The 72089-nt window shown below is 51.0% G+C and overlaps 1 protein-coding gene across 4 annotated transcripts; it reads right to left on the reverse strand.

The window, feature by feature from the left end:
- Positions 1-11783: 11783 nt before the first annotated feature.
- On the reverse strand, positions 11784-34952 carry LOC133345491 (uncharacterized). Of its 4 annotated transcripts, XM_061556259.1 has the most exons (6): positions 34510-34952; positions 27421-27504; positions 19023-19305; positions 18171-18324; positions 13467-15840; positions 11784-13068 (listed from the first exon to the last, which is right to left on the reverse strand). In XM_061556259.1, exons 3-6 carry the CDS (start codon positions 19255-19257, stop codon positions 11929-11931), a joined length of 3903 nt encoding a protein of 1300 aa, XP_061412243.1. In that variant the 5' UTR covers positions 19258-19305; positions 27421-27504; positions 34510-34952; the 3' UTR covers positions 11784-11928. The 4 variants fall into 4 exon arrangements, with proteins under 4 accessions (XP_061412243.1, XP_061412245.1, XP_061412244.1 ...); XM_061556261.1 differs by lacking the exon at positions 27421-27504; XM_061556260.1 differs by lacking the exon at positions 27421-27504 and having other exon boundaries at positions 34506-34952.
- Positions 34953-72089: the final 37137 nt, after the last annotated feature.

Here is a 72089-nt window from a genome sequence, read left to right on the forward strand (position 1 = left end):
TTGTGAGACCGCGCTAAACATCAAACGTGATGAACAGGTGAATTAACCTACAGCTAGCAGCCTGAACAGTTCACGTAACGCCGAATGTGCTACGGAGACTCTCACCACCGATACCACGATTCTTGATCTCACAATGTACGTGTTGCCGATAACGGGTGATTCGCACAACTGTGACATAGTCGGTAATGTCTGCTCGCTTTTGTGGAGTTTATGATTGGGAGTAATGGACCACGCAGGCGTGGCTGGAATTCGATGTAACGAGGCAGTGCGAGCGTGTGGGGGAATTGCGTTTTGTGGTTGAACACAACCGAGGATAGCGTTCACGGATGGCTTCGTGTAATCTGACGAGCCCCGATGGTTTTACCCTTCACGGACACCAACCCTGGGCCACAAAAGCGTCAGCGGACGATGGGATACTTGTGTTGAGACGCGCCCAACATGTTGGCGACGTTCCCGTCGTGGTCAGCGCGTGGGCTTTGACAGGACACGCGGTTAGACGGGACGATGTAGCCGATGGTCAAGGATAGTAACGGAGTGGAATGGAATGTTTCCAGGAGACTGTACATCCTGGGGAGGGGAGATGGAGCGATGCAATCAGCACGAGCTGGGCGGATCACGAGCGGTTGGTCGCGGCTTGGGTAGGCCCTCATCCAGCAGTGGATTGACCGTGGCTGATCATCACATTAACAAAATAAATCCGTTTCAAATACGAGTTCTCGTGGGGCCGTCTTTGACTTCACGAGCACTTTTCTCACCGTAGACCAGGGGTCCTCAAACTACGGCCCGCGGGCCACATGCGGCCCGCCGAGGACATTTATCCGGCCCGCCGGGTGTTTTTGCCGCCGCTGCCTGTCTGTTACTTTTTTTCTGCATGAGAAGGACGGTCATTGGTGGAAGAGTGAGAGGGGGCGGAGTTCCCCCCAATCAGACTGCATTGATGGGCAGTGCAGTCTGTATGTCTCTGTGTGGGCAAAGTTATTGCTGGTATATTGTTTTTGTAGCGCTGTATATATATTGGTATTTTACTAATAGCAATTTTGACTCCCTAGGAAACAATGATGTCAAGAAAGAGAAAAATTTACTCGGAGTGTAGGATATTCAAAGAACAGTGGACTTATGATTACTTTTTCATGCAGTACAAGGAAAGAGCTGTGTGTCTGATATGCCAGAATATAGTGTCTGTGTTCAAAGAATACAATTTACGTCGACACTATGAAACTCAACATAAAGATAAATATGATTGTTTGGTCGGAGAAGTGAGAAAAGATAAAATATTAAAACTGAAAAATACATTAACAACTCAGCAAAATACTTTTGTGAAGCAGAAGCAGCTAAATATGTCATCACTGCGAGCAAGTTTTCAAGTTGCCAAGCTAATAGCGTGCACTGGCAGACCATTCGTGGAGGGAGAATTTGTTAAAGAATGCCTTCTTTCTGTTGCCAAAGAGATGTGTCCAGAGAAGGCCGATTTATTTAGTACAGTGAGTCTTTCAGGACCTACAATTACACGGAGGATTGAAGAAATGGGAGACAATTTGCATCAGCATTTGCAAAACTCCACAAAAAAACTTTCCTATTTTTCGTTGGCACTCGACGAAAGCAATGATGTTCGTGATTCTGCACAACTTCTAATTTTTATTCGTGGGACGAATGACTATTTCGAAGTCACAGAAGAGCTTGCTGCACTGCAAAGCATCACAAGAACAACTACAGGAGAGGATATCTATGAAAAGGTTTGCCAAACTGTGAATGGTTTGGAGCTGAACTGGGCTAAACTAGCCAGTGTGACAACTGATGGTGCTCCTAGCATGGTGGGGTCTAAGAAAGGAGTAATTGCTCGCATTAACCAAGAGATGGACAAACATAACCATTCTCATCCAATAGCCATACACTGCCTCATCCACCAACAAGCGCTGTGTAGTAAATCACTGAAGTGGGACTCTGTTATGAAAATTGTGGTATCTTGTGTTAACTTCATTAGAACTCATGCACTAAACCACAGACAATTTCAGGAATTTCTGTCTGAGCTAAATGTTGACTATGAAGATGATCAGAGTTATGTTCTTTTGTTTGTATTATGACTGCAGGTATTGCGGTCTATGCAAACATGACTCCTTGCAAAAAGGTGTCAGTTTTGTTGCCAGATAGAAGGGTAAAGAATCAATTATCATATGAAGATGTTCTGTACCACACAGAAGTCCGTTGGCTGAGTCGAGGGAGAGTTATGAAACGTTTCTATGACTTACTTCCACAGATTACAGCTTTTCGGCTTTCAAAAAACAAAGAAGTACCAGAGCTCAATGATGCATAATGGAAATGGCACCTTGCCTTTCTGACAGATGTAACAGAGCTACTCAACAGTTTGAATGTGCAACTTCAAGGAAAGGGGAAGCTCATCTGTGATATGCAATCACACGTCAAAGCATTTGAAGTAAAATTAGGCCTCCTCATCAAACAAGTGAAGGAGGAAAACTTCTGCCATCTCCCCACAACTCATAATCTGTTAGCAGAAAAACCATTGGTTGCATTCCCAAACAAAACATGTGTGGATTTATTGGAAAAATTGCAAAAGGAGTTCCAATTTAGATTTAAAGAGCTTCATCTCCATGAACAGGACATACAGCTTTTCCGTAACCCATTTTCTATTGACATTGAAAATGTGGATACAATTTACCAAATGGAACTGGCTGAACTGCAGAATTGTGACTCTCTGAAAGACGCATTCAAGTCAAGCAGCCTTCATAATTTCTATGCATCTCTCCCCTCTGAGACATATCCTCATCTCAGGAACCATGCACTCAAAATGGCAACCATCTTTGGCAGCACTTATGTCTGTGAACAGACTTGTACCAGAATGAAACATTTGAAATCTCCAACCAGATCTAGACTAACGGATACACACTTGCATCACTTGTTACGACTAGCAGTGACAAATATGGAACCGGACATTGACCATCTCATTAGCCAAAAGCAGGCCCATAGTTCCCATTGAAATACTGGAAAGTTTGTTGATTTAACTTTACTTGTTCTTCATTTTAAATATTGTATTTGTTCCCGTTTTGTTTCTTCACTTCAAAATAAGATCTATGCAGTGTGCATAGGAATTTGTTCATAGTTGTTTTTAACTATAGTCCGGCCCTCCAACGGTCTGAGGGACAGTGAACTGGCCCCCTGTTTAAAAAGTTTGAGGACCCCTGCCGTAGACTCTCACGAGTGACCGCAGCAATCCGAGTTGACTCATTTTATTCAACGATGGACACATTTCTTGAACGATATAAAAAAAACCCTCCACTTCTATAAAACTTGATACACCATTTCCCACTTGTCTATAAAGTGCAAATAACTTCCATCCACAAAAGTTTCAACCAAACGATCTGAACGTGGAGTATTCAACAACAAATCACGCGGCGGTCAAAAGCAGCTCCCTGCAACAACAAAAACAACATCAGTGCAGAGTGGTTGCTCTGTCTTCACTGGGGTGGCACCGAGCTCGTGGTGGGCATTCCACGTTATTATGGCCAGCGCCAGGCCACGTGTGAAGGTCGAGGACGCACGTTGTTTTAAGTGCAGTTTGCATTGTCTCTCATGTGCACGCAGGATAACAATTCACTTTGTTCGTGTCCCACTGTCAACAACATCCTGAACAGGTTATTTTTGTGTGTGTCCTGCACACCGACATTTGCGGGTTCTCAAGTTGTTGTTTCAGTGGTTTCCCAAAAAAGAATGCTCCTCATTTTTCGATTTAAAGCTTTCGTGACTGCAGGGATTCATCTTCTTGGTTCTTTCGGTAAAGTCACGTAGAAGAGAAATAATAAAATAATAAAAATAAAACATAATAAAATAATTCTCACGACGTTTCGGCCACAACGCAAGCAGCCGTCCTCAGGTGAAGACCATGTCTGTCGGGGAGACAGCGTCTAAACAACGCAAGCAGCCGTCCTTAGGTGAAGACGCTGTCTCACCGACAGACCTGGTCTTCACCTGAGGACGGCTGCTTGCGTTGTGGCCGAAACGTCGTGAGAATTATTTTATTATGTTTTATTTTTATTATTTTATTATTTCCCTTCTACGTGACTTTACCGAAAGAACCAAGAAGAAGAATGCTCCTCGTTTATAGATGCCAGGGGATGTTAGAGCCCTCCGCGAGAACGCAGCCCCACTCGCTTACGATTCCCACTCGCCTTGTGCCTCTACTGAGCCACCTGCAGGAGCCATCGCAGTCACCAACTGCAAAGAGGGGGGAGGGGGGGGTCAGATGGACCCCCCCCCCCAGTGTCAGATGAAGCTAGTGCGGGCCCTGTAGCATATGATGTTATAAAGGTGCCATAAATAAATAAATAAACACATGAATATTCAAACACAAATTTGTAACTTGCATAGTAAAGTAATTGTATTTTTTTAAGTTACAGCCAGATAATAACGACAAATTGCAGACCTTAAACACCCAGTCGTTCATAAAAGTTAAAGGCAGTCTAGTACTATAGTAATAGAGCAAGTGCAGAATCACTGAACCGGAATTTATAGCTTGAAAGCATTTAGCGTGGGGGCCTTGAAAGTGCGGGGCCCGTAGCTACTACATATGTAGTCGTGTCGCGAAAGTTGGGGGGCGGGTCCCACTGGTATTTTGCACACAGCGTTGAAATGCCGTATTCTTTCTGAAGGCATTGCTGTTTTTTCCTGGATTTTTCTGTTGCGTGTCGTTACTTTAAGATGTTTCTTGTTCGTGTGTTTTGTTTGTTGCGGTTGCACCCGAGTCAAGAGCCGCATGGCTCACAGGGTTATACCTAATAAATGAAACTGAAATAAATAAATGAAACTGAAAACGTGGATCAACAGCAGCAGAAAAAAAAAAGATTACAAACCAAACCCGTCCCGATCGAATATCTTACAGACGGCAGAATATTGAATTTGACCTTTTAATTGTTTTTCTTGGTGGTGTTGTAATGAACGTTGAATATCGTTGCCTACGCGGCCAGAGCTTCTTCACTCGAATCCCTGTATCTTTTTGTAAGGATGACCACCTGCCTGTGTGAAGCGGCGCTCCCAGGAAACTCGGTGAACGTCGTGACAGCGGATCAACTCGACGCGCTCACCGCGAACACTCACGGCCTCGACCCGAACCCACGCATTTAAACAAATTGAAATCTATTCCTGCAAATGGCAGCGATACGTTGAGATGTTCTTGCCGACGAGAGGGCGTCAGCAAGGAGAGAGTTCGTGTCGTGTCGCTGTTACCCTCCTCCTCCTCTGTTGCAGGAACGCAGCCTCTACTGCTTTACAACGTGGCCCGCAGTTTAGATGGCATGGCCACAATCTCACAGCTGAGGCTTGTCTTTAATGCATCTTTACGTGTCTCTGTGTATCTCTATGGGTCTCTGTGTATCTTTGTCTCGATGTATCTCTGTGAGTCTCTACGTATCTCTGAGTAGCTGTGTATCTCTGTCTCTATGTATCTCTATGGGTCTTTGTCAGGGTTGCGATTTCCGCATGGAAAATGCGGAAGGAGGGTTCACATTTTCCCGCATTTTTGCTAAAGTCAACCGCAAACGGTGGAAAGACTACTCCTATGACCGCGCGCTTTTAACAACACGTTAATGCGTTCTATTGGAAAGGATACATGCAAGGCCCAGCATCACGTAGGGCTTTGAGTTACTGATTGGAATGAATATATGATTTCCGCATTTCCGCACAAGAACCACATACTTTATTCAAATGCGGAGCCGTGATTACGAGCACATGTACATGATGTATCCTTTCCAATAGAACGCATTAACGTGTTGTTAAAAGCGCGCGGTCATAGGAGTAGTCTTTCCACCGTTTGCGGTTGACTTTAGCAAAAATGCGGGAAAATTTGAACCCTCCTTCCGCATTTTCCATGCGGAAATCGCAACCCTGGTCTTTGTCTCTATGCATCTCTATGGGTCTGTGTGTATTTCTATGCGTCCTTGTGTATCTCTATGAGGAGTCTCGATGAGTCTCTACGAGTTTCCTGTGTGGGTCCACACTGTGAGCCGCATGGCCACAGTCGCACCGCTTTCTAGATTTCGTCTTCAATTCTCCATTCTAGATTTGAAGTTTTCGTGACTGCAAGGATCCATACTCTTTGGTTCTTTCGGTAAAGTCACGTAGATGAAAAATAAAAATTATAATAAATAAATGAAAATAACTAAATTAAATCACGACGTTTCGGAGGCAACACAAGCTTCTGTCATAAGGTGGAACAGCCACAGCAAAATTACTGTAATTACTGTGATTACTGTGAGTAATTTTGCTGTGGCTGTTCCACCTGATGACGGAAGCTTGTGTTGCCTCCGAAACGTCGTGTTTTAATTTAATTATTTTCATTTTTTATTATTATTATAAAAAAAATTCATCTACACGAATGGAGTCATTCTTCATTCGTGAAGGAGATGTGTGCGGTTCGGCCCTGCTGTTGATGTTCGGACGCGGTTGAAGGTTTCACCACCAGCACCACCACCACCACCGGTGTCGTCGAAGAGGAGGAATGCCGAAGCCATATCCCTACTTGTTTGGGTAACGCGTAATTCTCACAGTGTCTAAGGCACTCACACCCAATACATCTAAAAGGCTTCTTGCTCAAAAAACACGAATTCCACGACACATTTGACCACACGCGGAACACATCACTCACTCGGGTAAAATCACGTACAATAGCGCCTGTTATGCAGCAGTAAGTGTAAACTGTTGTCGCCTTGACGAAGGGAGATTAAAACGTTCCCGTTCCGCGGCATTCGTTCCAATGTCTGCATGGACGGTGGCCGTCACAGCACGCCACTTGCTGATGCAATAAACTCGCAGCGAGCGATGTGAAGCCGTGTGTGTGCACACATCTGCGCGTGCTCCAGCCACCAACAGATACTCAAGTCTGTATCTGTCTGATAACGATGATGTCAACTTGCAACGCGCCGCGGGAAGGCAGGGGCAGCAGTCACCTGTAGTTATCCAAGCTCTGCGGTCCTCTACATACATGAAGGTGCTATGACGTTGCAAGCCTTGCAATCCACGTGCGATCGCGCTGCATTTTGTCTGGAAAACGGCAATGGCCGACATCTGAAAAGAAGAAGTCGCTACGTTTGTACTGCGGCGAGTTCCGTGGCCTCTGCCGCGGTTCAGTCGACGTTTGGACGAAGTTGTTTAACGCAAGTGTCAGGAAAATGTCGTGTCACGGGGCCGGGTGTCCGCGCCACACGCTGTCAGAGGGGCGCTGCGGAAACGTCGTTCACGTCGCCAGGTTTACAGTGAGTCGGCCCGACCCATAGCAGCGACCCATAGCAGTGACCCCTTCTTAGCGGCTGTGTTCAGAACCCCAAACTCGACCCCTTCTTAGCTGGAACATCGTGTGCACGAAGACGCCGGAACGCCATGCCGACAGCGCCAATCGCAATAAAAAAATTGATTGGGTGAGCAAAAAAAAATAACTTTTAGTTTTCTAAGAAAAAAATAATGAAGGCCACCATCTCGTCCGCTGTGCCAACGTGGAAACGGTGCGATGGGCGCGTTGATGGCCCATCGTGACTCTTGAATGGACAGCGCATCAAACTGAGCGCGGGCATTTGTTTGCGAGGTCAGCGTCGAGTAGCAATCTGCGGGAAATACTCGGTCTCAAAGCTGAGCACGCTCTCACTTCTCCTAAAAGGACAATGGGCACAGTGTTCGCAATTGCACTCCCAGCCGCCTCGAAACCCTTGCGCATCTCACACAGACACGGGTTTATCAATTCGCGCTCGCCACCCTTGCTTCAATTTTCGTGCCACCATTCCGTGCCGTAAATCGGTGAGCCGATCTGACCCGGTGGTTGTGATGCCATTTCAGCATCGGTTCCTTTTCGTCTCTCCCGTGGAGAACGTGGCAACCACTACGGAGGATAACTTTGAACCTATTACATACAACTAAGGTGTTGGACGCGAAAGACTTTGACCCTTGCACGCGCGATTTGATGCTAGCATCGTCAGATGAAGGAGTGATTGCACACCCCCTGCTAATGACGCAGTACCAGTTAGTGACCATTTATTTGGAAAAAGTATTTGAAATGCAAAAATAAATAAACGATAAAAGTCAAGCATTTTGGCAACACGAAAAACCATTTAAAATAATTTAAACGCATCATCACAACTTTTGGAGAGGGGTGGTGCAGTGCTTAGCGTTCTGCACTATGAACCCAAATGCCCTTAGTTTGATTTTCTAGTCAAGGAAGGAAGGCCATCATCGTCGTTGTCATCACGCCGTATCGCCAAGCCAACGACTTCGCCGACAGCGCCGCCACCATCCGAAGCAGGCACCCGAAGCCCCTGGGGGCACCGTCAGAGGAGAGAAGGCGGCACGCGGTACAGCGAGGGGAAGGGGATCGAACGGGCGCCCATCGTGCTGCTCACCGCCCCGTCTGGTCTTGCCGGGGAGCCGCCTTCCGGCATGTACACGTAGTCTCGGGGAAACTCAATGCAGCTTTCGCCGGCGGCCACCAGAGCGACGACGGGCAGCGCCGCTCCGCCCGCGGGATTGTCGCCCCCGTCTCCGGAGGCCGAGCGATCGCCGCTCGCCAACGGCCGACGCCCGCCAGCGCCCGCGAGCTCGTTCGATTCCGGCCCATCGAGGGTTGGCACCACGCCATCCGCGAGCGCCTCGGAGGGGAAAGCCGAGTCCCCGCCAGCGTCCGGGCGGCCGCCGCGTGCGGTCGGCGTCGCGTGCGGACCGCCGATGACATCGACAGCGTTCCGGAAGAGCGGACTTCCGATGTCGGCGCACGGGCCGCCGGCGGTTCTCATCGCGCCGGAGATCAGGGCGGAAACGTTGAGGTGCGGAAGAAGAGTGTCGAAGTCCGTGCCGGCGTTTGCGGCCCCGGCGGCGCCGTTGCCGACCCACGTGAATTCCACCGCCGGACGGATCGGCGGCTTGGAGTGGGCGACGTCGGCGCGGCGTCGCGTCTTCGCCGTGGCCGCCTCCGAACTCGCGCCCACGCGGACGCAGCCGCCATTGAGCTCGGTGGTGACGTCACAGACGGGAGGCTCCAGGGAGCACCGCTCGGCTACTGTGCCACAGAACGCCTGCACCCCCGGCGGGATCGCCTCTTCCGCCTCCCGGCCGGGACCCGCGCCTGGCGAGACGTCTCCCTCCAAGATGAAAGCGTTCTCGCCGTCGTCCGGCGCTCGCGCGTCGTCCGTGATGGGCGGGCGTGGCGTGGCGCCGTCTGGCACGCCACAGACGCCGCTGCTCGGGAAGGCGGTTGCGTCGCCCGAGTCGGAGCCGCGGTCGCAATCTGAAACCGCGTCGACGGCGTCGCGCGGCGGTTCAACAACCGCGCTGTCAGCTGCGCTCGCTTCCGGCGCGTCCGCTTCGCCGTCGAAAGCGAAATCCGGCATTTCGACCGGATATCCGTCGACGGCGTCGATTCCATAGGTGTTTTCTATGATGTAGATGGGCGAGGAGTTGGTGCGCTCATCGGGCGAGTCCACGCACAGAGCCTCCACTCGGCCTTCCAGCGTACTCCGTGACGCGTCCGAACACGGCGGACCTCTCGCACGATCGGTTTTCAACGTGGGCGGTGCGGGGCGAGCGACGGCCCTCCTCCTCTTCCTGCGATGAGCTCCCCTCTCTGCGCCCTTCTTCTTCTTCTTTGGTTTACCACGTGGCCGTATCCCCACCCTGCAGATCACGCGCACGCTGGCGCTTCCCGAGAAACCCTCTACGCCCGCTGGGCCGCCCTGCCGCTCGTCGCCCGTCGGGACTTGGGCGACGACGCCACCGGAGGTCGCGACGGCGGTTTCGTCAGACTCCTCCATAAAGAGGCGCCTCACCTCCTCGGGCCGCACGCTCCTGCCGAACAGCTCCCTCACCAGCGAGGTGTCGCGGACCTCTGGCTCTTCCCTCCTCGCCACCTGCGTGGCCACCCTTGGGCAGTCGGCGCGGGGAATCGTGGCGAAACCCGGCGCCGGAGCGACCCAGCCCGCGTTGAGGCGCGCGTACCGCCGCTCGACCCGCTCCAGTTGGCCCGGCCGCAGGCCGCGCAGCTGCCTGCAGCGGAGGAGGTCGGCGTCCCGCTGGCCCCAGGCGGGGCCTCCCGCGGGCGGGCTCTGCCCTCCGCCTGGCCCGAACACCGAAGCGGCGAACGGGCGCTCGACGACGAGGCGGGATGCGGGCGCCGTGGCGGCGGCGGCTTCACGGCCGGCCGCCCGCGTCCCGTGCGGCCTCGCGGAGCGGTCGCGGGCATCTGCCCGGCACGCTGTACGCCGGTGGCCGCGAGAGCGGTCGGCACGCTCCTTTTGAACGCGCCGTCGAACTTCGGCCCTCTTCGATGCGGGCGTGCCGACGATGCCCGACGCCGCCCTCCGCCCGGTGATCGCCGCCGCCCTCCGGTTGCCGCGCTCCTCCCTGGTCGACGTGGACGAGTCGCGGGCAGCGGGGGCGGACGCTCGCACGGCGTCGGGACCGGTGCGGGAGTGCCGGAGGGAGGGTGCGGCGGTGCCGGAATTTCGGTGCCGCGGGGCGGGGGCCTCCGCCGACACCGACGGTTCGAGCAGCCCCATGCCCCGCCGACACCCATTGGCCCAGTCGTCATCCCGATCCCTCGACGGGCCGCCTCCGCCATCGCGAAGGCCGGAGCGCGGAGTTTCGGCGACGAAACCGTTGTCGCCGTAGCGCTTCCTCCGAGACCGCCCACCCGCACCAGTTAAGGTGGCGGCGAGCTCCAAGTCGCGGCTGCCGGCAGGCGGCGCCCGACGTCGCGCGGGTCCGGAGGATTCACCCTCGCGGGCGCCAGGCCCCGGCCCAGCCGGGGACGCGTGCTGGAAGACGCGTGCCGGAACCGTGGGCATCTCGTCGCCATCGTCAGGCTCGTGCTTTATTCTCTGTTTGAGTGGCGGCTCGTCGGAGTAAAGGATGTTGTCGTCTTCGTCGATTTCCAGCTCGTTGAGGCAGTCCGCAACGCAGATCTCGCTCTTCATCACGGCGTGTCCCCCCATGTTTGGGTGCTTTTCATCGACGTTTCCTTCCAGCCCGTGACTCGCACCTTTCATCGCATTCATTTCCTCTTGCTCAATCAAGGGTAACGGAGGCTTCACATCACCACAACCGTCATCATCATCGGCAGGCTGAACGGCGTGCGGTGTGCGCGTCGCCTCCCCAGATCCAGACCTCCACCCATCGTCACGTTCGCTCTTCACTCCGTTCAACCGCGATCCCATCCGCTCCTTCAGCGACGCATTCCGCGGTGCCACGCTCTCGACGTCCGGGCCCTTGCTTGGGTCCCACAGAGCCACCACCAGCCTGTGCCGGCTCGGCAGCCGAGACGGAGACCCCCGCCTCTTGAGCTTGTCGACCGCGGAAGGAATCTTCCCGGGGCCTCCTTTGGATCTCAGCTTCCACGCAGAGTTGGCCGTTGTGCAGCCCTCGACGACAGTGGAGCTGCGCCCGCGCGAAACCAACGAGTCGATGTTTCTCGTCAGCGTCACGAGGCATTTCTTGGAGAAGTGGGGGGCTGCCATCTTTGCGTGCGTGTGGACAAATTTGGCGACCACGTCCCCCTGAATTCGAAGCTGCTCGCCGACCGCGGCATCGGCTGCCGTGGCCACGGAACCGTGCGGGCGCGTCCGCCTCGCCACCGGCTTCCAATCGGTCGCCGTGAGTCTCCTGGTCTGCAGCTCCCAGAATTCCGCGTTGCTCACGTGACCCCTGGTGCTCTTCCTGGCCGTGCGGCGGGCGGCCGGCCCCGGCATCGCCCCGGGCCTCCGTGCCTCCTCCTCCTCCTCCTTAGCGAGCATCTTGTTCACGAAGACTACGTCGCATTCCGTCTGGACGTCGCGCTCGGTGACGGGATACGAGAACGAGCGCCTGAAGGCCGCGTGCGTGCCGGGACAGTCTACGGCCTGCCCGGATGGCTGCGGCTGCCCGTCGTCGTCATCGCCGTCGTCGCCATCATCGCCGATTTGCCGCCGATGAGAGCGACCGCCTGCGGGTGAATTTTCGTCGTCGCTCCACTGGGCCTCCGTCGTTTGGTCGGCATCTGCGGCTCCCTCCGTAAGTGGCGGCCGTCATGATGTTGACGATGGCCAGCCGCGACACGCAGCTCTCTGCCGTGACGTTCTCTTCCGCGGCTGGTGCGACAAACGAGCCAGCGGCGTGGAAATCCCCGGCGTGCTGGTCGTTGGGAAGTTTGGATGCTTGGCTCCCATCGTGCGTACCGTCTGAATCTGGATCGATTCTCTTTGAGTCGGCCGCTCCGCTCACCGTAACTTCCCTGCACGCTGCCCCACCATCGGTGCTCACCTGCTGAAATGCAATCTCATCCGCGGGATGGCACCGATCTTGCCGACCGTCCTGATAAGCATCCCACGTGATAACCTGCTGGCGATCCAGACACGCTTGAAACTCATCCTGATGGAAATCCTGATCCTGAACGCAATCGTCACGCGGTTGACTCCCGTCCCGGCCGTCCAGCCGCCGCTCCCGCCGACGGCAATTTGCGAAGTGTTCCGGATCATCGCGCAGCGTCTCGCGTGCCCGTTCCGGACTGCTGCTCCGGCTCCGGTCGTCGGCTCCCCGGAGCGTGTCCTGCCGCCGGTCCACCGCCGCCTGTGGCCGCGTGTCTCCGCCGCGGCGATCCGGTGCGCTTCCTCCCCGACGAACGTGCCGGAGCCGCTCCCGCTGCCCCCCCCCCCACGGCGGCGGCGCCAGCAGCGTCGCCCGATCGGCGTGGTCATCCAGTGTCGCACGCGGCACCTCCCGCTCGTAGCGCCGGAGACGCGACGCGGAGCTCCCGTCCCGCCGAGCTGCGGCCGCCCGCACGAACCCCCGCACCTCGTCCTGAAGCCGCTCGTGTTCTGTCCGCGTCTCCAGCAGGCCACCCTCCTTAGGGCTCGCCGGGTCGGGCACACTTGGCGGCAGGCGCGGGGTCGGCAGCGGCGGCTGTTGCAGACCCTGGCGGCACGGCGTGGGCGTGGCGGCCGTGGAGGAGGAGGATGAGGAGGAGGTGGTTGGGAAGGTCGCCAGCTGGTCGTGGTACGAGCTGCCATTTTCCTTGGTCAGGTCGACGATGCGGATTGGCTGGTATCCAACCTACGCGGGGAATCATTTTGAAGAGAAGGGAACCAAAGGTGGCATACAAATGTATGGTGGTATAGCTGCGAATGGTGCCCAGCTTGAACACATTGTCTAACAGTTGATCGATTTTAGGATGAATTTTGATTCTTACGTTTTCAACACTTGCATTCATCACAACATTGCACTCTTGGGATAGAATTGTGAAGCTAAATTGCGATAGTTTATTAAATCGCAACGCAATGAATCATTACACAACCCAGTGATGCCAAGACTACCTCTACTCATGATGGTGGTCCATGACGGTGGTGTCAACGGTGACGTCGATGACGACAATCCTGACAATCGTCACGACGACGAAGGATGCACTCAACAGACCCTCCCACAAGATGCCAACTCAGACGCGCGTCGTTTACCTGTGAGCAGCGGTGAGGCGCAGGCAGCGAGGGGCCCACTGGAGCCCGTCCCTCGGGCTGCACGGCCCCCCAAGAGGCCCATGGGGAGCCTTTGCACGGCGTCCGCACGACCGCCGTAGCGGCCGTAGAAGTCCGCGGCACCGCCGCCCACGGCGCTCGTGCGGCCGGATCGACACCCGCGGCGAGGGCGATAGCAGCCGCCGGAGGGACGGCCGACGGCATCTCGCAGGCGGCGTTGGACAAGACGCGCGTCCTGGCGATGGCGTCCGGCCGTCCTCGCTGCCCGTCGATGCTCGTGCCTGCCGCTCGGCGCCAGCAGGAGGGGGCCCCGTACGACGGCTTGGACGGCCCTCCGTGGCTGCTGGTGGAGGCGGCGGCGGCGGCGTCCGGGCTGCGAGCGAGGTACGGCCAACGTGCGCCGGAGGGAATAGCCGGGGCGGTGGCGGGGAGTTGAGGATGAGGTAGCAGCCGGGCGTGCGGATGGTGCAGCTTCTGCAGCTGCTGCAGCTGTTGCTGCTGTTGCAGTTGCGTGTGGAAGTGCATTTGGGGCGACGGTTGCGTCGGGGAAGGCCCCACATGCTGAGACTGCACCTGAGCGTGCAGCGGAAGTTGTGGCTGCGAGTCTAACTGCGGGTACGGCTGTATCTGCGATTGATTGCGGGGCTGCGATTGAAAGTCCGCGTGCATCGGCGGATGCAACTGTCGCGAGTGCGGCTGATGCTGGGATTGTGGCTGCGTTTGTAAATCCGGCGGTCGTGAGGGCGGCTGGGAATGCGGGTGCAGGTGTTGCTGTGAATTTAAGTGCGACTGTGAATGCAAGTGTGCTTGTAAATTCGACTGTGACTGCAAATTTGAGTACGTGTGCGAATGTGTGTATGGCAGTGAACTCGAGTGTGCCTGTGAATTGAAGTGCAGTTGGAAATTCAAGTGTGACTCTGAATTTGTGTGTGGCTGCAAATTTGTGTGCAGTTGTGAATTCGAGTGCAGCTGTGAATTTGAGTGCAGTTGTGAAATTGCGTGCAGGTGTGAATTTGTTTGCAGCTGTGAATTTGAGTGCAGTTGTGCATTTGAGTGCGGTTGTGAATTTGAGTGCGGTTGTGAAATTGAGTACGGTTGCGAATTTGAGTGCATTTGTGAATTTGAGTGCGGTTGTGAATTTGTGTGCAGTTGTGAATTTGTGTGCAGGTGTGAATTTGTTTGCAGTTGTGAATGTGAGTGTGGTTGTGAATTTGAGTGCAGCTGTGCATTTGTATGCAGTTGTGAATTTGTGTGCAGGTGTGAATGTAAGTGCGATTGTGCATTTGAGTGCAGTTGTGAAATTGAGTGCGGCTGTGAATTTGAGTGCAGCTGTGAATTTGTGTGCAGGTGTGAATTTGTTTGCAGCTGTGAAATTGACTGCGGTTGTGAATTTGAGTGCGGTTGTGAATTTGAGTGCGGTTGTGAAATTGAGTGCGGTTGTGAATTTGAGTGCAGCTGTGAATTTGGGTGCAGTTGTGAAATTGAGTGCGGTTGGGAATTTGAGTGCAGTTGTGAATTTGTGTGCAGCTGTGAATTTGTGTGCAGTTGTGAATTTGAGTGCATTTGTGAATTTGAGTGTGGCTGTGAATTTGAGTGCATTTGTGAATTTAAGTGCAGTTGTGAAATTGAGTGTGGTTGTGAATTTGAGTGTGGTTGTGAATTTGTGTGCAGTTGTGAATTTGAGTGCAGTTGTGAATTTGAGTGTGGTTGTGAATTTGAGTGCAGTTGTGAATTTGAGTGCAGCTGTGAATTTGAGTGCAGCTGTGAATTTGAGTGTGGTTGTGAATTTGAGTGCGGTTGGGAATTTGAGTGTGGTTGTGAAATTGAGTGTGGCTGTGAATTTGTGTGCAGGTGTGAATTTGAGTGCGGTTGTGAATTTGTGTGCGGCTGTGAATTTGTTTGCAGCTGCGAATTTGCGTGCAACTGCGAATTTGCGTGCAACTGTGAATTTGCATGAAACTGTGAATTTGCGTGCAATTGCGAATTTGTGTGCAGCTGCGAATTTTTGTGCAGCTGCGATTGTCTTTGCCCCTGTGGAGCTGCCGTCTGCCGAGAGGCCAGCACCGGCAGCGCAAGGGGCAGGGTGGGCGAGCGGTGACGCAGCAGCAGCAGCTGCTGCAGCTGCTGCTGCTGCCGCGCAGGGGCCAGCACCGCTCGCTGGCCCCGGCAGCAGCTGCCACCGCCGTTTCTGCCGTTGCTGCCGTTGCCGCCGTTGGCGTTTGGGTCGCGCGCCGGCCCTTCGGGGACGTGCACTTTGAGGCCGTGGTGGCGCGCGGTGCACAGCCGCGAGAGCACCGCGTGCTGCCGGCCGGGGTGCTGTCCGCCATCGGGCCATTCCGTGGCGCCGTCATGGTTCCTGCGGAAAGAGGGAGACGGGCGAGCGGCGGGGAGGCGAAACGCCGTCGTCACGCGAGCCGGTGGCCAGTGGTGGCCACGGTGGCGAACGCGGCGCTTTGGCGACGAGGCGTTGGTGGGTGTGGCGGAGATTCGGGACACGACCGAACCGTGCCGGGGAAGGATAATTGGCTGCGTCCACCATTCCTGACCGGCATTTTAGACTTGCTGCATTCTTCCAATCGGTGAGCTGAACCGCCTGGTTTTAGGGTGCGCGGAAAAAATGGTTTTGAAAGGTTTGGTTCTGGCTAACTGCACCATATGTGCGGGTCTACGGGTTTGGCATATCTTAGAGTGCCACACCTTTTATTTGCCTTGAAAAAGAATGTCCGTTGAACGACAATGACGCTGAAACGAGCAAGCTGGAAGTTATTCAAAGCACCTGACATTCTGGTCTCATCACAGGGTTTGAACCCAGAATCCCAACGGTGTCAACGCAGTTCCTATGGGTAGGGTGGGTGGCCTGTGATCCAGCACTGTGGAGGCGTGGGTTGGTGGATCACTGCACGGATGTCGTAAAACTCCCTTCCCGTGCGCGTCGAGGGTGCGCCAGACCCTGGCCCGCCAGGAAAAGGCAGCACAGCGAGTGGACTACTCGCCAGGGGGATAGAGCGTTGCCCCCTCGCTCGTACGTGCGTGTGTGTGCATGTGCGGACGTGTGTGTGCGTGTGTGTACATGTGTGTGTGTGCGCGTGTGTACATGTGTGTGTGTGCGCGTGCGTCCGTGTGTGTGTGTGCGCATGTGTGTGCGTGTGTGTACGTGTGTGTGCGCATGTGTGTGCGTGTGTGTACGCGTGTGTGTGTGTACGTGTGTGCGCGTGCGTGTCCGTGTGTGGGTTTTCTCCGGGCGCTCCGGTTTCCTCCCACGTGTATATACAGCTACTCACTCATCGGATAAAAAACTCCTTATAATAAAAACTCCTTATAATAAAAAGGCAACGTAGCGGCGCCGGCAGGACGGAGCAAGGCTGATCACATCCGAACATTTATTATCGTCGCACTCGTGTAGGTCCCGTGCATCACGGACGCGCGCTGATTGCGCGTCGTTAGCTCGTTGTAATAACATTGCTATGAGCCACCACCCCCAACCCCCCGTGGCTACTCAGCCGCCGCTTTCCTTGAGGCACTTAACCACAGTCAGACATTTGGCCGAGAGGAAATAACAGGCGCCCCACGTTGTATCTCACCACGGGAGATCCCAAAAGAATTACATCTATCACCAAATTAGCTACCGGGCACGTGATTTTTGTGAAATTGTTCATCGGAGCTGAGTAAAATTGGTTGCTGCCATGGCTACGAGCGGTGAATTCCTAAAAACCAGCCACGCTGAAAGATTCTGGGGCTGCGGGCGGTGGGCTGAAGAGTCGCGCTGCGTTTGTGGCGGTGGGTAGCAGAGCAGTGGGTGGTTCATTCATTCATTGATGTGACAGCAGTGCTTTAGTGCCACGGGTCACCTGGTGGTGTGCACATGTGTGTGGTGGAGATGGGTGGTGTGGTGGGGATGGGTGGTGTGGTAGAAATGGGTGGTGTGGTGGAGATGGGTGGTGTGGTGGGGATGGGTGGTGTGGTGGAAATTGGTGGTGTGGTGAGGTTGGGTGGTGTGGTGGAGATGGGTGGTGTGGTGAGGTTGGGTGGTGTGGTGGAGATTAATTGTACGGTGTGCGGTGCTCGATGTGGAGGCTTTTTGCGTTGGGGCACTGTTGATGTAGTTAGTGGCGGTGTTTAGGGCTGTGTGGCACTATAGTGTATGTGTGTTAGCACGCTTGTATGTGTGTTAGCCTACCATGCTAATCGGAGGTGGCAGGTCTGTTCAATGTTGGTATTGGTCCAACAGTAATGGGGTAGTGCATTTGTATGTATGTATATGCATGCACGTTGAACTTCTTTAGCACCGTACGTAGCCAAGTGTGCAAATCAGAGGCGCTGGGGAAGGACAACAAATCGGAGGTGTGGGGGAACAAGAATACAGTGACAAAGATCGCCCGTATAGCCTTAACAGACTGTTGGGGCAAGTGCTGTTAGCGGCTCGGCACACGAGGTGGTGGGTGGCCAGCACCACGCCCGACCGCCTCCGTCTCCCCAGTGGCGATGTCTACACACCGCACTGGGTACTCATTTGAGGCCGAGTCGACCTAGGGGAGGCCTAGAAGGACAACACAAATTCGAGCGACTGGTGGTTTATTGGCATGGTGGTGGTCGTTCACCAGCGCAGTGGGTGGTGACGATGCGATGGTGTGGTAGTCGGTGCGCAAAGCTTGGCGTGCGATGCGGCGGCGTCACGCGGGGACCTACTCGGCGGAAGAGGCCGCCGGGTATCCTTGAGCGCGCGCGGTGGCGGCGGCGAGAGAGGGCACGGTGAGGCCGGCCTCGGCAGCGGTGAGGCCGCCCTCGGCGGCGGCGGCGCGCCCCCACGGGGCCGTCTTCAGGGAGAGGTCGAGGGCTCCATCTGCTCGCGACGGGCACGGCGGAAAACGTTCCGCTCAGGAGCGACACGAGCGCAAAATATTGCGGGCAATGAAATGTAAACAAACGCTTCAGATAAGAATGGTGCCACTACCAACCTTATACTGTTATTATTTGTATGATTTTAATTGCGAGAAAAAATATAAATAAGGCCTAGTTGCATAATTTTGCCTTAGTTCTGGCATCTATTCCATATTTTACTTCTTCATCAAGTTTTTCTTATTTTCATGTATTTATTATGTTATGTTTACATTCGCCTTGGGAAATGTTTTGCCTCTTTCTCTGAACGAATAATAACGCGTTGTGTGATGTAACCTTGAATCTCGTGGTATGAAAGGCACTCTACAAGAGCATTATTCTACGGTTCCGCCCCCATTCTACAGAAGTAAACAACATGTACATGGCCAAATTCACGCGCGACTTGCATTTCCTCGCCCCACATTACCACATTGATAATCGAGATTTAGTCAATTTGGGCCGGCTATACCAACTTCGTCGGATCAAGCGACGAACATTTTTGGACACAGGCCCTCCCACGGGGTCAGCAATGGTGCTCAGATTGTCGGCCGCGTGGCTCCTCTCCTCCCGCTTCGACAAGCAGCAGCAGCACGCGGCGTCGGCCGCACCGTCACGGAACCGAAAAAGTGGCGCTTCTCGCGAGACCCTCCCGGGAACACTTACGCCGGTCGTAGGTTTTGGGCACCTCCCTTTCGCGGGTGAGGTCCAGGGGGGAGTCCTGAGACCTGGGCGACACCTCGGGGTCAAAGGTCTCCTCCCAGGGAGGGTCGTGGGTCAGCTTGGGAGGCTCGCGCGCGGGGTCCCGGTTCGACGCCCGTCCCGACGTCGCCAGGGGCCCGAACCACGAGCCGCTTGCGGTGCCAACGCCGGCGCCTTCCCTCCGGCAGAGGCCGTCCATTCCGTGCGCCCGTCCGTCTCAATGCATCGCCGACTCCTGACAAGCGATCTGGGCGTAGAAAGGGCACGGTCGTTTATCTTCCGAGGTCACACGAGATGAGGCGCATTCCGGGCGGTTCGAGAAATGCAATAACAAAATATATGCAAAGTTTTGTTCTTTTAACTCGTGTAAATATTGCACGCATGGCGGGTTTTCTCAGGTGCCTCATCGCCTTGTCAAGTGAAAAGCACTGCTTTAAAAGCGACTGGCCCAACGTCCCAATGTGGTAGGACCCTCCTTAACAGGGGGTCTTTAGACTCGGTAAGGCTTTATCGGATGAATGTGTACAGGAATGCTGTGCAATGGCAGGTCTTGCTCAGGTGTTATCGTCATCATCATCACCACCACCACCATCACCTTAATCGTCATTATGATCACCGTTACCGTCAATTATCATTGACAAAAATGGTCAACATCATGCACTGTGAGGTGATAGGGCAAGAGTGGTCGGAGATAGGAGGGGGGGGGGGGATAGGTGCATTACCCCCCCCGACCGATGGACATAAATCCCACACAGCACGGTAAACAGCACATAGCATACCCTAAGCACTTTATATTTGTTTGTCTGTGCAATAACACACACATATTACACACTAATATATTCACAGTAATATAAAGTAAATACAAAGATCCCTCATATAGCCTTAAGACTGTTGGGGCAAGTGCTGTTAGCAAGCACATATGAAGGCCGGCACAGCACACAAGGGGATGGGTAGCCAGCACCATGTCCGGCCGCCTTTGTCTCCCCAGTGGCGATGTTAACACACCGCACCAGGCTGAGTCGACCAAGGAGTGGCCCAGGACTGGTTCAGATATACGTCACTGGTGTTGGCCGTGAGTGGGAGACACAGGCATAGCGTGCGCAGAAAAAAAAACCCTTGGCAATTTGTAATGAAATAAAATTATTCTTACGTGCCACGTGTAATCGCACATCTAACCACACAAAGAAATGTGTTTTTTTCCATTATCAGCCAAAAACAGCTGCAGAAATCCTGACCGCTATCAAGCAGAATGATCTGCCCTCCACTTCCCGTACCACTGTAGTCTTGTGAGCGGGCCGCGTTGCCGAAGAACAGATCGATTTTGCCGATCAAAATCAATCGTTGTCACTCACGGACACGCGCGCTGTCAAACCGCAGCAAGCTATAGCGTTGACTATTTACAATCCATCGTTGTGGCTGCGGCTGTAGTAAACCTGAAGATACGATGCTCCGCCCAGCTCCACAGCTCACGTTTAATATCCCCTGACGTCAATCGCCACAGCAGGCCACTGCGTGACAACATCAAGGTTCCAAATTTGCCAAAATGAAAAATTATACCGCTGGCTACTCAATTTGTATCTACGCACGGTTAACTTCTTTTGCATCGTACGTATCCAACCATGCCAATCGGAGGTGCGAAATTTAGGATTATAACGAGCAATCTTTGCTCCCTACTGACAAGTCTAATGGCCGAGGTCACTCTTGTAAATGAGACTATCTTGATCTCCTGAGTTCTCGTCTGGTAAAAAAAGATAAACTTCACCATTAGCCGCAATCTATAATTAAGTTACACAGTGGATAAAAGTACTAAATGCAGTGTTTGTGTCTTGTAACTCCCTGGAATCAGAAAAGGCCAGAGGACCTCCTGAATGTTTGAGAGTAACCAAGATGGCCGACTATCAGTGGGAAGAAATATCCCAAGCGGTTTGAAGCAGGGTCAGTATGTCCCAACCGGCTACAGAAATGTGTACAGAATCATAACCGTTAATATTTCCAATAATGTTACAGCCTTCTTACATTTGAACTTGAGAAGTGGTGTACAGCTTGCTGTTTCTCAGTCTTCTATAACAGATTCCTATGATTTGCATTTGCAAAGAGCAATGTATGTTAGCTTTTCCACACTTAGCAGTTGAGACAATATCCTTTGCAGGAACATTTAATCAGCTCTCTACATGCTTTAGATACCTCTGGAATTGCTATCCAAATTGGCATCCATGATTTGTCCAACCAAAAAGCCCTCTGGAGAAGGAGCCGGCTGCTGCGACACGGTGCTTGTGACCCATATCCCATCCTGGCAGACAGCCCGTCCAGCCTGATCATTTGTCCAGCAGAGATCCATTTTTGCCTCGCTCACAGAGGTGAGAGTCATGAACTGTGCATGACGCAGCAGTGATCGTGGCCGGAGTCGGAAGATGTCACGCAGAAGAAAGGTTAGGAGTACAGTAAAATCTGGAGGATCATTGAGAGACATGACATGCAGCGCCCCCCCCCCCCCCCGCAATGGCATCATCATTCGTGAGCTGGCCTTTTCTAAGAAGCTGCAAATGCATGATTTATCCAGTGCCTCTGGCCTCAAACACGCAGTGCTGGAGTGGTCTAATTCGCACAGGTACAGCGGCAGCAGTTCTCTTCAGCGCCACAGCTGAGACACAGGCATAGCTGTCAGAACGAGAGTGTATGTGGACTTCCAGAAGGTGGCATCGTCACAGATGGTCTGCACTCACTATGCTCCGTCTTGGTGGAATTTCTTAACAAACTGATAGCGGTCCCATGAAAATAGCCGGCGGAAGTGGTCGTGGCTAGGATGGTGGTCCACATTGTCCAAGGGCTCCAGCAGCGAATCGTCGTTTCGAGAGACAAGCAGGGAGCACTCGGCCACCTTGCTCGAAACGTTTGCGGAGTGAAGCGGCTGCCCAGTCCTCGAGTTGCACAATCCCATTGTATGAAACGCTGACACCAATCTGATTCAGCTGCTGGACGAGTTCATTGCTTCTGGTCGTGGAATGAACACTGCAGCCGATGTCGGCTTTGCCTGGTAGGATGGGGATGGTTTAGTTTTATTTGTCTGTGTTTGGGTAATTTTTTTACCCTTCTTGTACTTTGCACAACTATCGTGTTTTACTGGTAGGAACCTCCTGATTACACCAGCCCACAGGGGATTATTGTGTCACTCAAAACTGCTCTAGAGGAGTTGTACACCCCTAGCTGCCACTGCAATTTAGTGGCCTAAAATACAATGTTTCGCTCCGGATGATCGCTGCAAAGTATGATCTGTGTTTTGATTTAGTGTGCTGATCTTAAAGGTGCATTGAAAAATGTTGATACTCCGACTGATGCTCCTACTGTTGTGGAGTGACTCATGCAGCCAGCTATGGCTGCAGAGTTTGGTAGTACATGTTGTTTACGTCGTTTATTGTGAAAATTCGGTCACAGTTCCTATGACCACTGTTTCATTGCTTTTATGGCTTTATTTTGGTGATTTTCGAAAAGTTTTTTTGGTTTGGCCATGTTTGTTTGTTGTAGTACAGAGTTAGACTGATGGCCTTAATCTAAGTTGTCTTGTGGTTGTTGTTGTTGTTTGACTTGCCATGATTCTTGTTGCCGAGCCTCTGGAAACAATTCCAGCAGTCAGCTGTCTCGTCTAGTCGTGCTGACGAGTTTCCTGAAGACCGAGTCCTTGTAGGTGATTCACATACAGAGAATGAAGATCAGACAGCTTAAAGAGGAAGGTTGCAGAATCCACAGATATTTCAATGTAGCTCAGCTGGTGAGCTCTACAAATGCTCTAGACTCATAGATTGCCTCATCTGTTCTTCATGGTCCTTGGTTTAACCTCCCCGTGAGACTTTGATACACATTTCTCAATTTTACCAGGCATTTATATTTTAATTTTTTTTTCCTCTATTGCAATTCCCTAATACAGTTTTTGGTTAGATCGCGTAAATATATAACTGTGTTGTTAAAACCCGCCACCGCCCGACACAGCCAACTAGTAAGGGTTGTCACGTAAACAGAACGTGGCCAATTCGTCACTAGTACAGCACTAACCGGTTGTGTTGGAAAGCCAAGCCACAACATTTAAAATCCGAGTACGACGTTTCGCCAGTAATTACAACTAGCTTCATCAGGCGGCAGCCAGATTTGAGGAGAAGTCCTCCTCCTGTTTTACTCCTTAGAGGGGTAGATGTCATGTGTGTTGTACTTGTAACAAATTGGCATGTTCTTATTCTTGGTTGTTTCGGTAAATTCACGTAGATAGAAAATAAAAATACTAAATTGATTATTTTTATGTTTTATTTAATTTTATAATTTATTTGATATGATTTTCTATCTACGTGACTTTACCGAAAGAACCAATAATATGAATTCCTGCCGTCACGAAAGTTTAAAGTCAAATTGGCACGTTCTGTTTAGGTGACAAATCTTACTGATTGGCTGTGTCGGGTGGTGGCGGGTTTAACGACACTTTTATATATTTACGCGATCTAACCCAAAACACCTCTATTGTGGATGATATTGGCCGCAAAAGCCTACGTGTTAAAATTGATAATATTATAAGCAGGAAAACCAAAAACGCGAGCAAGCACAGACTCAACACCAAAATTTAGTGAAATATATATATATATATCTAGACCACGAAAGATTATGGGCTGAGCCACAAATACAAATGTAAGAATTTGCCAAAGCGTACAGAGGGAGAGTGTGCGTGCGTGCGTGTGCGAGCAAGCGGCTGCTCGAATTACGCAGCGGGGCCCTTCTGAAATGATGAAAGCGCGGGGCTCTTTATAAGTTTGTGGAGGCGCAGGACGATGCCTCCCTGGCAGCTGCAGCCGACGCGCACGAGGGGAAGAGACGGGGGACGGTTTGCCCGAAGGTCACGGAGGGAAAGCGCGATCGTAGGCGACCCTTTTCGTATCGTTGTATCCAATCCGGGCCTCCCGCCTGGCCCCAGCACACGGCAGCAGGCCCCCACACCCCTTCACTTCTCACGGCAGGTTGTTTCCGTTGTTGAGCTTATCGATGGAAGTTCAGACCACCGAGCACATGCGTGATAATCGTGTCAACGAAACAAAAAAAAAACATGCTATCGGTCTAGAGGGGCTGTGTTGTCACATGCACCGATGGCTACTCGATTGAGAGCGATATTGGCACTGACATGATGGGAGGTGTCTGACTGCGCGGCCCATCGACAACTGGCCCTGTCACCTGACTTGACGCGCTTTCATATCAAGCCGAGAGTTGAGAACGTAGAAGCCTGCGAGTTCATTACTCTTCCACATCGCCGGGAATGGTGAACCCGACGACGCGGCGTCGTCGTCGTCGTCTGAGGCAGCGAACGGAACGGTCCGTTGCATCATCGTCACTGTCGGGCACCGTCAGCCGCACCTTGTGCGCGCGTCCGTGTGTCACGGATGACGCACGCGCACTCTTAGACCTCCTCCCTCCTTGTCCTCCCTCGCCGTCTGCCGCCCCACCGGTGAGAGAGGGGCAGCCGCGTAAAATCGGGACAAAGAACTCGCGCGTGTCCAGTGGCGTGTGTGTGCATGTGCACGTATGGCGAGCGGTGGTGCAGTGGTTAGCGCACTGCGCTGCAAATCTGGCGAGCCGAGTTTGACTCCCACTCACGACCAATAACAGTGGCGAATATTTGAACTAGTCCTGGGCCTCCCCTTGGTAGACTCAGTCACAAATTAGTAACTGGTGCGGTGTGCATTGGGGAGACAAAGACGGCCGGGCGTGTTGCTGGCCACCCATCCCCTTGTGTGCCGCGTCGGCCTTCATAGGTGCTGCCCGCGAACAACACTTGCCCCAAGAGTCTGTAAAGTCTATACGGGGGATCTTTGTCTTTGTGGGATACTGATGGAGAGCCAATATGTGAGGCTCATCGCTGTCGTGATCGTCACGATCGCTATCTTACACATCATCTTTCACGACCAAGAGAACAACAAATGGGTTAGATCGTGTCAGATTGATGATGTATAATGCCAAAGCAGGCAGCTTGTGATGCTTGCCACCGTCACTATCATCAGCATCAATAGCATCAATTATTTGCATCATCAACACCGCTCTAAACAACACGGAACATTTCAGCATGATGGTCTTACTTCATCTGATCAACAGCATGGCACATTTTTTTTCATAATCATCGGAATCAAATATTCTTTTTTTATCGTCATCATCAGCAACATGCAGCATGTCAGACGTTTCCATCACCATCAATCATCAAACCATATCTCCACCACCACCATCATCATCACCAGCCAAGCCAACAGTCACGCATTCCTAACTTCTCTTGCGTCTCATGCCGCCACCGACGACTCTTTTGTGTTCAGACAAAGTGAGGCTGGCCCAGGACGGGAAGTCCAGTTTCATCGCGCCCAGCGCCACGGCACGTGACACTCATTTCCCGCTCTTTGCAAGAATTGCATCTCCAGATTATTGTGGATTTCTGCTCGGAGAGCGTGCATGTGTGTGTGAAGAGTGGTGGTGCAGCGGTGAGTGCCCTGCACTTACAAACCCAGTTACCCGAGAGTTAGATTCCCGTCCACGGTCAACACCAGTGACTATTATCTGATCCGGAACTGAGCCTCCCCTAGGTCGACTCAGCCTCAAATGAGTACCTGGTGCAGTGTGTAAACATCGCCCCTGGTTGGGCGTGGTGCTGGCCACCCAGCCCCTCGTATACCGTAACGACCGTCACACAACACTTGCCCCAACAGCTGCAGATTTGCTGCAGATATCAGCTCGTTTAATAATCATTGCAATATCCTTTATTGTACCCAGGTAAAGCCTCACTAGGCCTCAAGACTACTATTCAGGAGGGTCCCAAATGAGTAATTTTCAGGTGGTGATTCAGTCTTGGATGTTAGGCCAATGCCGGTTACATTGTATGGGGTGTCTTTGTTTTACCTATGGGAGAAAGTCGGAAAACCTGGAGGAAACCCATTCAGAATGGGGGGAGAACGTACACACACTCCAGAATTGGTGTCCAAGGCCCTGCTCACCGGTCGGCACAGGTGTGACCACGCTTTGTAACTTTGCAAAATTAAAATCCCAGTTTGCTCGCCACATGTCTCATGTAACGGCACCAGTTTGGCACATCGTGGTAGGCTTTCGTGACCAATATCATCCGTGATGAAAGTTTTTTTGGGTTACATCGCATAACTATAAGTGTGTCGTTAAACCCGACACGGCCAATTAGTAAGGTTTGTCACCTAATCAAAACGTGTCAATTAGTTACTACTTCAGCACACCAGTTGTGTGTTGGAGAGTAAAGCCACAACATTTCCAATTTGAGTAGCGTGACGTTTCGCCGGAGATTCTGGCTAACCGCCCGATGAAGGAGGTTGCAATCACTCGAGCATGAAATGGTGCTTTGGAGTGTTTTGCTCGTCAATTCCATTGCGGAGCGTTCGTAGCTTCACGTGAGAAAACCCACCGTACCTACGAGCGGACGACACAGCTCCGCGTGGACAAATTAAATAATCTATTTCCATACTGCCATCTTCTGAACTCGCAGCCAATACCCCAAGGCAGGATCTCCTCCCAAGCACTGATTAGGCTCAAACCTGCTTAGCTTCTCAGATCCGATGAGATTGGACGGTGTGATTTCGTCGTAGGCTTTGTTTGGCCACAGGCTCGGCAAGTGGGGCTTGGCGCTAGTTTGTAAAACTGCAAACGGTCCCATTCATTCACAGCGAGTCGCGTAAAAGTGCCGGACACAATGGACAGTCCCCTGGTAACCGACTTCAAGAAAGTCAGGTGGCTCAGGGATCAGAGCACCACTGACATCTGACGCCGTTGCCATCCTGGGGTCATGTTTGGGTCTTGGGCCTCCCGTGATTAAACCTGGCTCTCAAGTGCAGCGAGTTTACGCTCACTTAATGCGGCAAAAATTGAAAACTCTTGAGAGCCAAAATGTTGTTCTTGTTGCTTTGAGTGCCACGTGAATGTCACCTCCATAAGCATGGTGTGTGAGAAAGTGCAGCAGTGGATAAGAGGTAACTTGATGGGATCTCGGAAGCAGTTCTGAGACATCACCTTCTGCGGGCCGTTCTCGATCACACGGTGGTGATGCTCTCCGCACTGCGACAGTAGCGAACCAACGCACGTGACACCAATAGCATAGCTGCAAATAAAAATGCGGAAATAAGACCAAATTCGAAAATGAAATGCGGGTCTGCCAGCCCAGTTTACAATCTGATAAGAAAGCATGTTCCCAGGACAAGCTACCGTGGCCACATGGGCTCTCTGCTCTAGGCCAGTTCTATTCTAATTACCAGTCTGTCTACCAGTGTGGAGGTATGAGCCCGGACGGGGGGGTATGGCTGTGGGGCTGAGAGCTGCAATAGAGCTTACTGACCTTGTTAAACAGCGTGTGAGGTCACTGCCGCGGGCTTTGCGGTCGTTGGGAAATCATCTCACCCTGCGGTCTCTCTCTTTCTGCCTGATCGCACAAAACGAAGGGGGGATTGCTTATACCAGGGTTTCACAATCTCGCAGTTCATCGCAAATACGTACTTTTTAAGTTCACCAAATTATCCAACCCTGCACATGCCTCACAATTGGTGAACACGTTCCACATGATGTTAGGTGAGTGCTGATTCTAACCTTGCATGTGTGTGTGTGTGTGCCCGTCTCCCGCGTGATGTAGGGAACACTGAATCGGAGCAGTGATGGAAATGACGAGAGATCTTGTGTGTTTTAGGCGTGTGAGTGTAACGTCGTGAGGCGTCGTCTCACCGATGTCACGGCGAGGCGAGCGAGGGCGTGGTATTTGACGTCATCGCCTTGGGCGAAAAGGCTTACAAATTATCGCTTGGTTTTTATTTAATCGCCAAGGTGTCGTGTAGCCATTTCTTCGATTTGCCGATTTTTTCTTTTCTCGTGGGATAAGTCCGTCATTAATAAGCAACACCATCTTAAACGGTAATTTCATTTGTGCTGGATTATCTTTACAAGTTATCGTGACCCTCCGCTGCAGACAGATGGATGGACGGAGCAAATGCGTTCACATCTTTAACCTTAGCCGGAAAGTGTAACAACAGGTCACGGGGTCACTGCACGAATTAGCACAGAGCAGTGATTTCCTCCGTCGGCAGTTGAGAATTTTTTAAATCTAAATAATGCAAGTCAACCTTTATATAACCGAATGAACTGAACCGCATTTGTTATTTAGTTGAGGGAGGTAATGACGGATCGATTCATCAATGACTATGTGGCGTGAGAAAAAGTGTAATTCCTAAGCATCCGATAGTATTGCATAATTGTGTGCACTTTAGAGCATACACGTTAAGTTTGAACACACCATAATAAAAATAAAATAAGTTAAATCCTAGTTCATATACTGCATTCACTTTCTTTGCAAAATGTTATATGTAGCTAGGGAATGTCAGTGCCGCAACGGATTGTTGAATCTATCTGTGCGGAGCTTTGAGTGTCACTCCCCTTGTATGCACAGTGGATTGTCTCCGGTATCCTCCAACGCCCATCTGAACTCCTCATTTTAAAAGAGGAATTGACCAAACATCCCCAATAATGGAGCAGGACCCTCCTGAAAATAGTCTTGAGACTCAGTGAGGCTTTCTTTGGTAAAGGGCATTCTTGTCATAATCGTTATTGTTGTACATTATAATCAGTTAATGAGAGATTTCCAATTAATCCATATCTGTGAGAAACCCCATTTCTGAATTTGACGAGGCAGATCTAAGTGCCGTTTAACCCCTTAAATTGCTTGCACCGCCGCTAATTGCCTAACCGGGGGGGGGGGGGGGGGGTGTCATCTCAACGTTTAAATTGAGACCAAATTAAGGGTCCAGGCCAGACAGAGACCCGAAGGCATTGCGCAACGATAGAAACAAAGGGTCGCCTTGTAAGGTTCATAATAACCAAAGGAAGCATTATTGCACCAAATATATTTAAATAAAACCACACTTCCACAGATGGCCGCATTTCTTTGTACAATGACAAGTCTGTTGAGAAATTCTCCGTTCACACAAGTGCGTAATTTAGCTTTATTGTTTACGGTAACAAGTGTGTACGCAGTGGTGGCGCGGCAGTTAGCGTACTCAGTTGTAAACCGGGTGACCTGAATTTGATTCCTATGGTGCTATTGCCATCGCATCCTGAGTAAGAAGTCTCCATTTGGATCTCTAACAAAGGCACTGCAGCTTGTCCGTCGTGTTAAGAGAACGGCCCCGCAGAAGCGCATGTCATCAGAGCTACTTCTCGCATTGCTTCAAGTGACCTCTGTTCTACAGAGTAACTGCCACAGAGAGTAAGCAATATCCGTCACGTGACAAGTGAAACTGTTTGATTTTAATTCTCGAGGCTGGAATTTGATGAAATTGAGCGCGTGACGAGATTTAACGGCACTTTTTTTCGCCCGCAATCATTACGGAGCGTCGCGCTGAAAACCATCACCCCAGGCTTGGACACCCAGTAGGGGTCTTAACAATTGATCCAAACCGACGATTCGGTGAAGTCGACTGTAGCAACCACTCACCTGATCTCTTTCCATGCATCACATTTAAACTAATTTTTTTTAAAACTATTACGCACACGATTCGGTGCATGTGTTTATCCTAATTGATACTTATCAATGGATCAATGCATTGTTACACCCCTACAAACCTGACCACCAAGCATCCTTCTGCACACCAATCAAGCTCCCTTCTGGGACTCTGCAGAATTACCTGGTTTGGACCGGCAGGGAAGCTGTGTTCTGGCTTGCACGTTAGTAATCTAATCCCTGCACACTTTTCTGCCCGGAACAGCCTAATCGAGTCTTGAGGCTCCTTTTCTGCAGGGTCCTGCTACATTGGAACGTTGGCATGTTTGGTTGCAATGAGTAAACTCCTTCCCCACACTCGAACTGGTTAAGACTCGAGGTTTCTCCGCTTGCGACTCACCACGTGCTTTCTCCTCTTTCTATCGCAGTCTCATGCTGTATGACGAAGCACGTTTCTGATCCGTGTCACAGCGGCTGATATCCATCGCTCACAAAACTTTACCAAGAGCCCCATCATCATCATCATCAATATTATAAACGTCGTGCTAAGAGTGGTGGCGGGTCTGCTGGCTTCGGGTGGCCAACATCTTAACCCGTTATACACAACAACAACATCTTCAACAACAACAACATCAACAACACACACAAGGTGTGCTGTGAGCGACGCCGCGGTACGCGCCTGCGAAACTTCGCTCGTGTGATGTATGTGAATACGTGGTGTGTGTGTGAATACGTGGTGTGTGTATGTGAATACGTGGTGTGTGTGTGAATGTGAATACGTGGTGTGTGTATGTGGTGTGTGTGTATGTGAATACGTTGTGTGTGTGTGAATGTGTGGTGTGTGTGTATGTGGGAATGCGTGGTGTGTGTGTATGTGGTGTGTGTATGTTGGAATGCGTGGTGTGTGTATGTGAATGTGGTGTGTGTGTGTATGTGGGAATGCGTGGTGTGTGTGTATGTGAATGTGGTGTGTGTGTGTATGTGGGAATGCGTGGTGTGTGTGTATGTGAATGTGGTGTGTGTATGTGAATGCGTGGTGTGTGTATGTGAATACGTGGTGTGTGTATGTGAATACGTGGTGTGTGTGTGTGTATGTGAATACGTGGTGTGTGTGCGTGAATGCGTGGTGTGTGTGTGAATGCGTGGTATGTGTGTGAATGCGTGGTGTGTGTGTATGTGAATGTGTGGTGTGTGTATGTATGTGGTGTGTGTGTATGTATGTGAAGACGTGGTGTGTGTGTGAATGTGTGGTGTGTGTGTGAATGCGTGGTGTGTGTGTGAATACGTGGTGTGTGTATGTGAATGTGTGGTGTGTGTGAATGCGTGGTGTGTGTGTGAATGCATGGTGTGTGTGTGAAAGCGTGGTGTGTGTGTATGTGAATTCGTGGTGTGTGTATGTGAATGTGTGGTGTGTGTGAATTCGTGGTGTGTGTGTATGTGAATGCGTGGTGTGTGTGTATGTGAATGTGTGGTTTGTGTGTGTTTGAATGCGTGGTTTGTGTATGTGAATGCGTGGTGTGTGTGTATGTGAATGTGTGGTGTGTGTGTGAATGTGTGGTGTGGTGTGTATGTGAATGCGTGGTGTGTGTGTATGTGAATGCGTGGTGTGTGTATGTGAATGCGTGGTGTGTGTGTATGTGAATGTGTGGTGTGTGTGTATGTTAATGCGTGGTGTGTGTGTATGTGAATGTGTGGTGTGTGTGTATGTGAATGCGTGGTGTGTGTGTATGTGAATGTGTGGTGTGTGTGTATGTTAATGCTTGGTGGGTGTATGTAAATGCGTGGTGTGTGTGTATGTGTGGTGTGGTGTGTGTGTATGTGAATGCGTGGTGTGTGTATGTGAATGTGTGGTGTGTGTGTATGTTAATTCGTGGCGTGTGTGTAGGTGAATGCGTGGTGTGTGTATATGCGTGGAGTGTGTGTGTATGTGAATGTGTGGTGTGTGTGTGTGTATGTGAATGTGTGGTGTGTGTGTATGTGAATGCGTGGTGTGTGTGTGTGAATGCGTGGAGTGTGTGTGTATGTGAATGTGTGGTGTGTGTGTGTATGTTAATGCGTGGTGTATGTGTATGTGAATGCGTGGTGTGTATGTATGTGAATGCGTGGTGTGTGTGTATGTGAATGCGTGGTGTGTGTGTGAATGCGTGGAGTGTGTGTGTGTGAATGTGTGGTGTGTGTGTATGTGTGGTGTGTGTGTATGTGAATGTGTGGTGTGTATGTGAATGCGTGGTGTGTGTGTCTGTGTGGTGTGTGTGTATGTGGATGCGTGGTGTGTGTGTGTGAATGCGTGGTGTGTGTGTATGTGAATGCGTGGTGTGTGTATGTATGTGTGGTGTGTGTATGTGAATGCGTGGTGTGTGTGTATGTGAATGCGTGGTGTGTGTATGTGAATGTGTGGTGTGTGTATGGGAATGCGTGGCGTGTGCGTGTATGTGAATGCGTGGTGTGTGTGTATGTGAATATGTGGTGTGTGTGTATGTGAATGCGTGGTGTGTGTGTATGTGTGGTGTGTGTGTATGTGAATGTGTGGTGTGTGTGTATGTGAATGTGTGGTGTGTGTGTATGTGGTGTGTGTGTGGTGTGTGTGTGTGTGAATGCGTGGTGTGTGTGAATGCGTGGTGTGTGTATGTATGTGGTGCGTGTGTGTGGTGTGTGTATGTGAATGCGTGGTGTGTGTGTGTGTGAATGCGTGGTGGTGTGTGTGAATGCGTGGTTTGTGTGTGTATGTGAATGTGTGGTGTGTGTGTATGTGAATGTGTGGTGTGTGTGTGAATGTGTGGTGTGGTGTGTATGTGAATGCGTGGTGTGTGTGTATGTGAATGCGTGGTGTGTGTGTATGTGAATGCGTGGTGTGTGTTTATGTGAATGTGTGGTGTGTGTGTATGTTAATGCGTGGTGGGTGTATGTGAATGCGTGGTGTGTGTATGTGTGGTGTGGTGTGTGTGTATGTGAATGCGTGGTGTGTGTATGTGAATGTGTGGTGTGTGTGTATGTTAATTCGTGGCGTGTGTGTAGGTGAATGCGTGGTGTGTGTATATGCGTGGAGTGTGTGTGTATGTGAATGTGTGGTGTGTGTGTGTGTATGTGAATGTGTGGTGTGTGTGTATGTGAATGCGTGGTGTGTGTGTGTGAATGCGTGGAGTGTGTGTGTATGTGAATGCGTAGCGTGTGTGTATGTGAATACGTGGTGGGTGTATGTGAATGTGTGGTGTGTGTGTATGTGAATGTGTGGTGCGTGTGTATGTGAATGTGTGGTGTGTGTGTATGTGGTGTGTGTGTGTGTGAATGCGTGGTGTGTGTATGTGAATGCGTGGTGTGTTTATGTGAATGCGTGGTGTGTGTGTATGTGAATACGTGGTGTGTATATGTGAATAAGTAGTGTGTGTGTATGTGAATGTGGTGTGTGTGTGTATGTGAATGCGTGGTGTGTGTGTATGTGAATACGTGGTGTGTATATGTGAATAAGTAGTGTGTGTGTATGTGAATGTGGTGTGTGTGTGTATGTGAATGCGTGGTGTGTGTGTATGTGAATGCGTGGTGTGTGTGTATGTGAATGCGTGGTGTGTGTGTGTATGTGAATGCGTGGTGTGTGTATGTGAATGCGTGGTGTGTGTGTGTGAATGTGTGGGGTGTGTGTATGCGAATGTGTGGTGTGTGTGTGTGTATGTGAATACGTGGTGTGTGTGTATGTCAATGCGTGGTGTGTGTATGTGAAAGCGTGGTGTGTGTGTGTGTGAATGCGTGGGGTGTGTCTGCATGTGACGTGATTACGCAGTGTGTATGTGATGTGTGTCTATGTATACGTGGTGTATATGTTACGTGTGTATGTGTATACGCGGTGTGTACACGTGGTTATGTTCTTTTGTGTTGTGTGTGACGTGTGCACAGGTATGCCATGGTGTGTGTAGTGTGTGTGTAGTGTGTATGTCGTGTGTGTGTAGTGTGTGTGTATGCAGTGTGTGTGTAGTGTGTGTGTGTATGTAGTGTGTGTGTGTAGTGTGTGTATGTAGTGGGTGTATGTAGTGTGTGTGTAGTGTGTTTGTAGTGTGTGTGTAGTGTGTGTATGTAGTGTGTGTATGTAGTGTGTGTAGTGTGTGTATGTAGTGTGTGCATGTAGTGTGTATGTAGTGTGTGAAGTGTGTGTATGTAGTGTGTGTAGTGTGTGTATGTAGTGCGTATATGTAGTGTGTGTGTGTAGTGTGTGTATGTAGTGTGTGTATATAGTGTGTGTGTGGTGTGTGTGTGTAGAGCGTGTAGTGTGTGTGTGTGCTCTGTACAGAACACGTTATGTAAGGTGCTTACAGTACAGCACGTCTCAATCACGCAGGTGACATGCACGACACGTGTTGTACGCAAGTACAGTGCTGTGTGTATGTAGTGTGTGTGTAGTGTGTGTGTAGTGTGTGTATGTAGTGTATGTATGTAGTGTGTGTGTAGTGTGTGTGTGTAGTGTGTGTGTAGTGTGTGTGTATGTAGTGTGTGTAGTGTATGTAGTGTGTGTGTAGTGTGTGTGTGTAGTGTGTGTATGTAGTCTGTAGTGTGTATGTAGTGTATGTATGTAGGGTGTGTATGTAGAGTGTGTGTGTAGAGTGTATGTAGTGTGTGTATGTAGTGTGTGTGTGTAGTGCGTGTGAAGTGTGTGTATGTAGTGTGTGTAGTGTGTGTAGTGTGTGCCGTCAGTGTGTGTGTAGTGTGTATGTACTGTGTGTAGTGTGTGTATGTAGTGTATGTGTGTATGTAGTGCGTGTGTGTGGTGTGTGTGTGTAGTGTGTGTGTGTAGTGTGTATGTAGTGTGTGTATGTAGTGTGTGTGTGTAGTGTATGTAGTGTGTGTATGTTGAGTGTGTGTGTGTAGTGTGTATGTAGTGTATGTGTGTAGTGTGTATGTAGTGTATGTGTGTATGTAGTGTGTGTAGTCAGTGTGTGTGTGTCACGCACTTACTTCACTCGTGCCCTGCGCGTAGCAGCATCGACACGGCCCTTCGCTCTACAACTCCTCCTCAACTCCTTAATCGCCACTTGCGATCACGAAAACAAACAAACAACAACAACAACAACTAAGCCCGACCCGTCGACTCAGCGACTCCACGCAAACTCCCACGAAGGTGGGACAGGTGAGACACGCAGCGGACACACAGCGAGTTGACGAGAGACACGGGGGTCGGAGTCGCCCCAAGTCAGACGGGACACGAGCGGACAGAGACAGCCCCGATACAGAGAGACACACACGGAGACACGGACGAGGAGCTATCTAGGGAGACAGACGAGCTGGTATGGGGGGGGGGTCACAAGACGGGACACGCAGAGACACTCCAAGCCACGTCCTGTCCGACAGCGGGACGCGCGTTGTTGTGCAGGAGACTTGCCGGGGCCACCCACACTCACTTAAGGCTGGGGTAGGGGAGTGGTGGGGGAATGGTGGGGGGAGTGGGGAGGGGTGGAGTGAGGGGTGGAGTGGGGGGTGTGGAGTGGAGAGTGGGGAGGGGTGGGGAGGGTGAGGAGGGGTGGAGGGGTGGAGTGGGGAGTGGGGAGAAGTGGGGGGGGGAGAGTGGGGGGGAGTGGGGAGGGGTGGAGTGAGGGGTGGAGTGGGGGGTGTGGAGTGGAGAGTGGGGAGGGGAGTGGGAAGTGGGGAGGGGTGGGGAGGGTGAGGAGGGGTGGAGGGGTGGAGTGGGGGGTGGGGAGAAGTGGGGGGGGGGGAGAGTGGGGAGGAGTGGGGGGTGGGTCACAGGACGCGTGGTCTGGAGTTGTTGTGGGAGGGCTGTGGCGAGGAGTTGTGTGCCCATTCCGGCATCGACGATTCACTCTGGGACATGGGTGGTGGATGGGGGGTGGTGGGTGGGGATGGGGGTGTGGTTATGGGCGGTGGGTGTGCTGGCCACCGGCCCACACAGGTGTAACTCGCTAACAGCACTTGCCCCAACAGTCTGTCAAGGGCTACACGGGGGACCTTTGTCTTTGTCGCCGTGACAGAGGCTGAGCAAATCTCTATTACGGCCCAGCAGTCCGTGGGATGTCAATAAACGATCGTCCGTTTCAAGTTTCATTGATTAGGTATAGCCCCGTGATCCATGCGGCTCTTGAGTCGGGTGCAACTGCAACAAACAAAATATGAACGGAGAACATCTTAAAGCGACGACGCGCAACAGAAACATCGAGGATAAACCAGCAAATCTTCCCAAAAAACCCGATAAAAACCCATAGGGCCCTGCTGGTGGACACGGGGTGACTCTGCCTGGGAATGTTCGAACCCCACTGTGCTTCGAGGCATGATCAAGCAAAAATGTTCCCCCCCCACCAAAAAGACTCCCATTGCGCCGTCTGTGTTTACTCGGAGTGTTTGTTTGTTGGTCTCGCTTCGTCGCGTGCTTCGCATCTCATCGGGTTTCTCCAGGATAACAAATAAAGTTGTCGATTCTGGTACGATAGTCGAGGTGTAATGCGGTCGACGACGGATGTTGTAGATTGTGATGTGATTCTGTGCGGTGTGCTGTACAGACGCCACGGTGGCTAGGAGATGTTAACTACCTTGCCTGGTATGCAGGAGGTCGTGGGTTCGATCCCGACCCTGACGATGCCTGCTGCTGTATATTTGGAGTTTGCGTTGTCTCTCTCATCATCGTCACGGTGGCTAGGAGATGTTAACTACCTCGCCTGGTATGCAGGAGGTCGTGGGTTTGATCACGACCCTGACGATGCCTGCTGTTGTATATTTGGAGTTTGCGTTGTCTCTCTCATCATCATCACGGTGGCTAGGAGATGTTAACTACCTCGCGTGGTATGCAGGAGGTCGTGGGTTCGATCCCGACCCTCACGCCTGCTGCTGTATATTTGGAGTTTGCGTGTCTCCATCCCCGTGGTCGTCCGGATTTATCTCCGGGTCCTCCGGTTTTTCTTTCCACGTTTAGAATCAACGTCGCGAGTTTAGAATATTTGAGTGTGGCGATGCCGGGGTAAGGGTGAGCGTACATCGTGTGTGTGTCTGTGTGTGCGAGGAGCGGTGGTGTAGTGGTTAGCGCGCTGCATCTACGAACCCAGCGACCTGGGTTCGATTACCGCTCATGGCAAACACCAGTGACGATAATTATCTGAACCGATCCCTGGCCTCCCCTAGGTCGACTCAGCCTCCAATGAGTACCTGGTGCGTAAACATCGCCACTGGGGAGACAAAGGCGGGCGGGCGTGGTGCTGGCCACCCACCCCCTCGTGTACCGTTCCGGCCTTCATAGGTGCTCGCTAACAGCACTTGCCCCTACAGTCTGTTAAGGCTACACGGGAGATCTTTGTATTTTTGTGTGCGTAACAAGTTTAGTGTGTAAGTGGGGTTGGTAACCCCTTGACTTGAACACGAACCTTGACCAGTAACCACGGTGGAAACACCCGTTTAGGCTTGGCTGAGGAAGACCCTTCTTCCCCTCTGATCAGGCTTTCTCAGTGAACACCGGGAAAACACTGAGCGTGGTCACGTGGACTTGTCGAATGCTCATTGCGGAGGAGAAGCTTCCATTCCTCTGTCAGGAGCTTGAGCGGTACCGTTTGGACCTGTGTGGTATGCAGGAGGTCCTGTGGACTCGTTCTGGCTCCAGTCACCATGAGGGGTGGACAGTTCTCCACTGCAGAGGTAGAGAGAATTTCAACAGGACCTACATCTCAGCCTCATTGACCTGGTTAAAGCCCACGATCCCATAAATAGGCCAGGGCTCTGGGTTATTTCTTCTGTGGTTAGACCTATACTGAATTAGTGCACCCAAAAGGGACGATGCGATGAATTCGAGGCAGACAATACAAACCAGACAGCACAAATGTGACAAAATAGTCTTGTTGTGAGTGATTACATTCCAAATAACTCACTAACTCATGTGGTTAGCTGCCCGCTAAAGGTCGGAGGCGACACGCGTTCCACATTGGGTTCTTTTTCCACAAAAAAAACAGCTTCATCGGGCGACAGCCAGATTTGTGGAGAAGTCCACCTGTTTCGTTCCTTATATAGAGGAGTAGCTGTGGTGACCACGCTTCTGCGCTCGTGCGCAAAGTGGGGGCGGGGGGATTAATGAGCCAACGTACATTATCCAACACACAACCGGTGTGCTGTACTAGTGACGAATTGGCCACGTTCTGTTTACGTGACAACCCTTACTAGTTGGTTGTGTCGGGTGGTGGCGGGTTTTAACCACACATTTATATATTTACGCGATGTAACCCAAAGAAACCCTCTTATGGATGATATTGTTCGTGAAAGCCTACTACGTGTTAAACACGATGATAGAGATATTCGAGATGATCAAGTGACACACTTCAAAGTGAGCAATGCAATTGAGCAAGGTTGTAGCAGCAGCAGCAACAACAACAACGACCTCACAATGGGGAGGAGATTTAAAGGCAGCAGCAGCAGTGCGAGAGAAGCTACGAGAGAATCGCCGCCGTGCGTCCTGCAGTGCGCTGGTTGAAAACGCGCGAGAGAGAAAGGAGCAGGGCTGGTGACGAACGAGTCCTTGATGTTGGCGGGCGCGTGTCGAGGCGTGGACACTATGGGAACGATGGCTGCAGTTTCAAACAACAACAACAACGGCCACAACAGCAAAGTGTAGACCTATACAAAAAGTACTCAGCCCTTGTTTCCTCCTGCAACAAAACAAAAGCATATTCTGTGGGTCTTTCGGTAAAGTCACGTAGATAGGTTAAAATAAATACGACGTTTTGATCGCAACACAAGCGGTCGACCGCTTGTGTTGCGATCGAAACGTCGTAATTTTTTGTTATTTGTGTTATTTCTTTGAACATATCTACGTGACTTTACCGAAAGACCCACAGAATATGAATTCCTGCAGTCACGAAAGCTTTAAGTCAAGATTTGGCCCATCAGCAGTTCCTTAAGTCGTGCACAGCGTAGTTATCCTGTCTTAGATCACCCATCGAAATTCATCTGAGCAAATGTGACCGAATGATAGCAGCAGCAGCAGCGGCGGCGGCGGCGATATGCAGAGATGGACAACTCATAGCGTGGTTTAATCCTTGTTAGGACGCATCAGTGCAGTATGAGTCACGCGTGCTCACCGCTGCAGAGTCTGCTTCTGGGAAGGATCCACACGTGGGGCTCGCAGCCTGCGCTCGATACCACTCGTGGCTTGGCGCGCGCACTATCTCCCTGCTCTGATGTCGTAACCATTTACGGATTTAGCGACGAGAGGGGTTACGAGGAAGTGACCGATTTCCGATTTGTTTCTCGTATGAACGCGTTCCCCTTCCCGTCTCTCTCCGCGCGTGTCTTTACATTCGAGTTTTATTCTCCCATTTTGGTCAGTCCCCAAATGAAGGAGGCCGGCAACTTCACGGGGCACTTTACCATCGCCCTGGACTTTATTTATGAATGTTTATTAGCCATATTATTTGCTGCCTCGTGGTAAATGTGCACGTATGTACATATGGAAATGTGTTTTAACATGTTTACAGATTTGCTATTCACTCCAAATTTCAGTTGCGACGATTAGGAAACCTGCCATGTTGACGCGCTGATTATTAAACATAGCCTTTGGAACATATAGAGTAGGATACGAACTAGAATTTAACGGCTTTGCCAAAAAGGCTTTGAATACAATAACCGTGCCACCGCTACCACCACAAATCCTAAGGCGCAGCCCTGAAATTGCTTGCCCACGTGACTGCCGGCAGAAGGAACTCCGCCAGAGAGAGGTGCCTTCTTGAGAGTTTTGGGCCCTCCCCATCCACGCCTCGGTGAGGCTCGGCTTGGAAGAGGTGGGAGCAACCCACGCTTTACCCCACCACGGCCTCGTTAGTGCTCCCGGGTGGACAGATTGATGAGGGGGGGGGGGGGATACTTGGCCCAGCGTTTCAATCGCCGGTGAGATCGAATCGAACGGGAGCGACCCGGATCTGAAGTCGCAGTGCGCCGGCGATTAAAACCACTGCGGAGTTCTCGTTTCCTAACGTGCGCTCACACAAACTGAGCTTCAATGCAGCTTCAAACGTTTTAAAAGTGTTCGTGTGCTGCTTGTTGCTGGCTGCTTGACGATTGTCGGCCTGTGCTCAGCAACCATGATGCTAATAATACAAAGCTAAACATATACAAATATAAATATATTTTTTACTACAAATAAAGTATTTCCGTGAGATAACATACAAATAATATGGTGGGGTGAACAAAAACACACAATCGTTCTCCAATCGTGACGTTTGTTACGGGAAATATACTGTATTCAATATTTATGTGTGTGCATCATTTTCGGTTTATTCTGTAACACGAGTTTATTTTTGCTCCGACGTTTATTTATTTGATTTATCGTGGTACAAAGTTGTTTTGTTATTTTGCAATTTTTGGTGACCCGGGTCACGATTGCAAATGAGACTCCATGCCGGTATCTTGAGTTCTGGCCTGGCTTAACGGAATAAACCCGGAACTTGAACTTCGTGCAGGGGTCACGCCATGATTTCCTCTACCACCCTTCCCATGATGCCCCACTCATCCTGTATCCCAGTTCGATTTGGTACTGGGATGATTACAGGAAAATAAGATTCATAATGCTGGCAAAAGTTGGCATTTATCCATGTCATGAGTCACTTACGGCTTCCCGTCCATACCCCAAAACGTGGACCATATAACTTCGCAACGCCCCAACTAGAAAGGTGCAGGCAGTGGCTGGGTGAGTGGGTGGATCTGCCATTCACCAACTCTCAGATAAAGCAGTTGAGCAGCATCACAACTGCATCTCTGAAAGGTGATCTGCATAGGCCATACGAAAGCAGAAAATAAACCCTCCATCCCGATGCAATTGGATTTATTAACTTGACGCTTTTGTAATGCTTTATATTGTTTGTTCTGCCCTGCCTGTGCAATTGAATATTTACAGTGTAAATAATGTGCACATAATCGCAGTCAAAAGCCACATATCAATAGGTTTAAGGGTATACTTCACTGCATTTATTCCGAGCGTCATCATCAGCCATGATCAATCCACTGCTGAGTGAAGGCCTCCCCAAACCAGTCCCCATGGCTTGTGGATTCAGAGCTGCTGGGGTGTGTCGGTTATGGCGGGTGGGGTAGACCATACTTCACCACGACGGTCAGTGGGGATTGGTGAAGAGAGAAAATTGGTCTCGCCTCTTGCTAAGGGGCCGTCCATAAATGACGTCACGCGATTTTGGACGATTTTTGACGCCCCCCCCCCTTCGTCACACGGCGTCACAAAAAGTCAGACCCCCCCTCAAATATGATGTCACAAAGCTCTGCTCCCCCCCCAAATAAAATATGCTACAAATCGCTTTAAACTATTGTTATTGTAGTGCGTATTTAATGGGCCGCTGTACTCTGATGTTGTAGAAGAAAACATTTATTAAAAAGTATATTTAATTAAATAGAACGTGTTGTCTATATTTATTTAAAGTTGCGCATTTTGATGTGACGTCACATTTCTCAACCCCCCCCCTCGTCACACATCGTCACAAATGTCTGACCCCCCCCCCCCTAGATGCGTGACGTCATTTATGGACGGCCCCTAAGTACCCAACTGGCACTTGTGTGTGCGTGCCCCTTTCCAGTCGAGCAACTCAAGTATAGGAAGGCTTCTCAAGCCTCGTTGTTACAATAAGGCAGTAAGTGTTTCATTGAAGAAGATCGTGAACATAAGGATCATTTATAACCAACGGATGAGTTGTTAAATGCCTGTAATGTACATAATGGATCCACTGCTCTGATTTGAATGTGTGTACAAAATGTTAAACTTCTTTCGCACCGTACGCAGCCAAACGTGCTCATCGATGGTGTGGGATTTGGAACCGTCGCGTGTGTACACGTTCTAATTAGCACGTGCAGCATGGATAAATGGACGACACACGCCCAGGTCAGCCCAGCCAATTACTGACTGCCGCTTGTGGCTTGCAGCCTTCGTAGCCTCCCATTGGCCGACCGTCAGCCAATGGGCACGTGTCGCGTGCGTTGGCTTTAACGATCTACAGCCGCCACGCCAGCCAATAGGAGGAGCGCGACAGTGACCAACGGCCAGATGCTCACGCAGCAGCCACTATTATTTATTAATTAATCAAATAACTTTAAATAAATAATTTGGAGGAAAAAAACCCCCGTTATGCTATGGCTACCCAGAAAATTCTGAAAGGCATTTTGTAGTTTTCACTCACCACAATTAGTTTCGTTATTTATTTTATTTACTTCTAAAAAATTCATTTTTTTAAAAAAGCAGTATATTGCCAATTATCAGATACATGAATTGTCTGGCGTTTTTTGGATCAAAAACACTTATTTTGAGATCGGAAACATTACGTATAATCAGATGAATATTGTTTGGTATCCTGCATTATATTTAGACGTAATGCCACTGTGAATAGCTTGAACAAAATCATGACACCATGTGTCGGACTTCCCGTATCGAGTAAAAAAAGAATAACAATACACTCTTCGTTACGTTCTTCGTACAAATTTAAAATTATTTTCGCGAAAGTTTGGATGACTGCATTCGTTTCGCCGACCCCACCACCCCCTCCGAGTTGCTGACGCAACAACAAAGGCACTCGCACAGCGGCAGGCAAGGAGGCGCGCGCGGGTCGCCTCGACACGCGCACACACTCAGCATTGTAAAGCAACACACAAGGCAAAGGTCCCCCCCCCGTATAGCCTTAACAGACTGTTGGGGCAAGTGCTGTTAGCGAGGGCCCTGTTGAAGGCCAGCACGGCACACACGAGGCGGTGGGTGGCCAGCGCCACGCCCGGCCGCCTTTGCCTCCCCAGTGGCGATGTTTACACAGCGCAGCAGGTGCGCACTTGAGGCTGAGTTGACCTAGGGGAGAGGCCCAGAACCGGTTCAGGTAATCGTCACCGGTGGTGGCCGACAGCGGGAATCCAACTGTAGTTGGCAGGTTCGTAGCGCAGTGCGCGAGCCGCCGTGTCAAAGCTGACCACACTGTAATACACGCGTGCGTGGGTGGGGAGCGGTGGTGCAGTGGTTAGCGCACTGCGCTACGAACCCCACACACATTGAGTTAAATTCCTGCCCACAGCAAAAATGCAAGCGGCCAATTTATGAAGCAGTCAGTGCTGGGCCTCCCCTAGATCGACTCGGCTGTAAACGTAGTCCACGTACCTGCTGCAGTGTGGGTCTTGTCATCTTGTATGTGTGGAGAGCGGTGGGGCAGCAGTTAGCGCACAGCGCTAGGAACCCGGCGACCCGAGTTCCATTCCCGCTGACAATCCATATCAGTCGGCGAATATCCGAACCAGTGCTGGGCCTCCCCTAGGTCGACTCAGCCTCAAATGGGTATTTGGTGCAGTGTGTAAACATCAGCACTTAATTTGTTGACCTTTCCCCCGCACCTCTGATTAGCACGGTTGGCTACGTACGGTGCGAAAGAAGTTCAACATAATACTTAGGGATACAAAGGCGGCAGGGCGTAGTGCTGGCCACCCACTCTCGGCCTTCATAGATGCTACTTGCTCAGAGCACTTGCCACTACATTCTGTTAAGGCTATCCGGGGGATCTTTGTCTTTGTGTCACATGCAATGTGTGTGTGGGTGGTTCACACGAATGACAGATATGCAATGACATTTCCTGTGTTTTTTGCAGACCTGTGTTGGGATGTTTAAACACACGTGCAGAGCAGGGGCTCTGAGGCTCGTAACCCCCATGCCAAAAAATATTTAAAGAATTATACTACTTCATAGGCAAGCAAATGACGAATAGCAGTTATTTGTGCACTGTGTCGTTCAAGTGAAAGTCGCAGGATTGTTAAAATATAATATAAACATGAGCAAATGTTGTCAAAAACGACGGAAATAATTTGGTGCCAATGGTGGGAGCAGTGGCGATGTGGTTAGTGCACTGTACTCCGAACCTGGGACTTAAATTAGATTCCTGGCCAGGGCCAATCATTCCATCCAGCCCGTTACAACCATCCCATCCAGACCGTTACAATCATCCCATCCAGTCCGTTACAATCATCCCATCCATCCAGTTACAATCATCCCATCCATTCCGTTACAATCATCCCATCCAGTCCGTTACAACCATCCAATCCAGCCCGTTACAATCATCCCATCCAGCCCGTTACAACCATCCCATCCAGCCCGTTACAACCATCCCATCCAGTCCGTTACAACCATCCCATCCAGTGCGTTACAATCATCCCATCCAGCCCGTTACAACCATCCCATCCAGCCCGTTACAATCATCCCATCCAGTCCGTTACAATCATCCCAAGCAGTCCATTACAACCATCCCATCCAGTCCGTTACAACCATCCCATCCATTGCGTTACAATCATCCCATCCAGCCCGTTACAATCATCCCATCCAGCCCGTTACAACCATCCCATCCAGCCCGTTACAATCATCCCATCCAGTCCGTTACAACCATCCCAAGCAGTCCGTTACAATCATCCCATCCAGCCCGTTACAATCATCCAATCCAGCCCGTTACAACCATCCCATCCAGCCCGTTACAATCATCCCATCCAGTCCGTTACAACCATCCCATCCAGCCCGTTACAATCATCCCATCCAGTCCGTTAAAACCATCCCATCCAGCCCGTTACAATCATCTCATCCAGTCCGTTACAATCATTCCATCCAGTCCGTTACAACCATCTCATCCAGCCCATTACAATCATCCCATCCAGTCCGTTACAATCATTCCATCCAGCCCGTTAAAATCATCCCATACAGTCCGTTACAATAATACCAACAATTCCATTACAATCATCCAATCCAGTCCGTTACAATAATCCCATCCAGTCCGTTACAATAATCCCATCCAGTCCGTTACAATCATCCCATCCAGGCGTTACAATAATCCCATCCAGTTCGTTTTATTCATAAGACTGCCACAATTGACGATATACATAGTACACTCATATACGATATATTACGTGAGTGTGAAGTCGGCTTGCTGTGAATGTGCTGAAGGGTCATCTGGACATTACTACTCACCCCTGTCCTGTCTCCGCTCACACGCGAGGCACCCACCCGGTCCATTCAGTGTCCTTGAATGGATCCCCAAATGCCTTCCTTGGAAATGAAGAATTCGAAATTGTAGAGGACCGCAAATCGGTGTCATTTTGGAGAGCAAATCAGACAAAATAGGTGGCAGGCCCGCAAAAAACACTCCGCAGGTGAACGTCGGAGCAATCGTACTAATACGGTGGAAATCGCATTTCACACTGCAACCCACGTGCTTCGGGATATACCGGTGGCACTCCGTCGATCCACTGCTGGATGAAGGCCTCCCAACAGCGTGTCGCTCAGGGGGAGGGTGGGGGTGGTGTTGTTGTTTCGGTGTCATTCGCCACCAAGGGCTTGGAGGCTGTCTGGTTCGGCACCCCCCCACACCCAGTGTGCATCTCGCTACGGCTACTCAGCCACACAGCGCCTCGGAACCAGAATGTGATGTATTCACACCGGAGGAAGTCCCCGAGCTGTTCAGCGCTCGAGCACAAATGTCAAGTCGGGGCAGGTCGCAACGTGACACAACAAACAAGACACACGACCAAAACCACGATAGGAGTGCACGGCTTAGGAAAGGTACACAAATCAATTTTGATTTAAAGCTTTCGTGACTGCAGGGATTCATATTATTGGTTCTTTCCGTAAAGTCACGTAGATGGGAAATAATAAAATAATATAAATATAAAACAATAAAAATTCTCACGACGTTTCGACTGCAACACAAGCAATCGTCATCAGGTGTGAAATCCACAGCATGAAAATTTGGACCAAGAATATGTACACAAATAAGTTAAGGTCAACAAAATCACAACCAGCGCAATCAGCTACTACCAGCCACCCGGGACAGTGTTCAGTGACGAACGAAGCCGTCACTTGCAAGCCGCCGTGAGCCGTGACCGCAACTCGAACTCGGCATCGACAAATTCGTGGCTCGCAGCGCAGAAGTGCTCGCTGCTGCTGCACCACCGCTCCGAGCCCCCCCCCCCCGGGTGCAACTGACGGTGTTGGAATGAGGATGGCCGTCGTGGGATTTGGCGGTCCGAGCCGTCGAGGTTTGCTTGGCACGAACGCGCGCTGTCAATAGCAGCGGCGGCGGGAGCTGATTGTTATTCATTATGCCCTCAATTAGAGCCGTCGAGTAGGAGCGCCTGACGGCATGGGGACGCCAACACGCCCCGCGCTCTCAGCCCCAGATCCATCCTCTCTCTCCATCCCCCCCCCATACCCCTCCCCCGCCACCCCCCCCCCCAGCTTACAGCCCCCGATCACCCCTCACTCGCCTCTCCCCTGCCCTACCGAGTCTCGAATCCAGCTCACCTCTCTGCCACGCCGCTCACCCCTCACTCACTCGCTCACCTCTCCCGACAGCCTACATCTCACCCTCCTCGCTCACCCCCACCCCCACCTAGCCCAGGAGCCGGAAATCAAAATAATGAAAGCCATTTTTGTTTGATTTGGGTAAAAACAACAACAACAAAATGTCAAGATGCCGCAATGCACTTTGGTGGTGGTGGTGGTGGTGGACGCGAGACGGTGGTGCTGCTTGACACGTGGGGTCACGACGCAGTCCGCAAAGAGTCGCCAAGGGTGGCGACTCCCTCGGCCTCGGTCCATCCCCCCGGGACCCCCTCACCCTCACTCACTCACTCACCCTCACTCACTCTCACTCACTCACTCACCCTCACTCACCCTCACTTACTCACACTCACTCACCCTCACTCACTCACTCTCACTCACCCTCACTCACTCACTCTCACTCACTCTCACTCACCCACCCTGACCCTCATTCACCCTCACTCACTCACTCACCCTCACTCACCCTCACTCACTCACCCTTACTCACCCTCACTCACCCTCACTCACTCACTCACTCACCCACCCTGACCCTCACTCACCCTCACTCACTCACCCTCACTCACCCTCACTCACTCACCCTTACTCACCCTCACTCACCCTCACTCACTCACTCACTCACTCACCCACCCTGACCCTCACTCACCCTCACTCACTCACCCTCACTCACCCTCACTCACTCACCCTTACTCACCCTCACTCACCCTCACTCACTCACTCACCGTCACCCGCCCGAGCCGTCTGGGGTCAGGACGAGGAGCGATGCTCCCGTTGTCTTGCGCCCCTGACGTCCATTGACACGCACAGGAATACCCCGAATGTACCGTCTCCCACCCCCTTCACGTCGTATCGCAGACACGCCGTCACTTGATGGTTTAACGCCGCGAGCCTCAAGCGCCACACTCACGTCGCTGACGGCATCGTCCCTCCCTGCTCGTTACCCGTCGCCTCTCAGCCTCCCCCTCCACCGCCACCACCACCTACGGCTGTACATCGCTTTGATTTTACGTCGTTTCGATATTCGTCGTCGCACCTTTCAGGAACGCATCCCCGACGTAAACCGGGGTCTTACTGCGCATATTGTGTGTATGTTAAACTTCTTTAGCACCGTACGTAGCCAACCGTGCTTATCAGAGGTGCGGGAGGAGGGCAGCAAACTGCACACGACAAAGCAATTCTCTCGAAATGAGTTTGCAATGTGTATTTTAAAGTGTACAGCGAATTCCTAAAAATGCATACTTGAAAGTATATACACAAAACAAGTATATAGGTGGTTAGAAAATGAATAATAATTATTTTTCTTCTACCTACGTGACTTTACCGAAAGAACCAAAGGGTATGGATTCCTGCAGTCACGACAGCTTCAAATGAAGATTGTATCGGTGGAGGCGCGCAGCCAGAGAGAGAGAGGAGGTCCTGTGGCACACAGCGCCTGAAATGGGATGACCCAGTGTAGGCTCCGCTCAACGTGTCGTCATCTCACAGCGGCGCTGTGTTGTGGCGTGCTGCTCGTCGCCTGCACGAGACACGTTTACAGCGGGACAGCAAAACACCCCGCGAGGTCAAATTTTATTTTAAGATTTCGTGACTGCAGGGATTCATCTTCTTGGTTCTTTCGGTAAAGTCACGTAGAAGGGAAATAATAAAATAATAAAAAACATAATAAAATGCAATTCTCACGAAGTTTCGGCCACAACGCAAGCAGCCGTCCTCAGGTGAAGAACAGGTCTGTCGGAAAGACAGGTGAAGAACAGGTCTGACAGACGCTGTCTTTCCGACAGACCTGTTCTTCACCTGAGGACGGCTGCTTGCGTTGTGGCCGAAACGTCGTGAGAATTGTATTTTATGACGTGTTATTATTATTTTATTATTTCCCTTCTACGTGACTTTACCGAAAGAACCAAGAAGACCCCGCGAGGTCGTGTCTTTGAATCGGTGTAAGGCAAGGGCAAGGCTCAACACGTGGAGGGCCTTCGCGATCAATATGATTGTGATGATGCATTGTTAATTTATGGGTCAGGTCGCGTAAGTAGAATGTGTGTCGTACACCCTCCTCCACCCGACACAGAAAATGAATACTTTTGTCACGTGAGCAAACGTGCTAATGGCAACTGTTTGTTGTTGTGTGTAAAATATACGTACATAATATAGCCTACGCAAAGATCGGCATTATAACGCAATAGCATCGCTGACTTATGTTGCGGGGAAGAGAAATGTGTGCCAAAAATGCGCTTCAGACAATGAGTGAGAAGATAATACGAAAGACGAATTAATAAAATAATGCTTTTCATGGGAAAAATTTGGCACGTGGCGTACGAGAGAAATCCTCCGCGTGCAAATGCATCTACGGTGGCGACGGGTACCACGGTGGCTAGGAGATGTTAACTACCTCGCCTGCTATACAGAAGGTCGTGGGTTCGATGCCGACCCTGACGATGCCTGCTGCTGTATATTTGGAGTTTGCGGTGTCTCTCTCCCCGTGGTCGCGTGGATTTTTTTCCGGGTCCTCTGGTTTTTTCCCTCCACACTTAGGAGCACCACGCGTTCAGAGCATTTGGCTGCGATACATTTCCACGTGATGGACTATCATTCGTGGCCAGCTCAGTGGGCCCTACCTGGTCAAATAAAATATACACAACATTTTAAATAGTTGCAATGTACACAGCAGAGCCGCGAGTTCACGCCGTAGTTGGAGCGGTGGCGCAGTGGTTAGCACACTGCACCACCGACCGAGTTGGTGGGTTCCCGTTCACGATTCGCATCTTGACCTGCGACCCCTGGGAGCTTTTCCACCTCCATCTCGGCCGATCCAGCCTCAATTAATTAATTCATTAAGCACGCGCCCTACGCGGCGTGGAAGCATCCGTGCTCGGGGAGACAAAGGCGGCAGGGGAAATGCGTGGTTATTGGTCCCACCCGCAACCTTTGTGCGTACGCCTGAATGTACAAAAAAGATTACGTCAAAAATCAATGTCGATATGAAAAAAAAAGAATAGGTTTGACCCTTTTTGGTGATGTTCAAACACCAAATAGACACCTTTTACAAAGAATCATGTGTGCATTAGCCACACGTACTTGCGTGAACATGTAGACGAACATGCTCTGATAATCATCTATGGAATTGTCTTTGAAACTGAGCAGTGTTGGATATTCAGGCCGTGTTGATTGAGACGACTGATGGCGTTTGTGGAGGTCGTTGCGTGGCTGCTCCGTGCTCCCCGTTCGGCGATCCCGTGGGGGCAGTGGCTCAGGACCACGGCCCCGGGGTTTGGCGACGTGGAGCCGCAGTCGCATTTGGGGGCTCCCCCCCCCCTTCGTTTTACATTTTTGATACGAAACTGCATATCGACGCTTTAGACGTACACACGATGGATCTCAGAGCGCCGTGCTTATCAAGGGTGGCGTTGAGTGAGAAGTAAGCTGAGAGAGAGAGAGACTGGGGAGACGAGAGAGAGAGAGGACGAGGTAGAGCGGAGGCCGTGGTCCACACGTGGTGGTGTCGTCTTCAGCGGGGACTTCAATCGCCGTGAACACGAGAAGGAGATCTGCTGCATCAAGTGATGCAGCAGATCTGGCTGTGACGGTCCCACCTGATGACGGAGACTTGTGTTGCCTCCGAAACGTCGTGCTTTTTATTTTATTTTTTATTAATTTTAATTAAAATTTTTACCTACGTAACTTTACCGAAAGAACTAAGAGTATGAATCCTTGCAGTCACGAAAGCTTCAAATCTAGAACGAGAAGGAGAATCTTCAACTCGATGAGGGTTTGAACTGCACGTGGGTGCAATGCCCGCGTGACGCCCTCGTTGCAGTCGAGGGAGAATCTTATCGTTTTATGGTCAGATCAAAGCCAGGAGGCTTGTCCCTTTGTGGAGGTCCGTCTCCTGCAGGTGCGCGTTTATCCGTCCGCTCCTCTCGCCAGCGTTCGCCCCGCAGGGTCGAGGTGATGAGAGCCGGCGTCATCCCCGCGGTGGATGTCATGCGGGCTCTCGGTGGTGTCTGCAACTCCTCCTCGTGTGTTGGTAGCTCGGGTTTCAATCTCGTATCGGCGGAGTCGAGGGCTCTCTCTCTCTCCGGACGTTCGCTCAGAGAGAGAGCCATGCAGTAGTGGGAGACATTGGCTCGTGGGTGCTGATCTTCCAAGGAGTGGCGGCTGCCGTCCGCATTGCTTGGTTCGGCTGAGTATCCACGAGCTTCGTGTGCCTGGGAGTGGGAGGGGAGGGGAGAGGTGAGTGGGGACGAGGGGCACGGGAAACAGATGAGCGATTCCCGCTCACGGCCACCAACACCTCCCCTAGGTCAACTCAGCCTCAAATGAGTACCTGGCGTGGTGTGTGTAAACATCGCCACTCGGGAGACAAAGGCGGCCGGGCGGGGTGCTGGCCAACTATGTCAAGGCTATACGGGAGATATTTGCATTTGTGCGCCCATGCAGCGTGGCCCTAATAGGTGCTCGCTAACAGGACGTTGTGTAGAGCGCTAAACGCTGGGACCTTTGTCTGCGCGTTGCGTGTGCACGTACATGTCCCGGGACCCGCACCCCCCCCCCTCCCAGCGCCCGCCTAATTTGCTCCCAATTAAAGCTCCCAATTAATTCCCCGCTAGGGGCGTCCGATGCATCGCGCCTCTCCACGTTACCATGGCGGCGGAACGCGTTCACGGAGAGCGGGGATGTTTTAGGAACGGGCGGACGGATTGATTCAAGGCACCTCTCTACCACCCCCCCCTATCCCCTCCCCACGATCTCCCCCCCCCCCACCACTCGCCACGATCTCCCCCCCCACCACCACTCGCCACGAACTGCCTCCCACAACACGCCTCTCGCCTCTCCCATCCCCCATCACGGATTTGGTCGCAGACAAAGACGACGACGACGATGGTGGTGATGATAATGGTGATGATGGATGATGATGATGAGGAGCAGGAGTTCACGGTGATACACATCTCCCCGCGGTGGTGGTGAGATGTTCACTACCTCGCCTGGTATACAGGAGCTCATGGGTTCGATCCCGACCCTGATGCCTGCTGTATATTTGGAGTTAGCGTCTTCTCCCCGTGGTCGCGTGGATTTTTCTCCGGGTCCTTCGGTATTTTCCCCTCCACATTTAGAATCAACAACGCGCTTTTAGAGTGTTTGGCTGCTGTACATTTCCACGTGGTAAGTTTCTTCGTTGAGCTGTCATTTGTGGCCAGGCCGCTTCTGAAAAAGAGCTACACAGCTCAGTGGGCCTTACCTGGTAAAACAAAAGATAGTTTGAAGTCAGTTTTTAGTTTGGTGATGATAATTGAGCAGTGAGGATGGTGGTGTTTCATCAGTGGACAGCCATGCTTATGATTCTACTGCTGTGATGACAACGATTGTGGTGATGAACGGTGATGATGAGTGGTGAATTCTGCACCACGGAGTGTTCTACAATCAGGATGGGACTCAACCCGATCTCATTCCCCACTACATACATTTGTTTTTGGAGGGCGTGCAGTGTTTTTTTCTTTCACATTCCTACAGAATTTTATTTTAAAAATCATCACCAGCGTAGTAGTCATCGTCATCATCAGCCGTGAGCAATCAACTGTTGGATGAAAACCACGCGAAACCGTTGGCATTTCCAATTTGCGGCACTTATTGGAATATATATTTTTAAAAAGTAGTGAAATGGTGAGCCGCGCGTAAGTAAAACCGGGTAGTCTATTTTTGTTCGTCGAGGTGTGCGATGGAGGGGGTCGAGGTGGTTGGGGCTGGGGTCTGCTGGCAGAGGGAGGGGATCGTTGTGGGGGAGGGGGTGGGTTGATGCTATAGGGGTCCGGGGTAAGACCTGAGTCGGGGCGTCCCGTGTCCTGGGAGGGTCTTCGCGGGCCGGACGCGAGGCATCACAACACTAATTATCCACAGCCCTCATAATTGCAGCCCTATTCCTGGCGGACGACACCGGTAAGCGGCAGACAGACCGTCTGAGCCCCCCCACACCCACACACTCCACATCACACCCCCACCGCTCTCCCCAATACACACGGAATTCAGTACACCGACCCGCATAGTGAAATAGCATCGTTTGCCAGATTTTACAACAACAATAATATTACTACATATGGCCAGGAAAGGGTCGGAGTTCACGACATGTACGCGACGAGGGGCGAACGTACACGGGACGGTGATTGCACCTGGCTGCGTGACTCAGGTGATGAGGCACAGGGTCAATCAAGGGCGCGCGCGCGCGGGGGGTGATGCCCTGCACCCAGGAGCACGCCAGCCACGCTCCATCACTCGACCAAGCGCCGTGTGGTGGGTGGGGGATCGATACGAGAGCGTTGACGAGCTGTTTTAAAGCGGAGACGAAACTAATTTGTTCATTTACAACCCCCCGTTATCAAGCCACCGTTGAGCTGATGAAGCCCCTCTCGTCCACGGCGTGTCGGTTTGACTGGGTCATACGTCACCTGCGCCCGGACCCAGTGTGGTGCTTTGTGAAGTGGGTGCCCAGAAGGACCAGGCTCAGATATTCGCTCGCCATTTGGCCGGGGGATTCGAACTCAAGGTGGCCGCGGTTTATGGACTCAAAACTCGCTCGATAAACTACGCCGCCACCGTGTACGCAATAAATGCGACGGACTGTATTCGGGCCGGTGAGACGCCCCAATGAGACGTCAAAGTCTCCTTTTGCAAGGGGGGGGGGGGTGTCCTGAGTCAACACGAGGCCAGAGCAAGGCACATTTAAGTTATGCACCATCATTCCAAACGGCACGTTTACTTTTGCTAAGGCCGCTGAGAATCCCAGGAGGCCAGGATGAGTCTCGTGTGCTGGGGTGCAAGTGACGGCGCGGCGGTGGTTCGCGTGCTGAGCTACGCGAGCCCAAGTTCAATTCCCGACCACGGCTGACACAAAGTGCTTGCAACAAATGAACCACGATACCTCGCTGATCTCGTCGATGAATATAAACCATCGCGCCAACTGCGGTGGTCATCCCCGCAGTGCCTTGTGGATACCCATCGAGCAAAGACGCGCGGGCACTGCATCGTGCACCGTCATGCGCGCTGCTTCTGCGGCCGTCTGGAACGCTCTTCCTTCCGATATTATGAAGCCACCGGAGGCTATGCAACTTTTAAATCACCGAGGTTGAAAACGAATTTCTTCAGAACTGACTTTTGTGTCGAGTTTGTTGTCCTACCCCCGCACCTCCGATCAGCACGGTTGGCTAAGTACGGTGCAAAAGAAGTTCAACATATAGTACATACATACACCCACCACCACCGACTGATTATTCACCGAGCCGCACCAACCAGCGTGGTGAAGTATGGTCAAACGACGTGAACGTGACAGGTCAGATGTGTTCCAAGCGCTGCGAAAGGAGCCGAGCGAAGCAAAGAGAGCGGGGCACACGAAGTCGTCTTTGGTCTTCTCCAGCGCAGCGATTGCACGAACACACCCAGCGCCGTCGAAAGAGAGCCTGCAAAACATCACAACGGAGGGGCAGAGCGGATTGGAAACCCGTTGCGCTTAAACTTTCCAGGGATGTTTAGCTCGTCGCGAAAAAAAGAGCATGGCAGCCACGCATCATATTCTTGGTTCTTTCGGTAAAGTCACGTAGAAGAGACATATTAAAATAATGCAAATTAAAGATAATACAAATTCTCACGAAGTTTCGATTGCAACACAAGCAATCATCATCAGGTATGAAAACTACGCCAAGAAAATTCAGCTAATGTTTTATTATTTATTATTTTATTATTATTTCCCTTCTACGTGACTTTACCGAAAGAACCAAGACTATGAATCCCTGCAGTCACGAAAGCTTTACATCGAAAAAAAAGTCGCGGATCACTTTAAATCAATAATAATACGAATACAATTCATTGCATTGCGTTTGTCCAAGCGAGCTGTGCAAACGACGGAGAAACTGCATCGAGAGGCAGAGGAATTGCATCGATCGGAGGTCCCGCGCAGGGTTTGTCGACCACAGTCGATCTGGTAGAGTGAAACGAGCGCGCCTTGGGAAGGATTCGTCTCGGCTAGCCAGGGTAGCGGCAGATGGTCAACAATAATAAACTCGTGGTGGCAGGCAAGAGGGAAGGGCGTGCGGAGGTTTACATCCCCCCCGAGGAGACGGAGCAACAACATCAGGCGAAGACACATCGGGTTATTTAATTGATGTTAACATTGGTATTAAAATATTTTTTATTGTTTATTCTCTAAGTTAATATTACGTTTCTATTATCGCTATCGCTATCTATGTTTATTTTTCGTTTCCAGACGTCATTTAGCAATGGAAATACAATTGGCTAAAGACGAACACGGGTTCATCTCAGTGTTTGCGTATGCTAAAGAAGGCAGCTGTAATCCACAATCAAATCGCATTTTCATTTCGCTCCCGAGATCTTCCTTGGCCCTGGGGCTCGCGACGCCACTCCGCGCATTGACGTTCATGGAATCAAGTTTGAAAGTGTGTTAAAATAAATTAAATAACCCCGTGTGATTTGTAAAAGAAAAAATATATATAACCCTATGTGTCCTGACTTATGGGCCACCCTGTACATGGGTGGTCGGTGAATGTCTTGCATGGCCGATTGTGAAAATGTATTGATGTTATTTTGAGAGCGGGCTCCCGTTTAAGTGAGGATGTTATTACATCGTCCCTCGATCGCGTGTCTCGAGGCTTGTCCACCATTATAGGCGCGGGGTGACGCGTGTCTGTGACGTCACAAAGACGCGCGCTGCAAGGCCGAGAAGCCACGCGACAGAACGAGCAACATTCTGGAGTGATGACGTCATTCGCGTCTCTTTTTTTCCAGAACGTTGAAAATTGTAAAACATTTTAAAGTTAAAAACTTTTACAATTTAACAAATTTTAACGAATTTTATAACATGAAATTCCGGGCAACAGTTGTCCATCTTACCTCCCAGAGTTTTTTTGCATTGCTCGTAGGTGAAATGAGGTGCCCAGGGTTTGTCTTGATCCCTGACAGGCATGCCGAAATATGCCTTATAGGTCTCATACATCTTAGCAGATGCTTCCACAGAGTGCTTTTTCGCTCTTGTCTTGATAAATTGGCCACAGACATAGCAAAATGCGTCTGCAGATATGTATACACTTAGGCGGCTGGAACTAAACTGAACTGGTAGGCTTAAGGCTATTTATATTACTGGAAAGTTCTAGAATAGGTTAATGCAGACTTGATTCCTTGCAAAAGGTTTCTTTTTGGTGTTTTAACATCTTAACAACTCCCTGTTTTATTGCCAGAAAGGTACACACCTATTCTTATTTTCATACTGCACATGCTGTTATATCTAAAAACAAAGTTTTGCTCACTGGCTGGCGGGAAGGAGGGTCAGGTGCGCGCTGCTCCTCAATCCCATGACTGGCACGGGCCCTCCAGGTTCAGTCCTTCTCATCCGTGGCACGGTTCCGCAGATGCCTACATTCTGTTGAATCCTCTCCCTTTGACAAACAACAGGTTCACACGAGGCCAGTTACAACCCACCCCCCCCCCCCCCAAATATCGCCCCTGCAAAGTCCCGTGTAATATGCGTGCATTGTTAAAAAGTTGGACAACAACAAGGAGCTGGGAATGTGTTGAAGGCGCGATGACGCTAATGAGGAGCTTTGCCAACGGCCGGGTAACGCGTTACCACCTCTCACGCACACGCACACACACGCACACACACACCACACACACACGCACACACACACCACACACACACAACACGCACACACACACCACACACACACCACACGCACACACACACCACACACAACACGCACACACACACCACACACACACACACACACACACACGCACACACACACGCACACGCACACACACGCACACACACGCACACACACACACGCACACACACACCACACACACACCACACGCACACACACACCACACACACACACGCACACACACACACACGCACACACACGCACACGCACACACACACACACGCACACACGCACACACACACACCACACGCACACGCACACACACACCACACACACATACGCACACACACACGCACGCGCACACACACACGCACACACACGCGCTTACACACACACACCACACACACCACACCAGTCATCGGTGCCCGTTTATTTTTAGTCGTAGCCAAGGTTGGTTGTTGGTTGTTGTTGGTTGTTGTTGGTTGTTGTTGGTTGTTGATGGTTGTTGTTGGTTGTTGTTGGTTGTTGTTGGTTGTTGTTGGTTGTTGTTGGTTGTTGTCCGCTTTTCGGATCGTTGTCGGGATTTAATTTTCAACGCGATCCTCGTCACGCGGGTTGCCGGCACGTGCTTGGTGGCAGGGGTTGGAGGGGGGTAAGGGGGAGCGGGGAGGGGGGTAAGGGAGGTGGGGGATTAGGGGGTATAAGGGGGGTGGGATGTAAGGGGGGGGGGGTAAGGGGGAGAAGGTCGGGGGGGGGGTGGGGGTAAGGAGAAGTGGGGGTGGGTTGATTGGGGGTGGGGGGTGAGGGGGGACTACGAATTTCAATGAAAGGATCGGGTAAGCAACGGGGCGCCACGGTGGCTAGGAGATATTAACTACCTCGCCCGGTATACAGGAGGTCGTGGGTTCAATAGCGACCCTGAAGCCTGCTGCTGTATATTTGGAGTTTTCAGTGTCTCTCTCTCCCCGTGGTCGCGTGGATTTTTCCCTGGTCCTCCGGTTTTTCCTCCACATTTAGAATCATGCGCTTAGAGTAATTGGCTGCTACTGTACATTTCCACGTGATAAGCAACTTCGTTGAGTAATCATTTGTGGGCAGGTCGTTTCTGAAAAATACCTCTGTAGCTCAGTGGGCCTTACCTGGTAAAATAGTAAAAAACATAGTTTATAGTTTAACTTTGGAGGTTCGGAATGAACATGACATGAAACTCGTTGTTTAAGATGTAATTGGGAGGATGTTGCAGTCGTGGTGATAGGTGAGGCACGTGTTGTGCCGGATGGAAGAGGATAGAGTAAGCAACTTGGAGGTCAAGAATATTGTTTAGGCGATCAGGAAGATGTTTGTGCCATGGGGTGTGATGATACATGGGATGTTGTGAATAGAACATTGTGAGGCAGTGCTGTCGACCTAAGCAGGAAGAGAGAGGAGGGTGTGATGGGTGAGACACCGTGCCGGCTTTCATAGGTGCTCGCTAACGGCCGTCTGTTGAGGCTATACGGGGGATCTTTATCTTTGGTGATGATGATGAGACTGAGAGGCCCATGGGGAGGTCGCATGTCTCCACTGAAACACGTGACAGAGGAAGCAACGGCCAGGGGATAACATCAGAGGCTATTGTGCGTGACCTCTGAACAATGAATTCTCAGGAGGGCACTCATCCTACCCCTGTGTTGGAGGCAATTGAAAACACGGCAGCTGGTCGCCCTCCAGTGGCAATTGGCCACACTACAGCGCGCTGGTCAATGTCTGGGTTGAAGACGGCGGCCGTCAAAGATGTGGGACGGCATCAGTGCCGGATAATTATCCCAGGAGCAAAAGTAGCTACAAATGTTGCGGGCCCCGTACTTTCAAGGGTCCCGCGCTAAATGCTTTCAAGTTATCAATGCCGGTTCAGCGATTCTGCACTTGCTCTATTCCTATAGTGCTATACTGCCTTCAACTGTTTTGAACGACTGGGTGATTAAGGTTAGCGATTTGTCGTATTATCTGGCTGTATAGCAAATGAAAAAAATACAATTACTTTACTGTGCAAGTTAAAAATGTACGTCTTTTAATATTTAGGGCCCCTTTATCACACCACGTGCTACAGGTCCCGCACTAGCTTCATGACGGTACTGTCCACGCCAACCCACGTGGCTAGCAGCAGCAGCCTATAGCACCTGTCGGACAGGGCGCGTGGCCCATCCAATCACCGTGCAGTGGTCAACGCTGCTTCGCTTTAGAGATGACGATATCGGGCTCAATCCGGGCGATTTGGTTCACAGCATAACGTGCTAATCGGAGAGAGAAATGTCGTTCGCTTCGTTATTGCTCGGGCTACAAAGAGGCACCGTGTATCCTTTGTTTCAAAGGGAAACTTGGGCGGTGCGTCTTCTAAACCATTCGTTGCGCACGTTTGTGTGAGGGGTCATATTTGTTTAACTGACACCAGGCACACAATTTGGGGAGGTGTGCGTCTTACTTTCCGGGAAATCTCATGGTCCAGAGAATACGGTAAGTGCATGGGGGGGGGGGGTGCGTCTTACTTTCCGGGGCATCTCATGGTCCAGAGAATACGGTAATAAGTTCATTAAGCTTGGCCGCTTCGTGCATGCGGCAGAACGGCGATTCACCACCGTATTATTTTCCCAGAACATCAATAAACACAATCAACAGAGCTACTCACAATCGTCGACAGCGTTACTCTGAAGGAGAATTCGGGGGAGGTCCTCAAGCGACACGAGGCGTGCACCCCGCGGCCTCCGCTTGCCCTGAACACTGTGACGTCACCTTCACGCAAAACTCATCATTCATGGGGCTATTTCCCGAAACGTCGCTGATCATATTTTTCGATTTAAAGCTTTCGTAACTGCAGGGATTCATCTTCTTGGTTCTTTCGGTAAAGTAACGTAGAATAGAAATAATAATAATAAAATAATAAAAATAAAACATAATAAAATAATCAAAGTGTGCTGTGTGATAATTATTTTATTATGTTTTATTTTTTATATTTTATTATTTCCATTCTACGTGACTTTACCGACAGAACCAAGAAGATTGAGTCGCTGATCATATTTGTTTTGTTGTTCAAGGCAGTGTTGGCAACGAGTGTGTTGAGTCACCCGCCGTCGGAAACCCATTCTCTCCCCCCCACCCCGCGCCCCCAAACATCGCCTATTGTTGTCTTCACTTCACGGCTTTGTTAGTGATGAATGTGTTGAGTGTATTATTATTATGATGCTTACCGCAGCCTTTCACGGCGTGGTTTCACCTCCTCCCGGCCCCCATCTCGAAGCGTTGGAATGCTCCTCTCCAGGCTCTATCTGCGAGCACCATCACGCGCCTCTATGGACCCCTATGGGGGCCGCGGTGTTCGCGGGCGCCAGGAGCGGTGGCTGGGGATGCGAGATAAAAGTTTTATCTGTTTAAAACAGCGGGGCACTTCGGGGCCAGTTTATGTTGTGCCACTCATCCGTTCATAAATTTGTCCGCTCGTCTGTCAGCGGTTCATCAATTCATGCATGATGCATCCGTGAGCGTGCGTGCATGCGTGCGTACAGCCACACAGCTAGCCATTGAACTCATCCATCCATACACACAGACATTCAGCCACTTAGCTTGCTCGTGAGACAGCCAGTCAAATATTCATCAAATCATCCAGCCATCCACAGGGCTCGTTGGTCGGTTAAGTTGTCTCTGCATTGATACAATCGTTCACCCATCCACATTTGCACGCATCCGTTGATCTAATCCAGTGGTTCTTCTTCTTCTTAACCTGGAGTGCACGCACGCCCTGGGGGTGCGAAATGCCCTTTCTGGGGGTGCGAGATATGCCACGTTTCTTTAGAAGGTAAACAATCCAAACACAAATTAAACTACTTTGTTTCATCAAACCCTACGTATTTATTCACATTATAATAACCACTGGTGTAATCAACAATCTGGCCATTTATCTAAAAGCCCCCTCCATTCACGCAGTCACACGTCCACCAAACCCCACTCACCCATCTACATATCCATAGAACCATCCGCACACCCATCAACCCCTACAACGAACGAATGGTCGAACGAGGAATTCGTGGTGGTCAACATTGGTCGCAGTGCCAGACTTTTTATTATTAATGTCATCATCATCATCACGACGATTATTATTTTACCCAGGAAATCCCCACCGACTCTTGTGACTTTTTAAATTCAGGAGTTTCGCCACAGGGCGGCAACAGCGTGCAGCACATTCCCCAACAACACACACTGCCTTAGAAAGAGGGTAAACGATATATATCATAGACAGACGTTTATGGCAGTAACAGCAGCAGCAGCAGCAGAAGGGACATTGCCCAAAATATCGCCCAATATATACGTGTATAAATGCATTCCTTTAGAACCACAGTGCTGTTACTGACGTACGTGGTGAGGTTATTGTTGTTTGTGCACCGCTGCCAACGCAACAGCATCATCACAAGATGAAGCGTCCTCCTACTAGCAGTGGGAATATGCATCGATGCATAGATTCGTACGGTGTATTGACATTCAACGATGCAGGAATCAAACGTTGCGTGCGAGAGGAACAGATGCGCTCCCCATGCATGGAGAGTGCATCCCAAGTTATATCACGACTCAGTTACAATATCTGGAGGCATAGAGAGAGAGCCATTACCGTTGCCGTAAAACGGCGCTTCTTAAACATTGCAGCGACGTAGACTTTACTGTGAGAATTCAGTCAGAGAATTGTGTTCCTGCAAACGTGAAAGCCGACCAAATGTATCAAACGGCTGCCCAGCATTGGAGACACAAACCATAATCAAGCAACTTTGTCAATATACAAACGCATTAGTTTTTTCTCTACCGGTTGCCGTCCTGATATATATATACAATTAGTTTTTTACACGTAGGAAAGACAATCAAACGCGTGACATACACAATTCCATGCGTACGCACGATTCTTCTTCCCCTTCTACTCTTTCTCCGTCGTTGGTTCTACGCACGGCAGCATCGCTGACGCTGTGACGCACGTGGCCCACGTGGTCACGGTCGCACGTGGTCACGTGGTCACGGCAAGTCGGTCCGTCGGCCGGCCTGCCGCGTGTGTGTTAATTTTTAATCCGAAATAAATTCCTGTCGTGTTCGCAACGACTGTAGCTACTCAACAAAAATAATCTTGACCCTGACGAAATCTTCGTGTTAATGTTTAATGATGCTTAAAGGGAGGTTGAGTTAGTGTATTGTTTTTATTTTTGTCGCACCGAATTACCCAGGAAAAAGCCTCAATGAGAATCAAGTTTCCCATGTTTTCCTGTTATCAACAACCTTAATAATTATTATTACATTTTATATAGCGTCATTAATTATAATTGCATCCTATAACGCTGTATATTAATTATATATAAGGGCTAAATCCTACATAAATAATAGCAACTACCAAGCCAATAAAACCCCTCAGAATATAAATTGTGTTTCAACAAATCAATAAATGTCACCAAAACAAACGAGGCACAAACAACAACAACAACAGCAGCATCATCACCCCAGAGAGATGAGTCCGTAAAGTCTCCACATCCCAGACCAAAGTGCCAACTTCTCACACGAGCCAGGCCACATTCTTTCACAGGATGGCCAGTGGTGGAGTGGCCAAACAAGCCTACGGACCATTTCGACCAGTCGGTCAAATATCCCAAACCTGATGCCCTATTTAGCCCCGGATGATGAGAAAGTCCATCGACCAAGACGTGCACCACCGCCGCCGCCGCCGCTGCTGCTGCTACCCCCTCGACTCTCCGATGATCTCCCAACCCCCTTGTGGGATCGCGCTGCTGCTGCTGCCGCTGTCACCATCCTCCTAGGATCTCATCACCCACATCCGGAACGACGCTGATGTTTGTTGCTGCCATGCTAACGGAGCGGAACAACGCGCACGTCCACCATAACACACACATCTCTTTGTTATACCAATAAAATACTGCTTATGTTATCATCACGGTGGTTTTGACGAGGAAATGTAAGCTGAAATCACATATATATTTATTTTCCAGGTATTTTTGTTCAAATGCGATTAATGTGTTCGCAATGTTCAGTGGTGGCGCAGCGGGAGACTGGGAGGGTGAAGGAGTGTGGTGGTGTTTGGTGGCGGCGCGTGTGCTGATGCGCTCACGATTGCCGAGATGCGAAAGCACTTTCGAGTCACGCGTGGCCTGCCGTCACGTGGGGACCCACATTTGACGTTGTCCCCAGATGCCAAGCGGCCCGCGTGATGCGCTCGTTCGCCGGCCCGTTCTCTCGGCACGATCACGGCGGGGGAGGAGAGACGGGACGGGCAGAGAGGTGGGACGGAGAGAGACGGGACGGAGAGAGACAGTACGGGCCGGCTACACAAAGCAGAGCGATCAATAATAATGACAGACGAGCCGCTGCGGTGTTATTGTGGCCATGCAACCCAAACTATGGTGCCACATTCTAAAGCAATGGATGTAGTCTGCGCGCTTCTTCAACGAGCGAAGAGGAACGGCGAAACGACACGAACTCTGCCCTCTCTGCTAAAGCCCTCTCGTCGTGGCTGGCAGACCTCGACATTGGCATCCAGCCCCTGAATACATCGCTGCTGCCACCACCGGCAAGCACAGAATCGAGAAGAGTGGAGGAGGCGGAGAGGGGGGGTGTTATGGGGGTTAGGAGTGTGGGTGCCGGATGATGGACAGTGGACAAACGGCGATGATCTTCGTCGCGGGCGTCGCTCAGAGCACCCGCAGGGACGGGCGGACTGCAAAAAACGAGCTCGCTGCTAATGTCTCATCATCACCACCACCACTGCCCGCGTGTCTCCCCCTCCTCCTCCGTGTCTGGCCTCACTCCGTTGTTTGTCTCCGAGCCGTGTCCCGGTGGGCGACTGCGGGCGCGGTGCTGGCGGATACCCCCCCTCGCCCCCCCGATTGGGCTTCACGGAGTTCTCGCTAACAACACGTGGGCCCCTGTAGTTCACTAACAACACGTGGGCCACTGTAGTTCACTATCAACACGTGGGCCACTGTAGTTCGCGAACAACATGATGGCAGCAGCAGCAAGAGGCTTTCGCAAGCAATAGATGTGTTTTTTTGTTGGGTTGGATCGTGTAAATATAAATGTGTGTCGTTAAACCCGCCACCACCCGACACAGCCGACCAGTAAGAGTTATCACATGAACAGAACGTGTCCATTCGTTACTAGTACAGCACGCCGGTTTGTGTGTTGGAGAGTTGCCCCACAATTGGGAGTAGGACGTTTAATTACAACCAGCATCATCAGGTGACAACCACACCTCCAGCTGTGACAATACTTACTGTGTTGGGTGGTGGCGGATTTTACGACACATTCCCATTTACGCGATCTAACCCAATTATGGAGGGGGGGGGGCTTTGTGATCCATTCCTGGCCGGACCTTACGAAGCGACCGCGCCGTGATATCGCTATGAACGCGACAAATCGATCACGCCGCCCGTGGCGTAAACTCCATCGTCCCAGCTCGGGCAACGTTCATTGCGCAGGGAGTGTCCAGAGAGAGAGAGACTCCCTGCAGGAGGAGGAGGAGAGTCACGCGCTCACTCCGAGATGTTTCGCTGCTTACTCCGTGACCTCTTCACCGATCAAGATCGTCTGAGCTCGTACCTGACTTGGTTTGCCGTGTAAACAACAACAACAAAAAACGACGGCGCTGGGGAGACAAAGGCGGCCCGAAGGTGGTATTGGTGTGTGTGTGGGTGAGTGGGTGTGTGTGGGTGGGTGTGGGTGGGTGGGTGTGTGTGTTGGTGGGTGTGTGGGTGAGTGGGTGTGTGGGTGGGTGTGTGGGCGGGTGGGTGGGTGTGTGTGGGTGGGTGGGTGTGTGGCTGGGTGTATGTGTGTGTGGGTGGGTGTGTGTGTGGGTGAGTAGGTGTGTGTGTGGGTGTGTGTGTGTGTGGGTGTGCACGAGGTTCTGGCGAGCACGCACTCGGCTCGTCACCGACACGAGACCGCGAGTCTCCATTGCTTTGTTTGTGTTGACGCACGCGACCTCGGGCTGATAAGGCGTCGGAGCTGCGGGGTGGGGTGGGTTGCACACAACAAGTCGGTATCGCGCGACGTTGCCCCCAGAAACAGGCAACTTGTTTAGACTCGCCCGAGAGAGACAGAGAGAGGGGGGGGGGGACGAGCACACGCAGCGTTTATCTGCAGCAAAACATCACGGTGGCATTTGGTTGAAATCCGCGTTTTTTGAACCTTGACGGCCGCGGTCTTCATCGCGAGGCCCCTGGTGGCCTTTAGTGAGGCCCCTGGCGTGCAGACCCCCGGCCCATGCACACACAGAGTGACAACACCACCCCATCATCGTGCTGCTGTCAAACCCGCAATGGCTTCAAATGTGTGGCGGCCCTCACACCACTGATGATGTCTTATTGGCGAAAGTGGCTTCCACCCCCCTCCCCCCTCTCTGATAATTCGTGAAGCGACACTGCTTTCGGTGATAGACCGGCGGCACTCACAATCAACTCAATAAATAGTCGTAGCCTCAGCGCCAACGTAGTAGCCAGCAGTTGCAGAGACGTGATATATATATACACACAGTAATACCCCTATTTGATCTATTTCCCTTTTACGTCGTTTCACAGATACGTCGTCACTTGATTATGAACACCGCGACCCGATTTGCGTCGCCCCACACTCAGATCGCCGACAGCATCGTCCGTCCTTCCTCGTTATCCGTCGCTTCTCAGCCTTCACCACCACCACCACTACCACCACCACTACCACCACCACTACCACCAACACCAACACCACCACCACCACTACCACCACCACCACTACCACCACCACCACTACCACCACCACCACCACTACCACCACCACCACCAACACCACCACCACTACCACCACCACTACCACCACCACCACTACCACCACCACCACTACCACCACTACCACCACCAACACCACCACCACTACCACCACCACCTACCGCTGTACATCGCTTCCATTTTACGTCGTTTCGATATTCGTCGTCGCACCTTTCAGGAACGCATCCCCGACGTAAATCGGGGTATTGCTCTAAACCTGTTGTAACTTTGTCGTCAAACGGAAGTGCATTGATATGCAGACAGCTAACGTAGACTCCAAGACAAAGATCCCCCGTATAGCCTGAACAGACTGTAGGGGCAAGTGCTGTTTGCGAAGGCCGGCACGGCAACGCGAGGGGGAGTTGGGTGGCCATCACTACGCCCGGCCGCCTTTGTCTCCCTACACCGGGTACTCATTTTAGGCCGGCCGCAGACCTCACCGATACCGCCCATGTCTGTGGCACGTTTATTGGTGGAAGTCATTTAATGGCCTTCAATTGACAACAATCAGCGGCTCATTTCCACGCTGAAATGTAAGTGGTGGCAGCAGCATGATTACAATTACCCATAATTCCCTATTAACCGTGACATTCTGATTGACTCATTTGTCGGCATCATCTGGATTTGAAGTTTGTCGTTCCAACAAAACAAAAAGATTAACAATGAAATTAAAGAAGGAGCCGGCAAGCCAGGGGTAATAGGTTGAGCTTCCGCGAAGTCGGGCAGATTAAATTCTCCCACGAGAAACGTGACCACGTAAACGGAATAAAAAAAAAGCCACGCACACACACACACACGCGTGCTCATTATGTGCTCCCAATCTCGCCCAGCAACGACTCGGACAATTGTCGTGGTGAGCCACGTGGTGAGCTGCGTGGTGAGTTGTCCTCGGATCTACGGACAACACGGACGGACAGACGGACGTTTTAATTACCCAGAATGCATAGCAATATGCATCCCATCCGTCCAATTAAAATCACGACAAAAAGACATGAGCACAATGTTTTATTTAATTTCTACTCATTTGCAGACAAATATTATTTGAGAATATAATAATAGGGTTTTCCCCCCCTTTTTTATTATTTGAGAATTCCTGAAAAACTTGTGCCGCGTTCACTAACACGTTCCCGACCCCGTGCCACTCGGGGTGACATAACAAAAACCGCACTCCGGTCTCAAGTTCAAGTCGTGGTCACAAGGTCACGGAGTAGGGGACAGTGCACGTGGCCTCGTGTCAGCTCCTGGCAAGGACATCGCGCCAAGCAAGCACACCAACAACGTCGCCTGGATCACTTCCAACTCGAGTCCCGAGCCCCACTTACCAACTAGCCAAGCAGCCACGACTCGACATCGCCTTCACCACTCATCCTAACCAGCAAGCCACCCCATGTACCAGTTACTCTTAACTAACCCAAACCACCTATCCGACCAGCCAACACTGAATTTCGATCTAAAGCTTTCGTAACTGCAGGGATTCATCTTCTTGGTTCTTTCGGTAAAGTCACGTAGAAGGGAAACAATAAAATAATAAAAAGAACACATAATAAAATCATTCTCACGACGTTTCGGCCACAACGCAAGCAGCCGTGAGAATTACGTCGTGAGAATTATTTTATTATGTTTTATTTTTATTATTTTATTATTTCCCTTCTACGTGATTTTACCGAAAGCACCAAGAAGATCAGCCAACACTGCTAACTCTAACCACGCTATCATAACCAAATGCTAGCCCGACCTCCAACCCTTGCCCTACGCCTAACCCCACCTCTAAACCTTACTCCCGATCGTATCCCAAGCCCTATCCATCACCCTGTTGCTAACCCGATCCGTGTCGAGTCCTCCGCTGCACGGCCAGACCGCCGTCTCGCCGTGCCCCCTTCCCCCTCGTCACGTCGCGCGCGCGCTCGCCGCGACCCGGGAGCCGTGTGCGTGTTCACCGCACGGACGCCGCAGCACGCCCGGTGCCTGTCACACTACTCAACATTCCTAGACACACACACATATATAAAATACGTGTGTGTGTGTGTGTGTATAAAATCAAAACAAGGCGCGTCTGGGCGACAGCTATTGACGCCTTCTGGCCGGGTTGCCGATCGGTCGTCACGCGGGCGCCCGTGGGGGTGCGAGTGAGAGTCGGGGGGTTCAGTTTTGTGGTGGCGGTGGTAAAGTGATGGTGGTGGTGGTAAAGTGATGGTGGTGGTGGCGGTGTTGTTGGTGCTGTGGCGAGGCGCTTGTGTGGAGGCGAGCGCGCCGCGCTTCATGCCTGGCGACCCGAGTTCAAATCACGCTGCTCACGACCAACACAGAGTGGCGATTATCTGAACCGGTCCTGGGACTCCAACTAGGTCGATTTAGCCTCAAACGAGCACCTGACGCGGTGCGTAGATATCGCCACTGGGGAGACAAAGGCGGTTGGGCCTGGTCCTGGCCATTCCTGCCTTTAGAGTTGCCCCAACAGTCAATTAAGGCTACACGGGGCATCTTTGTCTTTAGTGGCGGTGCTGACGAGGTGATTATGTCTGTCGGGAGCGTGCAGGGAGGGCTGCATTGTGAACGTTCGCTCAACGTTCGTGGTGGGTTTGCGTTTGCGCTCTTCAATCCAAGGTGGAGTGCATGAAAGCGTCAGTGGTGTGCGTTCGTCTCGGACGAGGAATCGCTCATCCGACGGAAGTTATATCGGACGATCAAGCCGCGTCACTCGCCGCCAACTCAACCCATTTCACAGTCGGCCAAATCGATCGCAGCGTAGCCCCGAGAGCTTTGCAGGCACAAAGCAGCGCTCTTCAGCGAACTTAATCATCCATCCCGAGGACGAACGCACGTGCAGAGAGTCACAGACTCCCTGCACTGTGCAGAGTGAGCTGCGTGGTGCGTGATTTGTCGATCTTGTTCCTTCTTCGTGAGGTGTGAAACACCCTACGGCAGAAGTTCCCTCCTGGGATTTGATCTTGCACGAAGCTGCTCATGGCCCGCCCTAAATCGCACCCACTGCACACACCGTGGCAGCAGCAGATGCGGATGCTTGGTGATGCACGGAATGGAAAATAAAATAAAGAACGCTCTGCAGGAGTAGCGGTGTGGGACTGCGGTCATCCAGAACAGACCGCACAGCGTGTATCGACGCAATGCGCCGATCCACAAATACGAAGGAGACATCGTCACAGCGATACACTTACTCAGCTACCCCGGACGCGGTGATCTGGCTTCACCACCTGCATGTGAAGTCGTAGCTGCTGCTCTGCATCGACATCAGCAGCCGTACGCAAGAAGACGTAGAGAAGGTGCAGGTGGCACGGTGGAGAGATGTTAGCTACCTCGCGTGGTGCACAAGAGGTCGTGGGTTCAATCGCAAGCCCTGACGCATGCTCTCACCGTGGTCGTGTGGATTTGTCTCCGGGTCCTGCGGTGTTTCCCTCCACGTTTGGAAGCGTGCGCTTGAGAGCATTTGGCTGCTATACATTTCCACGTGACGATAAGCCGCTTCGTTGAGCTATCATTTGTGAGAGTCAGACCGCTTCTCAAAAACAGCGATGTAGCTCAGTGGGCCTTATACCTCGTACATTTTTATTATTTTTTATTTAAAGCTTTCGTGACTGCAGGGATTCATATTCTTGGTTCTTTCGGTAAAGTCACGTAGAAGGGAAACAATAAAATAAAAAAGAAACAATTAAATAATACAAATAATACAAATATAAATAATACAAATATATTTGTATTATTTAATTGGTTCCCTTCTACGTGACATTACCGAAAGAACCAATAATAAAAAATAATATTTGTAGTTTATTTTGACTATTATTCCAGTTGTAGTGCGCGAGCCAATCGGATAAAGAACAGGCACCGAGCATCCTCGTCACGTGCCCTCGCGCATCTGGGAAGGTGGATTCGTGAATCCATCTGTGCGACGTTTTAATTGGTATCACCTACATATACATAGTGGGATTGCGCATCTATTTATTTATGACCCAGGTACTTCAGTTTACAGCCACACCGAAACCGAGCCGTCATTTGCGCAATTGGTCACACACCCAAAAGCCACCACGACTTCGCCGCAGAATGACCGTGGGAATCTGCGAGTCAGCCGCGCGGTTTCATATGCGTGAGGTTTGTTTAATCGGCCGAGGATGCGGGGGTTGGTTGAGCACACGGAGATGAGGCTAACGCGCTCATCAGACAAACCGGGAGGTCGTGATGGCTTGCGAGCTGGTGCAGCACAGCAAGTAGAGTTTTGACAGACCACGCAGGAGCTTTGAGCGTCGCACTTACCGCTGCTTCTGTCCAGGCCCTCTAGTTTCCTCCCGCGCGAACCCAAAAAAAAAACCCCAAACAAAAACACTCATCAAGAAAATTGGCCAAAGCGTCCCGAAGGAGCAGCACCCTCCTGGCAATAGCGCCTCGAGACTCGCGGAGGCTTTTCCTGGGTAAACAGAGGGGGTGCAAAACGCAAACGGTGCTTCGTCCCAGGCTGGGCTGACCCCTGACCTCAGGTAACGAGCCCCCCCCTCCCCCCCACCCCCAGTGATTGTGCCGTAATTATGCGGCACGGAGAGGGCATCTTGAAGCAATCGTGACTGACCCTGTCGCCGGGTTAGAGCGCCGAGCCGGCACCGACGAAGGACCTGGGTTCGACTCCAGGCAGCCAGCCAGGCAGCCAGCCGCCTGTCGTTAACATGTGGGTCACTCACTCACTCACTCACCCACGCAAAGAAAGAAACATCAATTTCGATTGAAAGCTTTCGTGACTGCAGGGATTCATCTTCTTGGTTCTTTCGGTAAAGTCACGTAGAAGGGAAGTAATACAATAATAAAAATAAAACATAATAAAATCATTCTCACGACGTTTCGGCCACAACGCAAGCAGCCGTCCTCAGGTGAAGACCAGGTCTGTCTCCCCGACAGACCTGTCTCCCCGAGAAGGGAAGTAAATTGTATTACTTCCCTTCTACGTGACTTTACCGAAAGAACAAAGAAGAAAAAAAAGAAACATCAATCAGATTCAATGTAGGCTTGCCCTTAAACTGGGCAAATTTCAACGCTGAGAATTATCGGTTTGACCGCCATGTGAGGAATATTGCTCTCATATGGCAGAGCGGGTGGTAAGTGCTGCCACCTACTGAGTGTGCGTATGTATGTTAAACTTCTATCGCACCGTACGCAGCCAACCGTGATAATCGAAGGTCTGGGGGAATGACAATAAGCTTAAACAGAAAAAAGCAGTTCTTAACAAATGCGTTGTCAATCTACGTTAAAAAGTGGGTAGTATGGAACAGACGTCACTTGAAGAAGGCATCTCAGAGTGAGCTCTGTGATATCCGCTTCCGCGGGCCGTTCTCTTACAACACCGAGGGCTGCCACGCTCTCTGAGATTTACGAATGGATTTCTCCGTCTCGTGACGTCGCGACGCCGATTGCGCAACTTGGTTTAAAATTGGGGCGGATTTTTTTCGTTTGTTTTTGCAAAGAAATCGAGCAGTGGGAAACTCTCTCTGCTTTCTGCTGCTCCCCTGGGTGCACTCCTCCCTTCCCTTTCCCACCGCCCCCCCCCCCCTCTCTCTCTCTCGCCTCCCTCTGCTATAATAACCGCGCTTCTGGAGGAGCTGCGTGTGTGTGTGTTTGGTCGGTGATTTCGGCAGCAATTGCCCGGGACCTATTTAAGGACGATTGAATGTATATATAATTTAATTATAATAACGAACGGGTAAGGTCAAGGGTTCTTCAAGTGCGGCTGGCGTGCTTACAAGCTCGCTTGTGTGCGAGGCCCTCTCTGCCTGTCAATCAATTAGCCTCGCGCTCTCGAGGCACGTGCGAAAAGCAAAGACAAAGATCACCCGTATAGCCTTTCGTTTCACAGACCGTTGGGGCAAGTGCTGTTCGCGAGTAGCACGGAAACGGCACACGAAGGGGGGTGGTGTGGCCAGCACCACGCCCGGTCGCCTCCCTGCCTTCGAGTGCTCACGTCTATACACCCGCACAGGTACTAATTGTTAAGGCTGAGTAGACCTAGGGGAGGAGGAGGACTCATTCAGATATTCGTCACCGATGCTGTTCGTTAGCGGGGAATTGAACTCGGATGGCCGAGTTTGAAACGTAGTGCGTTAACCACCGCGCCACCGCTTTCTCCACAAAAAAATACGAAGAACCCCCGTATAGCCTTAACAGACTCTTCGGGGCAAGTGCTGTTAGCGTGTGCTCCACACACACATTCACGCACGTTCATCGCCTAGCTAATCACTGCCTCATGGGCAAGTCATCGTAATAAGCACCGTCATTATTATCTTCATTATCACCTCCATCATCATCAATCAGCAGCAGCGTCGTCATCATCATCATCATCTCCACGAACTCTATATGAGGACACTTCTCACGTTTCCACAAAAACTAGAAAACCCCAAAACCATTTACTGCAATGCTCACCGCACCGGTACTGAACTCACCACGCAGTTCACCAACATTTGTATCCACTGCTGAATGAAGGTATTACATTTATCATCATCATCATCATGAGCCAAGGTCTATCCACTGCTGGACGAAGGCCTCCCCACATCGTTGCCATCTCTCACGGGCCTGCATTGTGTCACAGTCCATCTCGACCCTGTCCTCGTGGTCACCTGATTGGCGTGCCAGCTTCTGCGATGACTGGCCAAACATGAGACCACTGGCGTGTGAAATCGTTGCTTTCCACTAAATGTTTGCTTAATTTGCAGCTTTGAGAATGAAACATCCGCTGTGTTTACTGCTTTGCGACGAACATCTGTGCTGTGGCAGGCACGAGTGCGTGGATTTTAAAGGGGCGGTTGCAGGCATCTCAGAATTAGCTCTGTGATACCTACTTCCTCGGGGGGGGGGGGGGCAGTTCACGCACTGCTCCGAAAATTCCTGAAACACAAAACAAACAAAAAAAGGAGTTGAACAAAAATAAGAGGCTTAGCCCTCGCCGGCAATAACACAGCAGGTGTTAAGGTGTTCACACACCACACAGACAACACCTATTGCAGGTCATCATCAAGTCTGCGATGACCACGCATCATGCTTGTGGTGACACGTGCAAACGTTGTTGTATTATTATTATTTTTCATCATCTTGATAGCGTCAACAAGGGTCTCGTCGGTAGACAAAAAGCGACCGACAGATACACGCCATTCATAACAAACGTTATTTTGGGTTAGATAGCGTCAGTATAAATGTGTCGTTAAAACCGCCACCACCCGACACAGCCGATCAGTAAGGTATGTCACGTGAACAAAACGTGACAAACGTCACCGATTGGCTGCGTTCGGGTGGTGGGTTCACGACGCATTTATGTTGACGCGATCAAACCCAAAATCACTTTGATGGCGAATAATATTGGTCGCGACAGCCGACGTGTGAGACGCACGCCGACTGCTAATCACCATCACGCTGGGACCACGTGCGCCGCAGGGGAGTGCCTCGACGCGCATTTATTCCAATCTGGGCATCTTTCACCGCCGAGACTCGGCGTGTGAACGAGCAGTTTTGTGTTGTGAACGTCAAATCTTGGTGTGCGTGCGGGTGGGGGGGGTAAGAGACACAGGAATGATAATTGTTTGACGCCTGCTGGTGCCCGCACAGATGCCGACAAGCAGACACTGACATGCCCTACCTATAGAGCCGCTTACATAAACATACATTCCTGCGTACTCACATCACGTAGCGCTGTCTACCTATATACGGACAGACAAGACAGATCTCTATATATATATCGTTACG

The sequence above is a fragment of the Lethenteron reissneri genome, chromosome 22 (assembly GCF_015708825.2).
Source record: "Lethenteron reissneri isolate LAM-NWPU_2019-01 chromosome 22, ASM1570882v1, whole genome shotgun sequence".
NCBI lineage: Eukaryota > Metazoa > Chordata > Hyperoartia > Petromyzontiformes > Petromyzontidae > Lethenteron > Lethenteron reissneri.

Excerpts from the sequence above, each read along its gene's own strand:
- LOC133345491 (XM_061556261.1), bottom strand. The coding sequence starts at position 19,257 with ATGGACGGCCTCTGCCGGAGGGAAGGCGCCGGCGTTGGCACCGCAAGC. Across the intron at positions 18,325-19,022 it reads GCCCAAAACCTACGACCGGC|ATGGAGCCCTCGACCTCTCC; the intron begins GTAAGTGTTCCC and ends CGTCGCGAGCAG. Across the intron at positions 15,841-18,170 it reads CCGGCGGCCTCTTCCGCCGA|GAACCATGACGGCGCCACGG; the intron begins GTAGGTCCCCGC and ends CTCTTTCCGCAG.